This window comes from Cornus florida, unplaced genomic scaffold, assembly GCF_030987335.1.
Source record: "Cornus florida cultivar Cherokee Brave unplaced genomic scaffold, ASM3098733v1 CherokeeBrave_3.0.0_Hap2_Chr10, whole genome shotgun sequence".
In the NCBI taxonomy this organism is placed as follows: domain Eukaryota; kingdom Viridiplantae; phylum Streptophyta; class Magnoliopsida; order Cornales; family Cornaceae; genus Cornus; species Cornus florida.
The window spans coordinates 27,897,344-27,969,432 of NW_026775580.1; the positions used below are offsets into that span (position 1 = coordinate 27,897,344).

Here is a 72,089-nt window from a genome sequence, read left to right on the forward strand (position 1 = left end):
AGATTTGAATTGAATGAGATATGAGCATTACAAAATGCATATCTCTGGTCTGCGAAAATTCTGACCAGGTTGCACTAAAACGACCATAACCATTTCTGTGGTTATAATTTTTGAGCAAGACCAGTGGATTTAGAAAGCTGACTTCAAGGCAATAAATTTAGACTTAAATTTCACCTCATTTGGAGTTTCATGGACTGAGTTATGTCCATTTGAAGTCAAGCCATTTTCTGTCAAAATCCAAAACAAGGTGTTGCCTCCATGAAAACTAAAGCAAGCACATTTTATCAATTGGAGCCGCCTCCCATTTTTATTGGAGCCGCCTCCCAATTATAAGAGCCGCATCTTTGCACTCCAGTAGCCAAATTGTGTGTCATAGAATGCATTTTGTGAATTGGAGCCGCCTCCCAGTTATTGGAGCCGCCTCCCATTTATTGGAGCCTCCTCCAATTTTTTGTAGAGCCGGCTCTTCTAAGTTATTTGAATCTACAACGGCACTTTTCTGCATTTAAGTCTTCCAACTACTTCTAACAGACATATTAAGCTACGGCTGTCTATATAAGGAAGGCTTATTTTGCTGAAGCAAACAGACCACCATTTTGAGAGACATAATATTACATTTCAAGAGAGCTTTTATTCTCTCATCTTCTCATCTCTCTCATTCACTCTTATTCTATCTTGAGAGATTCTAGCAAAGATTAAAAGGGCTTTTGCTCTTACTTTAATCTTCATAGAGTTTTTGCTCTATTATTCACTTGAGAGATTATAAAAGCTTACATTCTTCACTTATATCATCTTCTCTCATTCATATCATTTATAGAGTTTGAGCTTCACTTATATTCATATATACTCTAGTTAAGAGCTAAAGTTTGTACATCAATCTTTGAGAGATATTTCTTGTGAGCTTGCACTTGTATATCTATCTTGAGAGAGACTCAATCTTGTATTTCAATTACAATCTTTTCTACAAACTTGTAAGGGTTGGTGTGACCCAAAAGAAGCCTAGGAGAAGGGTGTTCTCCTAGCAAGGAAAAGAAGCAAGGTCTTGCTTCATGTAAAGGTTTGCTCTCCACCCGCAAGGAGAAACTATATTGGATTGGGAAGTCTCAAGAGGGATCTTGAGCCGAGGAGTAGGAGTTTCCGAACCTCGCAAAAATCGCCGTGTTGTTGTTTGTAAATTTCTCTTCCCTTATCTCTCTTATAATTATGCTTTAATTGCTTATTCCATATCTTGATCTCATATCTTGATTATTGCATAATTACTTAAATTGTTGAATAGAAATTGTATTTCTATATATTGCGAAAATTATCCATTGTTTGGCATTGACTCTATTCACCCCCCCTCTAGAGTCAATTCTTGGGCAACAGCTATTCCTTGAAGATTTAAACTTATCGTGTATTTGAAATGCTCCAATCTTGTTTATTTGCATAGATATTATGCCTTGTTCATGATTTCATGTATAACTCTTTTCGCGTTTCATGGAATGTTCCATCCTTGTTTAATTGCATAGATATTATGCCTTGTTCTTGATTTCGTGTATTACTCTTATCGTGTTAATTGGTATGTCCCAATCATGTAAATTGCATTGATAATGTAATTCTTGTTAACTTGTATCCGAGTATACTTCTTGTCGTGTTGTATGGATTATTCCAAATCTTGCTTAACTATGTTGATAATGCAATTCATGTCAGTCTATATTCAAGCATCCTTTTTGCCGTGTTCCTTGGATTATCCCAATCTTGAGTTGTTTCATACATGTGTATGTATCATGATTCTTGTTGTTCGTACTCTAGGGTAGCTTAGGATGATCCCTGAGTCTCGCTTTGACATAGACGCTAGGTGACATGATCCCTTTTGAACTGTTTCATGTTAGTTTAAAAATCTCTAAAGAAATCAAGTTGATGCATGCTCATTCTCTACGAGTAAACTTGTTTACTCACCCCGAAGTTACTGGGGGATTTGTTCAGGTACGAAGACTTGGTTCGTGATGCTTGTCGTTCATTGGGATGGCTTGTAGCTTCGAGTTTCCATTTCATGCAAGTGTTAGCATGAAGTGCCATTGTTGTAGCCTTTTGTATCAAACTTGTATTCTTTGATTCCATTTGTATAATATGTACATAAGTACACTCTTTTCATTGTATTCAACATGTATAACATGAGGCCAAGGGCCAAGCATGTTTGTATTTGCACTTGTACTCATTTGGCACTACCTTTTGTTTAAAAATGTAACTTTTCCAACTTTGGAGGTTTGGCATGTCAAATCTTGTAAATGGAATGTAATGAGGCCGTAGACCATTGTAATATGTTTAAAATGTCATATTATTCTTGCGTGTATGTTCACATCATCACACAATAGCATATATTGTAAATTGATCATGCCATTGGGGTTTCAAATAAGACTTAGAGTCTTTTTTTCAATTTAGGTGCATAACAGGTTCATATGCACATTTTCGACCAGCTTCGGTCAACCGATGGCTTGTTTCGGTCGACCGAACCCCTTTTGATTTCAATTGTTTGGCAAAAATTCCAATTTCAGTAGCCACTTTACTGTTGAGGCTCATTTCGGTCGACCAATTCTCTGCTTCGGTCGACCGTAACACCATTTTTCATCTCGAGCCACAAACCGGTCGACCGGTTTGTCATTTCAGTCAACCGAACTGAAGGTTCTTTTCCCCTTCTTTTCTTGGCTCATTTTGGCAGACCGAAGCTCCATTTTGGTCGACTGAAATGGAGTTGCCCTATGGGTCTTGCTTAGATTGTTGCCTAGACAGGTTAACCTTGGTTCATTCATTCCCACTTGACCTTGTTGATTGTGTTCAAGCCACTTAATGGCATACGTGGTCTAGGTTGAACTAGATCTTGTTTCCCTTAGGTGTCATTGGTGCCATAGGGTACCATTTGACCTTTTTCATTATAACTTCGCTTCCAGTTATTTCCTTGAGTTCCGTGACTTCATAGAAAGTCACTTTGTTGTCCTAAGGATGGTTCGTATCTCTAGAGACCTAGGTTTATCCTCTGCTCCCACGTTTTTGTTTCCTTTGAGTTCCGTGACCTCATGGAAGGTCATCTGAGTGTCTTAGAGGCGTGTAATGCCTTGGGAGACCATTGTCTTGTTTCTTGCTTCCACATCTGGATCCATTAACGAGTCAATCCTCGGTTCATCACTGACCCATCAGGTTGAATCAAAACCCAGGTCATTACATTGCTCCTCTGTAACCTGCTGACGTCGCAGACGATCCTGTTGTCTACACGCCACTCTTCTCTGCTGCCTTTCCCATCTTCTTCCAGCATTAACCATTCTGTTAACACAATAAGATGAAAATCAATACACAATTTAATGGACTGTAAAAGGATACAATGAACCTTAATACTTAGGCTCAAAACAAAAGAATACTCTACGCAGAAGTCTTATAACGAACGAAACCCTAGAGACACTTGAACCTGGAGTGCTCCGATACCAACTATGATACCCCCTAATTTCGAAACACGGGTTGATTAAATCCGTGCACAAAATCTGGGGATATCAACCAATTAATAATAAATAAGCACAGATTACAACAGGAATAATAATAAAATAAGTAAATAACGCTAAAAGGGAAATCTAAATTAATAATTAAATAACCAATCCTTTGATACAATAATCTCTAATAAATTCCCATACTAAAAATAAATCTCCAAAGAACAACTCGGGAATCCATACCATGTGGACCCCTAATAAAAATCCCAAACTGCTAAAAAAAAATAGTGAATGTCTATCTCATAAATAAATAAAACATAATGTAGAGTCCTACGTTGATGACACTGGAAGAGTGAAGAAGACTGGCCTCTGCTCTGCACGAACTGACTCTATACGTTGAACTGACGAGGACCTGAAAAGATAACAACAAATGTGGGTCAAAACCCATGAACAAGCCCTTTGTACTACATACCAAACAGAGACCCGATAACAATCCATCCTAGTCCGACTCATACAATAGTTATGTAGGTCAATATACATAAGTATACACACTATAGACTCTCACTAGATCATAAGACAACCTCAACCGGATAGTAGGTCTCATGCAAATGCACACAAGGTGGTCATGAGTACCTCTTCTACCAGGGCACACACATTCTTATATTCAGCTACCCATCTCACCGGGCAATATACGTCAACCCTAACTATCGATCCCGAAATCTCAAGTTCGTATCATGGTACCCAATAAAAATATTTATGTAAGTAACTATAGCGATATCCTGACAATGGCACAATTTAAGGTCATAACCATATCTTGACAATGGTATAACAAAACGTATAGGTCTAGACTTAATAGCTAGCCCATATATGTATCAGCAAGCCATATCCTAACAATGGTCCTGCTAAGACCATATCCTAACAATGGTCCTCCATCATTCAAACCTATACAAGTATGTATACTTAAAATTAATATACATTATTATTAGAATTTATCTGAGTATTTTAAATAGCAACATATGCTTCTATACTTATCATGCAAGTAACATTATTTACATAAACTCTTGCATGATCAATTATTATATTACCATCAAAATATATAAAAATAAAATTGCAAGCTATTAAAAGTCCTGTACTAATAACTTAAAGTGCAACCAAAGCCATTTATCGTTTCCTGAAGGATTAACATAGTATTAACCACTACAATATATTTTTTTTTTTTAGAACTAGTAAGCTTTTTAATAGACATTAAATTAATATCTTGTACCTCAATTTAATTCTATTATAATAACTTATACTATACAAATAAACTATAAAAATTAAAGACCCAAGGTCTAAACTAAAAAAAAACTAACACTACTTTCGTTTTTGTATCCATGCACTGTTTGGTTGCTCGGCAAAACAAGTATTAATTGGAAGTTTTGGAACTAACAACACAATTTTCGTACATAGGAATTGACTAAAGTTACAAGACAACAAGTGTAACTTATAGACTTAAAGTATGATACTTACTTTACCATTGCACTGGATCATAACAGAAGTTCCTTTATATTTGAAATCTATTCAGATCAACAAGTAGATAAGAAAACATAAAATAAAAACTATTCAGATCATATCCAGTTTTGCAACACCCAAATAAGAACAAAAAATAAAAATAAAAAATAAAATAAAATATATACATAAAGATACAAAAACACCATAATTATACCCAATCATAGAGTGACCCGATTTAAATATGCAATTAAATGGTTTGTTTTTGTAATTTAATCTTAGAATCCTTCTAGAGATGAATCGAACACAAAGTTAAAGAGAATGAATAGAACAAGGACTTGCCTCAAGAGTTTCAGGTCAAAACTCTACACCGTTCTTCTCAAATTTTCCTTTGACGTCAACGGCTTTTGGGTCACCGTTGTCTACCTCTGCGCTCCGAATATCACCCACAACAGCCGGCCTCACCACTCTCCTCCTTCCTCTCTTTTTCCTTCTTCCTTTTTTTTTTTCACTCACCGCCCCCTCTCTGTTTCGTATCCTACCTTACAATACCAGTTCTACCGAACCAGCCTATATATATATATATATTGAAATGAATTAACCTATTTCTAACCTAAATACACTATCAGGCCCACCATATAACATTACTAATCCTAATCACCGAACACTAAAATACACAAAACAAAAGATTCGGCTGACTTCTAAAAGGTAATAAAATAATGTATGTAATAATACCATTTACCTTAACATTAACATTACTGTGCATATAAAAACTATAACAATGATAATAACATTGAAAATTATAATAATAACAACTTTCATTCTAATTACCATTACATTACTGTGCATATATATATATATATATATATATATATATATATATATCTACGCATCCATACAGCTAACCAAAAATAAAAATAAAATAAAATAACATCAACAAAAAATTACAACTACCTAGAATATTTATACTAAATAATTACATTTAAATCACAAACAAATAAACACTCCACAAACAATTCAAATAGCCAAGTAGTTAAATAAAATGAAATAAAATAAATAAATAAAACCTTGAAAAATTTAGGGGTATTACATAAAGTGCAGCTGATCATATCTTGTTTTACGTCATTCAGGTGGTAAGACAGTTACTCTCATTATGTATGTCGATGATATTGTTCTTACCGGCGATGATATTACCGGAATTGCTGAGGTTAAAAGCTATCTTGGCAGTCAATTTGAGATTAAGGATCTTGGTCCCCTCCGGTACTTCTTGGGCATTGAGGTGGCTCACTCCAAGGTTGGCATTTTCATCCCTCAACACAAGTATGTTCTTGACTTGCTTTTTACTTCTAGTTAGCTTAGCACTCATCCTGCTGATACTCCGATTTAGAAAAATCATCGGTTGGCTAATTCTGAGAGGGAGTTGTTGTCAGATGTTGGTTAGTATCAACGACTTATGGGGAAGCTCATCTATTTATCCATGACTCGACCTGACATTGCTTATAACGTGAGTGTCGTGAGTCAATTCATGCACTCTCCTCATGCCCCTCACTTTGATGCAGCTATTCGGATCCTCACTACTTAAAAAGGTGTCTAGGCCATGGTATTTTGTTTGCCAATCATAGTCACTTACTTGTTGAGGCTTAGATAGATGCCGATTATATAGGATCAATTTCAGATAGGAGGTCAACTTCGGGTTATTATACCACTATTGGTGGTAACTTGGTTACTTGGCGCAGTAAAAAGCAGGATGTTGTCTCTCGATCTAGTGCAGAGGTAAAGTATATGGCTATGGCTTTTGGGATGTGTGAGTTGTTATGACTGAAAACCTTGATGACAGACTTATGCCTTCCAGTGTCGCTTCCATTCTTACTCTATTGCGACAGCAAGTCTGCCATTAGCATAGTAGCAAATCCCTTTCAGCATGACAGGACTAAGCATATAGAGGTGGACCGTCACTTCATTTGAGAGAAGATCATCTTTGGTCATATTTGCACTCCATTTGTCACAAGCTTTCAGCAGCTTGCAGACATTCTTCCAAAGGGCGTCAGCAAGATTGTGTTTGAGAATGCATTGCCTAAGTTGGGCGTTTCAGATATCCACGCACCAACTCGAGAGGGAGTGTTAGCATATATGATATTCGCGATTTATGGAATGACTTGCCATAATAGCAGAAATTTGATGATGAGCGCTAAAAAGTGCGTATTTAAACCCCTTAAGCTTAGGTGTTCTAGGACCTTTATCTATCTTATTTTCTCATTTTGTATTGATTTTGTGTTATTTCCATTTTCAGGTATTTATCCCCAAAATAAGCTAACTCAGCCAAATAAGAGCATAATTGAAGCAATTCTGGGATGAATCAAAGAAATGAGCAAAGTAGAGCAAAAGGAAGCAAAAGGTGGAATTTCAGCAACTTCGATCGATCTCAAGAAAAGTTCGATCGATCCAACTTTTATTGATCTCAGTACTTCAAGATAGATATAGGCCATGATGTCATCTTCAGAGATCCCAAAAGTTCGATCAATCCAATATCGTTCTCTGATCGATCGAATTTTCTTGTCTTTATCCACATGCCAGATCTTATCCAACTGTACCACCCTACCAACTACTTTTGCCCTTTTCTCAAAAATATATTCAAAATATCTCAGATTTGTTTTTATCCAAAAAGGCGCCGCCATTGAGGACCGATCCAGCTTCAATTCGATAGATCTCAACCATGTTCGATCGATCTCACCACAAGTTCGATATATCGAACTTCCCAAATCCCGAGAAAATTTTAAATTCCAGCTCATTAAAAGTTGTCTCATATCCAATCATTAGAGGATTATTGGTGTACGAGCCTAGCTCATTTGGGGTAATTTTTGACCTACCTATAGAAGGAATATGAGCCACTTTTTGAGAGAGAATGGGAGACTTTATACTTTTATATTTAGAGAGGAAGCAAAAGAGAGGAAGAGGCTAGAGATACCATTGGAGGTTCTTCATCAAACAAGGAGCAGATTTCTTCCATGGAGCTTGCCCTTGAGGGTTGGAAGATACCATCCATGAGTGGCTAGACATCCTCTTGGGGCTAGAGCTAGCCCTAAGCATGCTTTCTACTTCTTAATTTATGTATTTTTTTGGGGATTTGTATTGTGATACATGTTTTGACACTTTTATATATATAGATCTTGTTTATTCAATGATTTATATGGTTTAATGCTTCCAATTGATCATTTCATTCTATCCATATGTCTATGTATGCTAGAATAGATGTTCATATGTTTGTCTCTATTTCTTGTGTTGTTGATGCATGTCTATGTGCATTAATGCTATAGATCTAAAGATTATCAAGACATAGTGCTTAATGGAATGTTCTTGTGGTTTATTTGATGGTTCATACTCATTTTTTGATGGATTGTACCTCTCCCTTAGTCTAATTAGTTTAATTTCATGTCATTAGCTTAATTGTAGTGTAGTTGTAGTTTAAATGTTAAATGGGAGGACAATCCATGCTTGTTGTTGATGTTTCATACTTATGAAAGCAAGTAACATATATTTCTAACCTTGTGATGTGTTTGGTTGTGAGCTTAAAGAAAGGATTAATGGCTTAATTTGATATGTTGTGCTATCCACCATGTTGCTTAGACAATATATGCTTAATTTGTCATCCATGCTTGTTAAAACAACCACACACACACTCTTTGTTGCAATACATGTTTTTCCCCTCATTAATCATTCATTAAGGGTGTAGAAAAGTATGCTTAATGGTGATCTCTAAACCCCAAGATCTCTCTCTCTTTTATTCTCCTTATTCTATTATTGTTTACTTTAGTTTAAATTGCATCTTAGTGTAATTCAACCACCGACCACTATTTTGATTACTCGACCTACTAACCTTAATCTTGATTCCTCAACCTAGTACGACCCACCAATCCCTTGGGACGATCCCTACTTACCCTAGCTATATTTTTAGTAAAAGGTAGTAGTGGCAATTTTAAATGTAAAACTTGGCCACATTCATCATAGCTCCACACCGCTATCTCTTTTAGTGGTGTGCACAAACAGTGTGGATTCCGAGAGTGACGACCTGGGGTACGACCCTAACATTTGACTATGCATATGTTAGCATATATGATAGCCACAATTTATGGAATGACCTACCATATTAGCAGATATTTGATTATGCTATAGAATATGCCATAGAATATGCTGTGATTTGAATTAGTTTCCTTTCTTGTAATACGAATATGTGCTCTTTTTATCTATAAATACTAGAGCTGTGAATAGGTGATTCATCTCATTTAAGCCTTTACACAATTCTCTCCTTCTTCTTTTTATATTTCTATTATTAAAAACTTTAAAAAGAAAAATGGATATTACTGTAGAAGTTTTGAAATGTGGTAGTAGCTTTGCTTTGAATGATAGTACTAAAATAATAGATGCTGAAATACCTATATGTCGTTAATTAAGGTATGAAAATGTTAAATAAAATATTATCTTTTGTTTTCTTCATATCATAAAGTTAAATTTTTTAATGTTTCCTACATGGATAGAGTTAACCGGATGCACACAAAGTAAGAAATGCATCACTTCCTTTGTTTAATGTTCTACGTGAATTTTTTGAAAAAAGATAGAGCTACTGGATCAGGAGCTAAAACTGCAAAAGAGAACAATCATCATTGGGCAACGGGAGGAAAATATATGAGTATGGAAATGGGAGGAAAAGACACAAATATTGACGAAATAGATGAAATGGTTGCAAGAAATGAGATCAATCTTGAGAATTTAGAGGAAATTGAACGTCTAAGTGTTTGACAGTCACGAACTACACATGCACCTTCTGCGTTCGCATCTTCCTCAAAGGGTAGTAAAAGTAAAAGAAAGAATTCAAAATATGATGAGCTGAACCAGAATATTAGTGTCATTACCGACTCACCGACTCAAATTACAAATGCATTTGATAAATCTAATATTGTGGCTGAGAAAGGTAAATGTCGATTCTATTCTAGTCCAAAAATATTTTTGAAATTAAATAAGATGGATGAAGTTGATAATGCCTTCCTTTTTTCTGCTTATGACTTTCTTATTACGAATCCCCTTACAGCTGAAGGATTTTTTGGGTACCCGGATGAAATATGTAAAAAAAATTGGATGTCATACAAAATGACTGTGCACTTTCATTAGGCTTAGTTTAGTTTTTAGGATTCTTTTTTAAGTAAGTTGATGATGGTAGTTGAATAAGTTAGTTTTTTTTTTAATAATAAATAATTGTTCTTTTTATTTATTTATTTATTTGTTTGTTGAATAAATTTTATATTTCAGAGTTCTATCATGTTGTCCTTCCCGTTGTTTGTCTACTTGATTTAACTTTGGAGTATATTTTACAAAAAAAATATATTTTTTATTTATTATTTAAACAAGGGCAAAAATGGTATAGAATTATTTTTATTCTAAATCCCATTTTAAATACATTTTGTTCCAAACATATAAATGGAATTTCATTTTAATTTCAATTCCTATTCCAATTCCAATTCTTTTTTCAAATCCCAAAAGAATGACTTCCAAACAGAGCCTAAATACTAAGCAGAAGATTTATATATATATCTCCATAGAGATTCATAGAGATTTTTCATCTTCTTGTCAATTTTTTTTCCTGCCAAACAAAAACAACATGATTACAAAGAAAATCTATTGCGAACACACGTATGTGATCCAACAAACAACAGGAAACAAACAAAGCCACCATATGGGAGGAACACAACGATTCAGCAACCACAAAGGTATTCAATCCCTTCCACAGTATCCAAAAACAAAGCCAAATGATTGTAGCACAACACAAAGGCCACTGCCGTGGAACTTGACTTAGCCCTGGTGTGTGTGCCAAATTGGGTGCACGTGGTATATTAATATCCTCACAGACCTGATCAGAGAGGATGGTAACCAGAACCCATGTATAATAACCCTATAGCCATTGGGCCTGCACTGGTTTAGACTCATCCACAAAAGCATTACACTAGTCATGTTTAGTGGAAGGTAGCAAAGTTGGACTTAAATCACAGCCAAACTGAGCAGTAAGCCTATATGACAACCCCACTAATTTAATCATGTACTTGTCAGCATCTGTATCAGAGTCTATAAGTAATGGGCCCAACTTTCTAGAATAATAAGACATTGCATCTTCCCCACGCACCAACATCATAGGGTTTGACCTATGAACCACCCCACCTAGCACAACGCAAGAAATAAGGATGACTGGGGGTTGCATGGAGACATGACAGAGGGGATCGAGACTACACCGGAGAGCCATCATCGCTGTAAACTCCGTTTGCAATGTAGAACCACCACTGAGCACGACGAGCAGCAGAAGACCCACACATTGGATGTTATCTAGCTTAATCACTTGTTCCAGCAACATCCAGCCACGACCCATAGATGATGGCGGTCGGAGGAGAGATAGAATTAGCCGGTGCAAGAATAAGGAGCAACAAACCTACTGCAAAAACCCTTCCATCTCATAAACGATCAATGAATATAGATGTGTAAAATATGACAATCGAGAAACACTAATTTTAAATTTATAAAGCCATTACACAATTATAGTTGAGTATAGCGAGTAGGGATCGAACAAAAGGACTATAAACTTGGATTGAACTTAGTATTAATGAGCGCGAGATTAAAAAGATGATGATTGGTTTGATTAAATTAATGATGGAATTTAACTATGTAAAAATTGCAAATGTGATTATATGAAAAGGAAATTGGAGTAATGTATTGGTAAGAGGAACTTAGGGCTTGGATTCGCCTCTAAACTCATGTAATTATATCAAATGCTTTCAATCAATGGGGAAAACAAGTTGTAATGAAAATGTGGCTACAAGCACACATCAATGATCAAGTAGATACTACAATTGCAATGAATAAGCATGAATTATCAAATTCAAGTGTTAATTGTCTACCTAACTACAACTATTCTAAGATATAGAATAACTCATCAAGATTAAGCATAATCCATCAAATTAAGATCGATTGTATCCAATAAAAACAATGCATGGCCATCACTAAGCACAATTGCAAAAAGCACTCAATGTAGAGATCAATCAACAATCAACCACATATAAGACAATATATAGCCAATTAGAAGATTAATTGAAAGAATTATCAATATAAATCTTGGTACAACCAAATTTGAATCCACAAAACCAATCAAAAATATATACAACTTATAATTCCCCAAAATTGAAAAACAAAAGATACAATTACACAAGCTTAGGGCTCATCCAAGCCTTAAGTGAAGATCTAGCCGGACATAGAGGTGATGGATGTCATCTTCATGGCCTCAATTCCTATCTCCATACATGGCTTCATCTTCTTCTTTAACCTTGAGAGCAAACCTTAGAGAGAGAGAGAGAGAGAGATCCCAAATTATAGATCTAAAAATCCCCCAATTCCAATCCAAAGATTAATCTTGCAATGACCCGGTTATTTTCCTTCCTTTACTTTTCTCAGATTTTCACGGATATTTTTTTTTTCCCGTTATTCTTTTCCTTTCTGAGTTCAGTTTTTCATCACTTAGTGTCGTCTCGAGTGCTCTGGAATGATTTTCGAGGCTCTTTTCTTTGGATTGACAATTTCCTTTAAGGACCGAGTCATTTCCACATTTTTCGTTTTTTGACACTATTCACTTTTCGTCCTTTTCCCTATTTCATCTTTTTCCCTATTTTGTTTTTTCTCCATTTGTCACTTTTTGGCACAACCTCACTTTTCGTGCTCAGAGTTAGTTTTCGACTTCATGTACCTTCATCCTAAGTGGTTTCCACGAAATACGTATCTTTACTTTTGTAAGAAAGTACTCTGGTTGCTCCCGGTATCCATAGGGACATGGATGCATAGTTTTTCAGAATTTTTTTTTTCTTGGGGTGTTTTTCGTAAATATCTTTTGAAGATATTTTATTTCAGGGGTTTTTAAGAAAATATTTTTTGAAGATATTTTCATTCTGGGCCATTAGTGCAGTTTTCACTTTTTGGAGGGGCTATTGTGCAATTAGCGAAAGTTATTGCAAAAATACCTCATCTAGAGCTTGGATCCTCGTACGAGATTCATTTTCACATTTCGTCGAATCGTGTACTCTTTCAGAGTTTCTGGCCCCGGTTGCCGCCGAACTTGTTCAGGGCAAATCTCTCTGCTCGGGACTCGGTTTTTGACGTCGTTTATTCTGTTGTTCATGTTTTCTCATTTTGAATCTTTTTTGTTCACAGAGTTTTGCTATTTTAGCATGTCTGCTCAAATTCCACTTTTCCAGACCCGACGGGGCCTTTTCGGGGCACTTTTTGAGATTTTCTATAAATAGGGGACTTAAAGAAGAAAAATCAGATTTTTCTCTTCTTCTTCCTCTCTTGGCTGGCAGCCATGGATGCCCATGGAGCTGCCACTTTCTCGCTCTTCCTTTGATCCACTTTTTCTTGATGAAAAGTCTTCGGCCTTAACGTTTAATGTTCCCCTCGACGTGCTCTACTTTTCACTTTTATTAAAACCCATTTCTGACCAGTTTTTGAGTTTGGGTTTGAAGTCAAGTTGTGATTTTGATGGGGCTTCTTGGAGATTCTTGTTCACGGCGTTGTCCCCGACAAAACCCTTCGGTATCGTCGGATTCGGAGCACTTTTTTTTTGTGGGCTTTTGAGATTTTTATCTCAAATTGAGGTAGGGGATGTTTTAGGATTTTATATGTGTTGTATGAAGTGTTTTCCATAATTATACAACTTGCATGCATGCTTTTGTTCAAGTCCTAAAATTTAATTTAATTAATTTCTATGGTTAGAATTTAATTCTCATGATGATGCATAACTTAGAATTAAATTGTGGCATGCTAGAAAGTTTAGATTTGATATGTTTGTTAACATATATTAAATTGAAATTATTTGAATAAGAATTGCACTTTTTATTTAATATTTTTCTTTTGTGAAAGATTAATTCCCATGGTCGTACCTTGCATGAAATAAACTTGTAATATGCTTTTAAATTAAGCCATGGCATGTTCTTTAACATACTTTAATTTGAGAGCATTTGGATAAGTATAAAAATTTAGAGATTTTAATTAAAATAATTAATTAAAATCCATTTAATGGTTCCATTTGGCCTAATTAAGTTTTTAACTTGATATTTGTGATGACTAGGACTTGTATAGTAGCATATATTAATTTAGGACCATTTGATGTTGTTTTAGAGTTTAGGGATTTAATTATCATGTTTTAATTAAATTCCATCCTATTGATCCAATGACCTAAGTAAGTTTTTGACTTGATTCATGTAATGAATAAGTTATGTTGTTAACATGTATTAATTAGGGTTCATTTGATTGAGATATGAAACTTAGAGAAATTAATTAGGTTATATAATTAATTTCCATTTCTATTGCATTATTGATTAAATCATGTGTTTAACATTGATAGTATGTTTGAAGCATGATTTTAGACTTGTAATGGATTTATGTGATTATGTTCCAATATTAAATTATACTGTTATAGCGTGTAACGAATCGCACACTGAAGATTCGACATGTGATGTTATTATAACGCGTAACGAATCGCGCTCTGAAGATTCGACATTGTCATCCTATAGTAGTTGTAGATTTAGAGCATATCTTGTGTGGTTTCAACCTACTTGTGCATGGAATGTAGTTTCGTGCTGTATATATATATTTCGTATATAAGTTGTTAACTTATTTATTTTGGAGTCACTTGGAACATGGTTACTATAACATAGCTAGAGTTTGGCTCTAGTGCGGGAGGTATGAGTTCTCCCCATCGAGATAGTGCGCATTAGGGGTGGTATTACCAGCGGGTTAGTCCCCGTAATAGCCGTTGAGGTCTCGGCAAAATTCCGAGCTTAGATGTCCAACTGTTCCACTAATTGATTTTGCACTTTTAGATTTCTAGTTGATAACCAAGAGAATTTATGTCTTGATGTGTGGTATTAGATATTCTAATTATACTAAATTACTATATTTAGTTGATTTCGCACTTTTAGATTTCAAGTTGGTAACTTTGAGAATCTATGTTGCTTTGTATAGCATGCTCCTATGCGGTTTGAATTGCATGGATGATGCGATTGATGCTAGAAATGATCTAGGGTAGCTTAGGATGCTCCCTGAGTCTCATCTTAACATAGACGTTAGGTGGCATGAGCCCCTTTAGCATGTTTCACCTTAAGGTGATAAAATTGTAAAACGTTAGGTCGATGGATGCTCATTTCCTACGAGTAGCTTTATGTTGCTCACCCCAAAGTTACTGAGGTATATTTTAGGTATAAGAATCAAGGTTGAGATTTTCATTATGCTTGGGCGATTAGTGGACTTGAAAGTTCCATTTTGTCAAGGTTAGCTTGAAATGCCATTTGTAGCCTTATTTGTCAAATGTGTATATTTGATTCTAAACTTGTAATGTGTGCCTAAGCACACTTTTTGATTCTCATTTTATGTATATGATATAAGGCCAATGGCCAAATTTCATTGAAGTCCATGTTTATTCATAATGGTTTTATTTTGCCTTTAATGAGAATATATGAAAAAACATGCATTTTAGTATGTTATTTACCACCGGAGTGTGCTTTATGTATGAAATTCATTATCTAACATTCATTTAATATGTATGAGGTGTGGCCAAGGGCCAAACATCATTTTTTTTTCACTTTTGCATTTTAGTCTCATACATTGCATTTAGGCTAAAGTAGTAGAATCCGAGCCTTTAATGGTTCATTTTCAAATTGGGTGGTGCAAACTGTGTTCCGGCACCTCCACTAGGTCTCAATAATCATGCATGAAGTGTGGCCAACGGCCAAATGGTAATTTGAAACCATTTGTAAAATTTAAATTTCAAATTTTCCATTTCATGTGCATTTTCGCCCTTTTGGCCGTTGGGGGGTCAAATTTTGCATCGGTGGTATTTTTAAGCCCTGGACCATTGTAGCATGTCCTAATAGGTAAGTTACATTTGTGTGCATGGTCGTTTCCAAGCAAACCTTCTTCTTTGGTGAAATGAGCCTCCTATGGACTCATTTTGATATTTTGTTGCATAATCTGATCTAGGGGCATTCTAGACCTTTCACATCAGTTTCATTTTCTGCCTTTGACATGGTTGCTTAGAAAACGTGATTTTAGGGGGGGTATCTTTTTCGTGTTTTTCCAGAAAATGTCATCTTGGTATCGGAAATCCCTCGGGAAGTTCAGCTTTCTGTTTTCAATTGTAGTAGTTTTTTGCCCTTCATGACCAGATTTATGGAGGGGCATTTGGGGTATTTTACAGTGAGTTTTTTTTTTTAATTCTCTCTCAAGTCACGTAGAAAACTCAATTTTGAGGGGGATTTCTTCTTTGTGTTTTTCCAGAAAAATTCATCTACTAACCCGTTTTTGCTCTCTATTCTGGCAGACTTTAAAACAAAAACATGTAGCAGCTTTTTGTTTTAATCCTCTTGGCCTAAACTGATCTAGGAGCATTTCAAGAATTTTTTACAAAAAATAAATTCCGGTCTTGGCATGGTTACATAGGAAACATGATTTTAGGGGGGGTTTCTTCACAATATTTTTCCAGAAAATGTCATCTCGGACCCAAAAACCCCGCGTCAAATCTGATTTCCTGTGCGCACCTACACTATTTGAAAAAGTCTGTTGTAAGGGCATTTCGGGGATTTCACGTCGAAAATAAATTTTTCTTTTGATATGGTTAGCTTGGAAAAATTATTTTGAGGGGGGGTTTCTTCTTCGTGTTTTTCCAGAAAATATCGTTTAGTACCTCAAAACGGCACACGAACTTCAGCATTTTTCCCAGGTTACTATTCACAGCCTCGGCGACGTCAAAACTTTGTTTTGACTTTTCTCTTCCATCCGAACTCCGAATCAAGTGATTCTTGAGTCTAACTTGATTAATTTTTCGCTGTCTTCCCAGTGGTGTACTCAGTAGCACCCGATTTTATATTTTTTTGGAAATGACCATTTTGCCTTTGGGGCTATTTTTGTTCGATTTTCTTATAATTCGCTTCCGCTACTTTCTTTTGAGTTTCGTGAGAAGTCACGGATGTGTCTCAAGAATAATTTCTAAGGACATCATTTCCATGTAAAATGACTATTTTGCCCTTGGGGGCTTATTTGTCATATTTTTGATCTTTTGCTCCCGCATTAGTTCTCATTGAGTTCCACAACCTCATAGAAGGTCACTTTGACTTCTTAGAGTCTTGTTTTCTGTTTTCGCTTTCGCATTTCGGATCCGTTATCGGATCATCTTTTCGGTTCATTACTGACGCACTGGCCTAAAAACCAGGGCCATCACAAATCTCTTTTCAAAATGGGTTTCATCTTCTATATATTGGTGACTCTAAGGTTTCCATTATGGTCAGACCCCGTACACAAGGACACCTGATGGATTGCACCCCAAGCTCCCTTGAATCAAGGCTTAAAATCTAATTTTCTCAACTATCAGACCTGTATCTGATCGATCAGATCATAAGTCCGTTCGATTGGAGTCCGAACAGACAATCCGATCGATCAGATTGTCTTTGATTTTGACTTTTAAGTTTCTCTTCTATTGCTCTCCCAAGGCTTGGCATCTTTCAACCTTTAAGGCATTGAAATTACCCCTGTTGGATTGCAAGTATCTGAAAGTAGAGAATAAACCAAATCAAGATTAAAACGGGAAAGTAAAGATAAACTAAGTTGCTAACTGATGAAATTAAGGGCTTAATAATTCATATTTCAGTACTTATCAAAAAACCCTTCCATCTCGCAAACGCTCGAAACACGATGCTTGAGTACATGAGGGAAATGTCAGAACCCGAAACAAAGATAACGGAGCACCCCGAGAAATTGAAAATCCATTCACCAATAGCATACTCGCTGGAGGAATAAAACTAACAACCCCCAACCTTAGCCACTATCATAAGCTCTATGCTTATAATCGATTGATCCCCTATGGAAATCCAAAGAGAGTAAAGCAGTTGAGGGAGGGAGATATAACATAGAAAGCCAGAACCAAAACAACATAGAAAGAAAGTGAGAACCAAATGAGAAACAACGAAAACCTGCACAATACTTGGATCAAAAGGAAAGAGCAACGGAGATGGGGTAATAAACTGTCCACCTTTCATAACACATGATCTAACAACACTTATGACCTATGAGCCCAACCGATCCAATTAGTACTTCAAAAGGTCTTTATTTGGTGTTCGTACCAAAAAAAAAAAGAAAAAACCCTCAAAAGTCATTATGTGACGACCTTGGTTTTTAGGCCAGCTTGTCATGTGATGAACCGTAAGGATGATCCGATAATGGATCCGAATGCGGAAGCGAAAACAGAAAATAAGACTCTAAGAAGTCAAAGTGACCTTCCATGAAGTCGTGAAACTCAACAAAAACTGATGCGGAAGCAAAAGATCGAAAATATGACAAATAAGCCCCCAGGGGCAAAATAGTCATTTTTTAAAAATATGGATTCGGGTACCACCGGGCACACCGCTGGAAAGACAACAAAAAAATAATCAGGATGGACTCAAGAATCGCATGATTCGGAGTCCGGACAAAGGAGAAACAGCCTGACGAAGAAAAATGAGCACTTAAGGCTAAAAGGGTAAATTGGAAATTATCTAGGAAGATTCGGGTGCAACCGAGCACATCTTTGGAAAGACAGCGAAAAATTAGTCAAGTTCAAAAAAAAGTTCACTCGATTTGGAGTCCAGACGAGGGAGAAACGAGGATTTGAAGTTAAGACGTTGCGGCAGCTCGACGAAGGCCATGGCGCACACGGCGCCCATGCGCAAGCCCACCGACGTGCATGCCGGCGCCCAAAGACATGGCTGGTAGCAGCCCTTGGCTGCTGTTACATTTTTTTTGATCTGCCCAGAACTAAGGCTTGAAACGGAGGTCAAGACGAGTTTTTCTGGACAAACACGAAGAAGAAACCCCTCCTAAAATCGACTTTTCTCCCCGATTTCGCGAACGGAATCGAAAAAAACTCATTGTGAAATTCCCAAAATGCCCCTAGATCAGAACTGAACAAGAGGGTTAAAAGTTGCTACAGTGACTGTCTGCAATTGAGAGCAAAAACGGCTAGAAGATGAATTTTTCTAGAAAAACACAAAAAAGAAACCCCCCTCAAAATTGAATTTTCTACGTGATTTATGAGAGAATTAAAAAAAAATGCAATGTAGAATGCCCGAAATGCCCCTCCATGAAATCTGGTCATGGAGATCCAAAAAGTTGCTAAATTGAAAAACTGAGAGCTGAACTTCGTAAGCGATTTCCGATATCAAGACGATATTTTCTGGAAAAACACGGAAAAGAAACCCCCCCTAAAATCATGTTTTCTATTTAACCATGTTGAAAGAAGAAAATAAAACCACCGTGAAAGGTTCATAATGCCCCTAGATTAGAATATGCAAAAAAAATGTGAAATGAATTCACAAGAGGCTCAAAACACAAACGATAAGGTTTTACCCGGAAACGACCATGCACACAAACGTAACTTACCTATTTAGATGCGCTAAAATGGTCCACAACTTAAAAATACCACCGATATAAAATCCGACCCCCCAACGGGCAAAAAGGCAAAAATGGAACTTGGAATGAAAACTCGGAATCTAAAAATATAAAACGGGATCAAATGACCATTTGGCCCTTGGCCACACTTCAAACATGATTTATAAGACCCTATGAAAGAATGAAAACGGAATTCCCACACCCGATGCAACCATGGTGAAGCAATGACTTGCGATTTTTCAAGATTTTCACAATATTTCATGAAGTTAAAAAGTACATAGAATACAATATAATGGTCATTGGCCTCCGGCCTCATGTCATACATATCAAATACATTGAAAGGAGTGTACTTAAGTACACATTACATACATGGAATCAAATATACATATTTTGACATATAAGTCTACAAAATGACATTTCATGCTAACATTTGCATGAAATGGAAACTTGAAAGCTACACGACATCCAAGGAATGCTAGGCGTCACGAACCAAGTCTTCGTACCTGAAATATGCCCCAGTATCATAGGGGTGAGTAACATAAAGCTACTCGTAGGAGATGAGCATGCATCGACCTAGCATTTTATAAATTTATCACCTTAAGGTGAAACATGTTAAAGGGGCTCATGCCACCTAATGTTTATGTCCAAATGAGACTTGGGGAGTATCCTAAGCTACCTTAGAGTCTAAGCAACAAGAATCATGATATACATACGTGTATGAAACGAATCATGGTTGGGATAATCTAAGAACACGACAAGAAGAATGATTGAGCATAGATTAACATGAATTGCATTTTCAATACAATTGAACTAGGTTTAGAGTAATCCATATAACATGATAAAAGCATATTTGAATACAAGTTAACAAGAATCACATTATCCATGCAATTCAACAACAAAAGAGCATGTTATACAATGCAATAAGGTATAAGTTCTCAAAGCCATCAACTTAAAATCTAAAGTACAAAATAACAGTGGTGGTTCATGCCACCTAACGTCTAAGTTCTAAATGAATCAATAGGATTAATCCTAAGCTATGTTAGAATGTCAAAACACAATTTTCAATATCGATGTAATTTAACCAACATTGGGACTTCCAATACAACGCATAAAGCACAATTTCGCAAAGTTAACATCATATAACTTAAAATGGAACGACAAATAAGGAACAACAAGTTACAACATCATTTAGTTATCAACTTGAAAATGAAATGCGAAGTCAAACAAAGTGGATACTCGGACGTCACGCCGGATCAGACCGACAACATAGTTACTTTAGGGTTACTAGCCCATGGGTAACCTCCCTATGTGCGCACTAGACTATATAGAGGGACTATCCCCCGTGCTAGAACCACGTCCTAGCCATAGCCAAACAATGACATCCCCAAGTTTCCAAAATCAACAAGTTGTGCAACAACGCATATATCAACAGGAACATGCAAGATAATCAACTATCTACCGAGCACAACCAAATTTGGAAACCTATACAATACATGCTCTAAGTCCACAACTAATATGATGTGATGAATGTTGAATCTTCAGTGTGCGATTCGGTACACGCTATGCATGAATGATGTTAAATACGAAATGTGCAAATCATTACACAAGGCAACAATATATTCAATAAGGAAAACATATTCTCATGAGTATAAACATAGCAACTATGTTATCCAATACTCAAAATATAACCAAATGAATATACAACAAGTCCATGTCCAGGATTTTGATATAGAAACGACTTTCAAACACAATTAAATCCATGGCTCAATTCGATAGAATTTAATTAAATAAAAATAATAATTAAATTCCCTAGATTCTAATTCAATTCCAAATAACCTCAAATTAATACATATTAAAGAATATGGCATGGTCATCACCTATATCCATTCTAAAACTCAATTAGGTTATTGGAATAACAAAGTAGAACTCTAATTAAATCATGCTAATTTTATTACCAAGGTTCTAAAACAACTTCAAATGGTCCACAATTAATATATACTAGTAAACAAGTCATGACCAATACAAATATCAAGTTAAAATCTTAATTGAGTTAATGGGACCACAAAATAGATTTTAATTAATTTTTTTAATTAAAATTTCTAGATTTTCAAACTTAACCAAATGCTCTCAATTTAACATATCTTAGAGAACATGCCAAGGACTAATGTAATATCACATTACAAGCTTATTTCATGCAAGTTATACCTATGTAAATTAAACTTTCACTAAAGTTAAATATAAATTAAAAGTTACAATTCTCATGCAATTAATCCCAATTTAATATATGTGAACAACTATACCTAAGCTTAATTTTCTAGCATGCCACAATACAATTCCAAGTTATATATCACCATGAGGATTAAATCTTAAACATGAAATTTAATTAAATAAAAGGTTTCAAAACCTAACCGAATATTCTAAATCAAATATATGTGAAGCTATATGGCATGTAAATCAAGAATATCAAGTCGGAATTCAAATAGAGTGAATAGTGCACTCGGGGTAAATTAATTAATTAATAATTACTAACTTTCAAAACACCTCCAATCATTTTCAAATTCAACTATGTTGAAGAGCATGCTAAGGCTTAATTTAATATGCTAACACATATTGATTTTAAGCTAGTTAAGGCCATGTGAATTAATCTTTCACCTAAGATAAATATTAAATAAAATCTTTAATACTTGTTCAAATTTCCTCAATTTAATATATGTCAATGACCATATTATAGAGTATTATATTACCATACTACATGTTTAAAATAAGTCATAAGCAACCGGGAAAATCAAATCCAATACAAGAAAATTAAATAATAAAATCTCTAGATTTCATATTTAAGCATGCAATCAAGTTGTATAAGCATCAATAACATGTTATATAACAAGAATTAAACCTATAACACCTCTTACCTCAATTTGAGATGAAAACCTCAAAGGCCCACCGAAAAAAAGTGTTCCGAATCCGCCGAAACTGAAGGGTTTTGTCGGGGACAACACGATCTATATGAATCCTCAAGAAGCCCATGAAAATCCAAACTTGGCCTCAAACCCAAACTCAAAATTTGGCCAAAAATGGTTTCTAATAAGGGGTAATGGTAGAGCACGACGAGGCGAACAACAAATGCTAAGGCCGAAGTATTTCTACCAAGGAAATCAAGTGGAGGAGAAGAAAGAGTGAAGGTAGCCACTTGGGCTCCCATGGCTGCCAGCCAAGAGGAGGAAGAAGGTCTGAAAATCTGATTTTAAAAATTAGGGCAACATATTTATAGAAATCTCAAAAAGTGCCCCGAAAGGGCCTCGCTAGGTCCGGAAAAGTGAATTTTGAGCAAACGCGCTCAAACGGCAAAACTCTATGAACAAAAAAGATTTAAAATAAGAAAATATGAACAACGGAAGAAACGGCGTCAAAAATTGAGTCCTGAGCAAAAAGTTATACCCCGAACAAGTTCGGCGGCAACCGAGTCTAAAAACTCTGAAACTGGAGAAAAATGATCAGAAGGAAATTCTATGAATTTACGAGTCAATGAAAAGTGAAAATGAATCCCGTACGAGGATCCAGACTCCAGACAAGACATTTTTGCAATAACTTTCGTTAATTGCACAATGGCCCCTACAAAAAAGGTTAACTATGAAATTGTCTCAGAATGAAAATATCTTCCAAAAGATATTTTCTTAGATGCCCCTGAAATAAAATATCTTCAAAAGATATTTACGAAAAACACCCCAAGAAATGAAAAAGATTCTAAAGAATTGTAAATCCATACCCCTGTGGGCATCGGGAACAACCAGAATACTTTCTTGCAAAAGTAAAGATACGTATTTCGAGAAAACCACTCAAGATGAAGGTACGTGAAGTCAAAAACCAACTTCGAGCATGAGAAGTGAGGTTGTGCCAAAAACTAACAAACGGAGATAAGACGAAATAGGGAAAAAGACGAAATAGCGCATAGTGTTCGAAAAACGAAAAATGCGAAAATGACTCGATCCTCAAACGAAGTTATCAATTCACATGAAAGAGTCTCAGAAACCAATTCTGAGCACTCGAGATGACACTAAGCGATACGAAACAGAGCTCAGAAAAGAAAATTAAACGAAAAAAATTCATTCGTAAAATTTCAGGAAAAAAGAAAGGAAGGCAAATGATCGGGTCGTTACACATTAATATTGTACAGGGCAAGTGCAAAAAACATCCCTGAAGTATACTTTTCGTAACACTTTTATCCCCTATTTAAAAATGTGTGCAAACAACACCCCTATTCTTTTCAATTTGTGCAAAAACACCCCTTAATTAATATAATACCCATTTTACCCTCTTACTCTTCCAAAAATCTCCGTAACAAACCTTACTTCTTATTACCCCACCACTGCCACCGCTGATGCTTTCTTTTTCCATCACATATACATTACACTTCCTCTTCCATCACATATATAGTACACAGATATACATCATACCGCCTCGTCGCCGAAGATAGCTCTGTAAACAAAAAACCCATTTTGGTGACAGGCCCATTGCAAGGAGATGAATTGTGATAGACATTGATGAATTGGTAAGCAATGCAGTGAGTAAAGATGAAAATGTTGACACTAAAATCAAGAGCAGTTTCTAGAATTGCAGAGATAGAGGTCTGTTATTGAATCCCCTAAAGAAGACAAAAAGATGAGTATCAAAGAGACCATTTCTTTCCTCCCACTTGTACTTGTACTTGAAATTCTGAACTTAATAAACCAGTTGATGAAAATTTATTGAGGATGATGAATATAGAAGCACCTAAATGGTTTCCAATATTTCAAAAATTGACCATTTTGAAATTTAGCTATGTAAAACGTCACCATCAGTAATCAAGTGCACGAATTCTTTACAGAAGCCAATTTAGACTGGTTAATGATATATATATACATCACCATTTTTTCATTCTTTGACAAGATGAATCAAATGAATTTAATTATAAAAATTACACGCATGCTCTCAATCTCAAACAAGTACAGGCATGATCAGATTTGCTATTCGTCAAGCAATTAACCAAAATGGTTTTAATTTATTTTTTTTTTTTACAGAGCTATCTTCGGTGACGGGGCGGTTGTTGCTTGAAGGTGAGGGATGAGGGAGGGGTGGCGAAGGAGGAGTCCACCTAAGAGCCTCGTACGACGACACAATTCCTCACTTCGCTGATTTGTATGCCGCCAAGACGACGGCGTTGGCGTTGATCTGAACAGTCATGCAATCGAGGCGGCCGCGGTAGTTGAGGTTGATGAGAAGCGGGAGGTTGGCGCACGCCAACGGCGCCACCGGATCAATGCCGTTATGGGATTTGCTATATTATTCATTGGGGTTCAAATCAGGTAGGGTTGTTTGGGTTTTAGTGATGGTGAGCCAGGCGAACGGCGGCGACAGACTGTGGTGATGAAGAAGGAGAAGGGCTTTTTAGTCATTTCACAAAATATTTTTTTATATATATTATATAAAATGTGTTGTTAAGGACATTTTAGTCCAATTTTTATATATAGGATCTATTTGCACAAATATCATAGTTTAGGGATTTTTTTGTACGGGGGAATGTAATATGTATTGTAAATATACTATAGGATATTTTTTTATACTTGACCCATATTGTACACGTGCCTATTGGCTACTATTATGGAGGAGATGTGAAAGTCTCCTATACTCCGTAATTTGTGAAGAACTACATACAACAATTTTATAATGCAATCTACAATAATAGTTGCCCTAATTATTCTTTTTCATCTTTTTTAAGCTGTGCAACATTTTGCAATTGAAATAATAAAAATAATGTAGTCACAAATCTAAAAATGTCAAACCAGATCATGTCTTTTAGAATTGAATAATAAAATGTAAGAACTTTAATGAATCTTTTATTAAGAAATTAGTAATGCACCTTCACTTAACTAATAAATATTGCTAGTGGTAAACAACTTAACATAGTAAATGTAAATAAGTAGAGGAGTAAATGTGTCAATTTTTTTAGTTGGAAAACTATTGCATATATATAACCAAACAGATTTTTAAAAATTTTTTTTTCTCTCAAAATTATTTTATAATTTTTTCAACTAATTAGATCTTCAAATTAAAAAAGTTCAATTATTTTTATTTTAATTCTTTAAAAATTATTTTTGAAAATTGTTTTGAAAGTTACAAACTCAACTTGACCTCAAAATCTATATCCATTGATTTTTTTTCTTTTTATTTTTCTTTTAACATTATCGAAACAATCAGACTCATTGTTACAAATTATTTTTGAAAATTGTTTTGAAAGTTACAAACTCAACTTGACCTCAAAATCTATATTGATTGATTTTTTTTCTTTTTATTTTTCTTTTAACACTATCGAAATAATCAGACTCATTGTAATACGGGTAACATTTTCAAAGCAACATCCAGCATTCGTTTTCAATTTTGGTCAAATTCAAAACATATCCATCGTGGATTTATCGATCACCGGATCTTCCACATCATTGCCCCACCCAAAACAAAAACCCGAAACCACACTGATAACATTCACAAATTTGTATTTGCTCTTTCGTTTTCACTCTTCAGTCTTGAAGAAGAAGAAAAGCTTCTTCTTTTTAGAAAGAGACACAAGTATACATATATAGACAGAGTGAAATATATATAGATACATATATATATATTTAGAGAGGGAGAGAGAAAGAGATCGGTAAATATGTTCAGGAACCAGTACGACACAGACGTGACGACATGGAGTCCGGCGGGTCGGCTCTTCCAAGTGGAGTATGCGATGGAGGCGGTGAAGCAAGGTTCGGCGGCGATCGGTCTCCGATCGAAGACTCACGTGGTGTTGGCGTGTGTGAACAAGGCCAACTCGGAGCTCGCGTCCCACCAGAAGAAGATCTTCAAGGCCGATGACCACATCGGCGTCGCTATCTCTGGCCTCACCGCCGACGGCCGAGTCCTCTCCCGCTACATGCGATCCGAATGCATCAATTACAGCTATACTTACGAGTCTCCCCTTCCCGTCGGGCGTCTCGTCGTTCAGCTCGCTGACAAGGCCCAGGTTTCCATCGAAACCAAACCCTAATTTCTCTCTCGGTTCTGTTTATATGTGTGATTACGTGATTTGATTTGATTTGAATTTGTTGAGTGGTGATTCCTTTGTTGGGCAATTAAATGATTAGGGTTTATGCTTGGTTTATGAGAAAACAAAAAAGTAAAAGAAAAATCAGCAATGGAAAGAAAATAAACTAATGATTGACGCAGCGATCTTTGGGTTCAATTATAAAAGAAAAAGAAGAAGGAAATGAGTCATTTTTGCTCGAGTCCCTTTAGTAAAGGAATGCAATCTCAAGTAGTCCAATACTCAAAATCTAATTTTCATTTATTTATACTCAAAGCTTTAAGTGTTTTGCTATGGTGCTATATATGTGGAGTTTGTAGGAAGGGTAAGGTGATGTTAGGTCCGCATTTGATGTCTTTTTGGTTTATTTGCTTTATATTCATGGGTGGTGATGGCTGATGTTTGAGATTTGTCCGAAGTAGTCAACTAGCCGTTGTGTTGTGTGATTCAGAGCGTTAAGTTTCTTTTTTCAATCTAGGTTGTAATGTATCATCTGCAATGATTTGTTTAAGGGTTAGAGAGAGGAAAAGAAAACTTGGAATGTGACTGCTGGTACTTCAACTGTACTACATTTAAGCTTTCATGTGTTCTTTTATTTGCTTGGCACCCAACATAGAATTTTATTCCAGACATCTTCAAAGTACTGGTGCTGTCTAAACACGCAAGTGTTCCCATCAAGGAAAATATATCAGTGATTGAAGTAGTTGTTCGTTGTAGGGAGTGCTAATTCTATTTTAATGTTGCTCTCCTTGATGAAAGTTACATACAAGGATCCTTTTGATCGAGCTATTATTATTTTTTTGATAATTAAGACAATTCATAAAAGCCTTCAAAAGGGGAACACGTCCCAAATACAACAAAAAAGGCACAGGGAACCTAAGGCCCCAAGGAACTCAGAAACTCAATCGTCTCCTTAGGGAAGGAACAATGTCTGCCCGAACCCAACAACATAAAGAACTAATAAGGAAAGATTTAATAACAACAATCGAAGAATCCTCTCCTTCAAATGATCTATCGTTCTGCTTCCTCCACAGACACCACCATAAGTACAAAGGTGCCATCCTTAGGGCTGCAAATCAGGCGGGTTTGACACTTAACTCGGGCTTAACCCATATAGAAAACTTTCAGCCCAAGCCCAGCCCGAGCAGCCTACACTTAACTAGTCCAGTCCGAGCCCGCACCATTAGCCCGTCCCAGAAAAATTTGTGTAAAAAATAAAAGAATTTATGCTGCTCCCAGAACTTGAACTTGAAACCTTCGGCATAAATCCCAAACACACTACCAACTTGGTTGCAATGCTTTTGTGATTTAAGTCTAGTTATAAATATATATAATATTTCGGGGCTCAGTTTGGGCTTCGGGCTCCATCGCACATCAATCCAAGCCCGGGCCGAATTGAATTCGGGCTCAAAATATTTAGCCAAGGCCTAAACTGAAATTAGAAAAACATTGCTCAAACCCACAAAATTTCAAACTGGGCTCGGGTTATTTCGGTTGGGTCCACCCGAGTTGCAGCCCTAGCCATCCTCCAATAATCATGAGCTTGTGATCCCACGTAGCACCCTCTCCAAGCGTCCATCAATTCTCTCGCAGATCTTGGTATACCCACGAAACCCCAAAGATACCCAACAAAAGGTTCCAACAATCAAAAGCCACTGGACAGTGCAAAAGAAGATGATCAATCGACTCTCCATTACACTTGCACATGCAGCACCAACTGTGATTTGTTTTCGCCGCTTCAAATTATCACGCGTCAAAATCTTGGCCCACACCATTGTCCAAGCAATGAACGCCACTTTGAGGCTTTGAGCGGCACCTTGGAACGCCACATGCCTTCCACAGAAAAGTAGCCCCGACAGAATCCGAAAGACATCGAAAAAAGGATCTCACTTCGAAACTACCCCGAGAGGAAGGCACTCAAACAAGAGAATCCCTACCTGCGCGACGAATCTCAAGACAATATAAACATTCCAAAAATCCATAAACGTCGTCCAACTCCCAATCTTGAAAAGACCTTAAGAAATGCAGATCCCATGTCAATCTCCCGCTATCAAGCCTATAGCAGTCAGCGACCAAGGCATGCCTATCAACAGCAATCCTAAACAATCTTGGAAATGAACATGCTAAAGTACAATCTCCACACCAAAGGTCATCCGAAAAACGAAATGATTGAGCTTTTTTCCTTGAAACTAATATTGGTTCGATGGTATAGAAAGGGTGTAATCTATGATAAGAGTCAAAGCTGCTTATAGACTTTCAGGTTTGTTGTGCAGATCTGGTTCATGTAATAAAGTGTCAAATGTAATATCATTAGTTGGTTTGATCAAATATAATAGAGGCTAATAGTGCTGGTAAATCAATACATTAGAAGCAAGAGTTCAACTTCTTATGACTCTTGGAGAAATCTGCCAAGAGACTTGCTTAGAGGAGGTAATATAGTGTCAAATGTAATATCACTTGTTAGTAACAAAGTTTTAGTCTTCATTAATTGGAATCTGAGTAGCACAGATAGGGATATGACAAGATACAGACACGGCGACGCGGCAATTTGTTAAAATTTAAGAAAGTGTCAAATGTAATATCACTAGTTGGTTTGATCAAATATAATAGAGGCTAATAGTGCTGGTAAATCAATACATAAGAAGCAAGAGTTCAAATTCTTATGATTCTTGGAGAAATCTGCCAAGAGACTTGCTTAGAGGAGGTAATGTAGTGTCAAATGTAATATCACTTGTTAGTAACAAAGTTTTAGTATTCATTAATTGCAATCTAAGAAGCACAGATAGGGATATGACAAGATATAGACACGGCGACGCGGCAATTTGTTAAAAGTTAAAATATGGATTTTTTTTTTTTTGTGGACGCATTTGAAAACTAAGAACCGTGTTACTTTATATAATTTTATAGGTTAAGAAAAACTGAACAAGAGAATTTTAAAATCTGATTTTTTGTTTGAAATATTTGTACTTAATAAAGAAGCCAATCAACCAAGTTTTTTGTTCTGAATTCATGTTCCTTTTAACTTGTATTTGTGATCTTTAGATGTATAATCCTTGCAAATGCTTAGCAATTTTTTTGGTCTTTTTGGATAGTATGGTAACCAACTTTTTTTAACATGAAATTTATTTTGAGATGCTAGAGAGTTGGTTTCTTAAATAGTTGTGTTGATTCCTATTATAATTTATGCTACAGTTGGGAGCACCGAATCGGCACCTTGGATTTGGAATTGTTGAACATTTAGCTCAAAGATTTTTTTTAAGGCGCCGATTTGGTGCTCCCAAGCACAACATTAGGGTAAATTACTGGGACTTCCCCTGAGGTCTGGCTAAATTACTCATGGATGAAAATATTTGAGAAATCTCTCTGACACTGCCTATTAGAGTTAATGCCATTAGAGTGGTTACCGATAGTAGTTAAATTACCTAACTATCCTTATCTATTGTGCAACTATTGGACGCTTGACGCATCATGTTGGTGATAACAAAATTGCCCTTACTCTCTTTGTGTACTTGACCACCAATCGCCACCGCCGCCACCACTTCCTGCCCACATTCCATCTCTCTCTACCATTCCCCACCCCCTCTCTCCACTGCCCCCTCTCTTCTTTTTCCTTTATGTGTATGTATATTACACACACACACACACACACACACATATAGTTTTGTAACAGAAGATATTTGATTTTGGTAACAAATCAATCTATTCTTCTTCGTAGAATCCACCATTTTGGTAACAACTCAAAACAAAAACCAGAAATTTTAATGAAATCCGCAATAGCCATTTGAAAAATAGGGTTTGACCCGTTTGGGTTTCGTCTTCGTCCATGGAACCATTTCTTCCTTTGCCACCTTCATCCATACAGTCAGTACCGAACCCCATCATCTTTCTTATTTTGCTGCCTCCGATAACACAGCAATTAATCACTCCCTACTCCAAGGTACCACCCCTCCACTACCACAATTGACCGCCCGCTCCATTCTCCACCGCCTTAAAAGGATGAACAAATAGATGGTGGAGGAGAGAGGGAATGGTGGAGGAGAAAGGGAAAGGTGGTGGGGTATGGTGGTGGTGTAGGAGAGAGAGATATATATAATTGAGGAGAAGGGGGTGATAGCGGAGGGAGTTGGTGGTGGTGTCGGTGGTAGATATTCAGTAAGTTACCCATATCTATATTCTATATTCTATATATATGAATATGAGTATTAAACGAAAACAAATCATATATATATACATGATAATTCTGGTAGAATTGTTCAACTGATTGTGTGGCATTTTGAAATTGTTTGAACAAAATGTATATTTTTGGTGGATCGTTTCAACAAGAGTCATGCTAAATGTTAAATTTTATGAGATGGTTAGATGTACAATAGACAAGATCTTAAACTGAGCTGAGTATTGAGATTTAATACTTGTACACGAGATCTTAAAATTAAACAAATCCTATATATAATTAGTATATATAATATAATATCATTATATTTTCACAAATATTAGATTAAATAAATTATATTATTGTTACAAATTAAAAGAATTAATTAAATTATTTAGCTAGATTATATGCTTATAAGCAAGGGTATTTTGTCCAATCAAAAATTAGGTCAAATGGTTATGTATTATAGTTTATAAGGACATTTAAGTAATTTTTCTTTATGTAAGGGTATTTTCAGTACTATGAAAATATTCTACTAACGGACTTAATGCCTGATTGACATCAAGGGTGGTCAGAGTGATTGTGCAAAACTTCAAGGGAGGTTCACCACATTTTTTCAAAAAGTTTCAACCATGGGTAATATAGCCAAACCTCAAGGGAGGTCAGGGTATTTTACCCTTTAATTTATTTCAATTTTCACGTCTACAAGTATGATTTCTTCTTATTTCAATGACTACATTATTATTATTTTAAATTTACCTAAAGGGCTCACCTGTTATCTGGTTCCATATTTTTTGTTTGGTCAGTGGGGAAGGAGTTGTGCTTTTCACTTCCATCTTTCTCCCTTGCGTTCCAGACCAATCACTTTGCTATTCACAAAGATGGTTACCTTATATGTTATGTCGATGATAGTAACTTTATAGCTCTTTTTGATTGCATTATTATTTGAAATGGTCTTATATATAATTTCTTCATGTGAGCACCTACTATGAACAACTCATTTAGACAAGATTATATATTAATTAATTCACTGAATTAATTACTATTAGGATTATGAATCATGTGTTGGCAAATTGCTATTCAAAACTCGTGTTGTAATGTGTGTAAAATGTCGTGAATCATTTGTCTACAACCACAAGAGATGATGAAGATGCATCAGAGAGAACAACTCGAAGCAAATTTCTCAAGACACAATCATGTATTTAGGGAAAAGATATTTGAGACCTTATTTGACCTAGATTTGATCCTAAATTAGCTCAAAATTTTGTTTTGAACTTGTTTCCAAAATTAGGGTTTTAATCTTAAGTTCTTACAATGTCTTTTGAAATTGAGATTCATTGAAAAATAGTGAGCATTGAACGATATTTGATCGATTGAAGTGATTGTAGAATGCCTTGATTGATTGGTGGATCAATCAATAACTTTATAAAGAAAGTGTTCTTGAAAATGATTTAGTTACCATACTACACAGGTCTCCTATATTAGCTATATCATATTTAGTCTAGGGTCACCAATTGAACCTCTAAGCAATCTAGAGAGAGTTTTTTTTTGAGAGAGAAAAGCCTTGTTTCTCAATCTAGGAATTTCCATAGAGATGCTTATATGTGGTTGAGAGATATACCACACGGAGGACATCAGAATTAACAACAAAGATCAAGTCAACCGACCAAATCAGACCAGAAGGATTAAACAATCTATGGAGAAGCAGAATGTGTGAGGAGCATATGCGATGATGGAGTGGGCAACCTGGACACTTGAATGGAGAGTTTGGTTTGTTTGGGTGAAGAGATAATTTTCATAGTGGATTGTTCTTGGATGGACAAAATCCCTTGGTATTCTTCATTTTTAGGGTTTTTCGTGTAAAAATATGGTGACTGTGCCCTATTTATTTTTATGTTTTTGTGTGATTGTGTGGATGCAATTGATCCGTGAAATCAAACTAAACAACTGAAATACAAACAATAACCAACAGTATTTATTCACCCTCTAGGTCTGAGTAACCGTTTGTATCAGAGTCTTGAACAATTCTGATTACTGAGATTCGCTTTATAGTTGGCTAGGGTATTAATTTATTATTATTGAACAAATGTCCTTGGTTTCATACTACGGAGGTCATTATCTTCTATTCTTTTCAAACAAATAATCAACTATGGTTCCTGCTACGTGGTCATTCTTAAGCAAATAATTAAGAGAAGGGAGAAGACGCGAGCACGGGGTGTCCAAGTTATGAGACTGAGAATTAGAGTATCGGAGCTTGCTAGGGGGATTTCTATTTAAATTTGGTAGAACTTTCTCCTCAACCTTAGTTTTAAATTCATAGGTCCCTTGTTGGAATCATTTAGTTTGCTGTTGTAGTTTATTACTTTTATAAATTTTTTTTTTTTGAAATTACGAGGGTGCTCTCACCCCCTTTACACGGTGGGAGCCGCCACCCATATATTGGGTAAATTCGGGACTTGTAGGTTAGAGCCTCTCATCAACTTAGCTACCCTGTGTCCCTGCCAAGTAATTTTGTAACTTATTTCTTATTTGCTATACTTATTTATAAAAGAGATGTTTTGTATGCACTTGAGTCAATTAAGAGACCTAGGTTACAAATGAATTGAGCAGTTTGTGAACAACTCAGTAAGCTTGGCTTGCATTTGCTAATCGACTAAAGTAATCACACCCAAGTCCATTTTTTAGGCCTGTTTACTAAAAGGGATGTTTTGTATGCGTTTGAGTCAATTAGATAGGAGACATAGGTCTACAAATGAATTGAACTGTTTGTGAACAACTCAGTAAGCTTGGATTACATTTGTTAATTGACTAAAATAACACCCGAGTCCATTTTTTAAGCTTGTTTACTAAACAAGCTGAGCTCAAATATTATCAAGCTTGTGTCATGGATTCTTAGACGTGTCCTGTCCCACGTTAGGTGGCGTGCATGGTTGTCTTGGGGGTTAATAAAATCTTTCCAAGAATCTTACAAGTGACTAGTCGTTTTAGGTATGTAACCAGCCCATTGTGATAAGTGACTCCTATTAGTTTGTGAACACCTAGGAAGCATAGACATGCCTAAAAGGTCAAAGAATCCGTATCGGACATTGACAAGTGTTGGACTCGCCAAAGACGTGTCCAGAATTTTTCTTAATTTTCAGACAAGATGTGGACGAGGTATGAACATGCCATGGACGCGTTTCTGAATGTTTCGCTTGTTAAAGAGTTCTGATTTTCAAAAGAAAGATGGGTAAAGGTGTAAATATGATTTCTTTAAATTTTTTTATTAATATGGCGGTCATAACATAAAATATTTAAAATTTTTGGTTTTAAAAACAATTATTATTGTTGTTGTGGAGTAGATTTCAATTGTGTAGTTCCATAAATGGTGGCCAATCAAATCCAACTATAAATAGAGAACATTTTCTTCAAAGAAAGATCTTTCCTTTGAGACTCCGGAGATGAAGGTAATTTTTTTATTTTTTTATTTTTCTCAAGTGAAAAACTGTTAAAAACTATACCATTCATGTTTGCGAAGGCGACGCTCCATAAATGATTGATTCAATTGTGTAGTTCCATAAATGATAAATTAATTATTCATATATTGTGATATCCCACATTGCCTGGGGAGAGAGGTTGTTAGCACTTATATGTGTGGATGACTTCTAACTGTGTAGACACGTTTTGAAAACTGTGAGCACGAAAGTGTGCAAAGCGGACAATATCTACACAACAGGGTGGGTTGTGACATAATACTCATGAATTATTATGGTTTGTGAATTTTTCATTGTTAGGTTGATGAAAAGTAATATTACTGTTAAAATATAGAATCATACCTATAAAAAGATATATTTATTAGTAGTCATTGTGTCAATGTCCGTGTCGATCTGTGTCCTGTATTCATATCGATGCTTCTCAGGTGAACACAATGCATATTTGTCTAATAGACCCTGAAAATCTATCTACATTTTCAATATAGCAATCCAAAAAAATTTACCAAACAATATAACATTGTTTCATTAATGGGGTCCATTTAGCCTATATTTGGTTAAAATCCAAATAACCCACCGAACCTTCATATCTGAAAAACCCATATCATCATCGTCCTTGCCTTCATCCCATATAGATAGGTATGCCACATCACTTCTCTTGCTTTTTTATTTTTTATTTTTTATTTTTTTTCTATTATGAGCTAATTTCCTTTTGTATTTAACTTTGAAAAGTCAATGAAAAGTGAATTCTGATTGCTTAATCTCAAGTTAGTAACCCACATTATCTCCTCAAATCCAAATATGCCCCATAATAAGGCAAGATTTTAAATCTGATTATCCACCCCTTTTAACGCTGTCAACCTTTCTATCTTATATCCAACTTCCCCTTAGCATAATAAGATATCGCCTTTCTTATCTTTGACTATTGGAAGCACACTACCATCGCTAGTCGGCAACCACATTGCTCAATCATCCTTCTATAGTCCAAAGTTCACAGGTAACCAAGAATAATGACCGAAAGGACAAACCTTAAATTCTCTCTCTCTCTCTCTCTGTCGCATCTTATGTTTCTTTCATTTGTCTCGTGTTGGCATCAATGGTGGATTTGTGGCTAGTGGATCTTGAGATTAATAGTTGAAATTGCAAAATGCTAAAGGAGATCATTCCCTTTATTAATGAATCAGCTTAGTATGTCTATATATATATATATATATATATATATATATATATATATATACACGATTTCATACTTTTGGATATCTGTGTTTACAGAGTTTGATATTTAACATATCTTAATGACCTTGAGTTAGCTCGAGCTAGAACGCCGTCAAGCCCAGCTCGAGATTGGCTTCTTGAGCTTACCTAAACACAAGCTAAGCTAAACATGCTTTTGTCTTTGATGAGCCAAACCCAAACAACTCAAAGCTCGTGACTAATCGGTGGTCCTAATTTGGCTTTATCTAGGGAAGTAAATGAATCGAGACGAGTAGAACTCTGGGTTATTCTTCTCAGCTTGTAAAAGGCAAAAAGATGTTTGGGCTCAACTCATGTTCAATTAATCTTGGCCCGACTAAGCTCAAGGTTAATTGAAAGCAGTGGAATAAGCTTGAGCTTGGCTTTAAATCTCGTTTACATGTCAAATTACTGGTAAAAGGGCATTACTTTGTTCGTCCCACCATGGCAGGGTCATGAGGAGGGAGGACTCTAGACATACTTGACTTTTGGTATGTCTTTAATTTTTTTCATTGGCAAGAAACACACGCACGTTGCACACACCTGACTTTTGGTATGTCACAAAGTGGTTGCTCTGAATCTCGGGCTCACGCTAGTTGCATCAATGCTCAAGCATCTTACCATTGAGAAGGGGGTAGTGTGATCAGAGTTGAGGTCTTATCTCATTATAAGGCTTGCTTGGATTTGAGTATATGGTATGGGTTGGCGAACATGAGGGTCCAGTGGGATGTTTGGGATTCAATGGAACATTATCTTAATGAGCCAAATTAATGAACTGTTGGAACAAATTTTAGGGCTATTGTATATTAAATAGAGAAATTCTATTGGCCTACTATATGAGCTAAGGTTGACAATGTTTGGGTATAGCTCATTTGGGAAATTCTGAAAAATGGGCTTGACCTTGGATTACTTAATAGATGAACGTCAACTGAGCTCAAGCCATTCACTAGTTGCTTGGTTCATTTGCAATCTTTCCAAAAATTTGGTTATGTGAACTTAAATCATGTAAAGTCTTGTTGGGGAATTGATATGTCTATTGTGCAGTCATGAGCATATATTTTGATAATTATTATATTCTAGTTATCGAAAAGAGAATAAATTAGAATAAATTTCCGCTATGCTAACCCTTCCCCCAAAAATAAAAAATAAAAAATCGAGTTACATTAGATATTTGATACACCTGTGTGGTGCTGTGGTTTTTCTGGTTCTCATTCTCTAGTAGTAATAAGTGTCAAATCCCTGAATCCAAGTACATGTGGACATTGCTGAATTATGATTTTTGACTAGTTTCTTTCTATGTCTAGCCTAAGGATAAAATCATAAAATAAAATTTTAATGTGAATTGTTATACATGGTTCTTAAAGGAGTGATAACAATAAAACTTGAAGGTCCTATTTCCCTCAAGTGTACTTGTTATATCTTCCTCCTGTTCTTTGTTGAGCCTACCTGTCGAGTATGTGGGTCTACAAGCAGACATATCAGATACATATCCCGTAATAGCATCATATCTGTGCCCTTGCCAGTTTGTGCTTGAGAGGCCAGTCGTATAGTTTGACCTGTCATTTAGCGCCCCCCCCCCCCCCCCCCCCCCCCCCTTTTTTTTTTTTTTGGTGGGTGGAAAGTAGGGGTGGCAAATGGGCAGGTTGGGCCGAGTTTGGGTTGGATTGAAAATGGACGGGTTAATATGGGTCAAGACCCATATTTAACTCATTCAGAACGGGTTGAAAATAGACGGATTGAAAATGGGTAGGGTCAATCCGTTATGACCCGTGAACCCATTAATTATTTTTTTTATTTTTTATTTTTATACTTTCAGAAAAGTATAGAGAGAAAAATTAGTTGAAGTAATCTAGAGAGAGATTGAAACTGGAGAGGTCTGAGAGTGGAAGAAAGATTAGAAACGTATTTATAGAGAGAGAGAGCGGACGTACGAAAGGGGAGAGAAACTTCCTCCCTGGGCAAAGTTACTCTCACCTGTAGGTGAGGTGTAGGTAGACCTTCAATTACCACCGTTTGATCAGCCTTGAGATTTGTATATCTGGAAGTCAAAATTTCAGATGGTTGGCATTCAAAAGAACATTATTTGTCACGTTGTGTTTCCCTATTTAAATAATCGATAATGTTGATGTACAATGTATTTTGAAGATACTTCTAAGCAATGCACATTCGTATAAAAATGATTTTATTTTGAATAATTATGAACGTGAGGTTTTCTTTCATTGTAAAAGAGTAGAGTTTTTAATTCAAAAATAAAAAATAAAATAACGTCCTATATTATGTATTTTATCCATTTAATACATAATTTTTTATTTTAAAATTTTTTATAAAATTTTTAAAATTATTTTAATTATTATTTTTAATTATAATTTAATTTTTTAAAATTATTTTTTAATTATTTATTTTTTTAGAAGAATTTTCTAGAAAGAGAAACTTAGAGAAGAGAGAGAAGATTGTGAGAGAGATTTTTAGAGTTAGAAATGAGTTGAGTGTAATATAGAATAGATGTGTGTTGTGTGTTTATTATGTGATGGATGAAGTATGGGTTGAATATGGTTTAACCATATTCAACCCATACTTCATCCATCACATAATAAACACACAATACACATTTATTCTATATTCAACCCATCTTGATCTTCAAATTAAGTGATTAAAAATTACCCAACCCATCTTGACCCTCAAATTAATATGGTTCACCCATATCCATTAAAAGGCGGGCGGATATGGGCGGGTTGATGGTTCCTGACCCATTTTGCCACCCTGGTGGAAAGGTAAGCTCTTTCATTGAAGGGCAAAAAGCCAACTTTACTTATAATTGGTTTTCCATTTGTCATCTCAATTTATCCTGAAACATTTAACCTGGAGTGTGTCTAGCTTGAACTTGTGATACCCCTAGTGGAAAGATCCTCAAATGATAACTGCTGGTCTCAAAATTATCATGTGCATGAAACGTAACACAGTGCATCAGTGCACTGCCTAACAATTTGATATTAAAGACACCAGTTTGGCATTTGACATTGACCTTTCTTTTGATTATTTGAAACTATAAGGCCTTATTCTCTCATCTTATCACTATTCCAGCGGAAGTACATTAATTTTGAAATTGTTGCTTAATTGAAAGTTGGTATTTTACTTTCTTTATTCCCCTTCATTTTACATTTATAACAAGCAAGTTGCAGTACTTTTTTGTCGACTGCAAGAGCAGCTTGTCCTGTTCTGTAATTATCATCTCTCTGGTTGTAGGTTTGCACCCAGCGCTCATGGAAACGGCCTTATGGCGTTGGTCTGCTGGTAGCCGGCATGGATGAATCTGGAGCTCACCTCTATTACAACTGTCCAAGTGGAAACTACTTTGAATATCAAGCTTTTGCCATTGGGTCCCGCTCACAAGCTGCAAAGACATACATGGAGCGCAAGTTTGAGAAGTTCACAAGTTCTCCAAGAGAGGATCTGCTCAAGGATGCTCTTTTTGCATTGAGGGAAGCTTTACAAGGAGAGAAGCTCACTAGCTCGATTTGCACAGTTGCTGTTGTAGGAGTAGGAGAGGCATTCCATATATTGGATAATGAAACCGTACAAGCGTTGATTGATGCATTTGAGATAGCAGGGGAACAAGCTCCTGCTGCTGAAGAGGTTCCTGCTGCCGAAGAGGGTGCTCCCGCTGAAGAGGGTGCTCCTACTGACCAGAGTGCTCCTGCAGACCAGGGTGCAGCTCCAATGGATATCTGATGATGCAGGAGCTAGCAAACTCTTCATCATTGTCCCGGAATGAGGTAGAAAGAAATGCTTGCACAAATGAGTTACTGGAATATGGATGAAACCATGAATTGCCGCCATTGTTTCTTGCTGGATATTTTTAAGTTGTGCGATTTTATCTTTCGCTACCTCAGCACAAACATCTCAAAAATTGCCTCTTGTTGAATTTCATTTATACCAACTACTATTGGACTAGCTTGAGTCTCTGATCAATTAAAATTCTTAATTTTCTTGATGAAACTGCTGGTTAAAACGATCACACTTCTGTTCGTAACGGGAATTGAACTCCCGGCTGGTTAATTTTCTTGTGTTGCAAGAAAATGTAGTAGTACTCTCAGAAGTCATTTTTCCTTGCAGTTGTAACTGGAAGTACCTAATTCTCAATCTAATCAATTTCTTGGGACTTTCCTCCTATCCTTGTTATTTCTTTCTTCCCCAGGCGATTGAACAACTTCAATGGATGGTGTCATCAACACATAGTTGAACGCTAATGCTATTCGTTTACAAGAATGTCGAATTCTCCGGTGACAATAAGGTGCTGTTTGATAAAATTCAAAATTAATTAAGTACGGAAAATGTTAAGAACTGCATTTGAAGTACTGAAGTTTTTAAGCGATAATTAAAAATAATTTTTGATATTTTTATGAATTTTCAACATTCGGCATGTGCTGTTGACTCGGACTTAGGGTTGATTTAACAAATGAAAATTGTAGTTCAGACCTTTATTAATAACTTTGGTAGATTTTTCGTGAGTTTATGATTTCTTTCAACATTTGATCATTCGTTGTACTTGTTACAATTCGAGCCCTTGCTGTTATGCTTTTGAAAGCAAAATTTTGCTTTGTCCCATTTGAACTATTGATGTGTTATAATTAATGACATATTTATTGTAACTATTTCTCATTAAATTTGTCATTTCGTATTAATATTATTATTTTTTCTCTTATCTAAACATTAATTATACTCTTTACTTTAATTTTATTATTATTATCAACTTTCCTTTTAATCAAATCCTTTTTCTTTCGTACAAAAAAAACTAGAACTGATTGCAACAGCTGACTTCCGTCACTATCACTTCATTGGCGCTGACCTCCATCACTATCACTTCATTGGCGCGTGGATCTAACACGACCCACATCACTATCGCCAATGCACATACGCTTGGATCTAATGCGCCTCACATCAATAGTCTAGAATGCCTTGGACTATAAATGTCTTTGATGTGGTGTCACTTAATATATATATATATATATATATATATATATATATATATATATATATATTTATATTGATAAGTAGTGGTGTCACTTAAATTTTTAATCCATTTTAAGTCGCTTAAAACACAATTAATTTGATAAGCGCTTAATCTACCAAAATGATAATCAAAAGTCCCAAATAAATTGTCTTATTCAAAAAAGGCCTTCTTGTTCTTTGGAAGATCTGTCTTGTGTCTGTATTGCATGTTCCACAATTCCGAATCATTCTCTTGAAGCTCATCCTCTTCATCATAAATGATTCGCTTGCACCAAAATGACGTGGACCAATAGGGAAATCCCAATTCATTAGCCTGACAATACAATCAAATAGAAAGCCCCAAGGGCGCCATATTCTATGTGCCCAAACTACGTGATTGAATAAATCCTCCTCTATCTGTTGCGAGTCCGGGCTCACCTTCTTCAAACTCCGATTCGTGCGCCACTCACCTTATATTTTATGATCATTGATTTCCAACCCAGATATGTAAATAATAGTCTGTGAATGGTTTGTACGGTCATCATCACCCAGTGTGGACTCTGTTTAGGAGAGACAGACTAGATATGGATTTAACTTTTGGTTTCTTTACACACACTGATTTTTCTTGGGATCTAGATCTGGACCATGTGGGAATCCAAACATTGTACCATTGCACAGCGCAATGGCCTTTATTTTTTCACAAGATACACAGCTGTAGTGAATTCCCTCATTTGCGCGCACTTGCACACACACACCCAAGAAATACATAATATTGGAACAAGAGTAATGACAATAAGAGAGTTATTGAATGACTTAAATTCGATGTTTCTTTATTTGAGCAGAAAACCCTTTTCTTATATGATGGTAAAACAGCACAAGCAATACTCATGAGCTTAGAATACACCTCATATTGTACCAGCCATGGGAAAATAAATAGAAAGCAAAGGAATCAAGGTCCGTCAATTCATTTTAATTTTATGGTTTTCGTACGAGAAGCAAATGAACTTAAAACATTCTATATGGAACCTCCGAATAGTAAGCACTCTAGTTTGTTATTTTAGTACCGAGAAGAGCAGAAGTTTGAATCCCTCAAACAAATTGAGCAAGGTACTCCTCCACACTGGTGTATTTGACATCCGGATAAAGCTCGGAAGCCTCAACCCCAAAGGATGGTTCAATCTCGAAGTTGGTGTGATCTCCCATCACAAAAACCGAGTGGTTGATTGCTAACACAACATTGATCGGAATGGGGGCCTCTGCAAGGAATTAGCCAATGTCAACCACTTTGCAAATGAATCAGATGCTAGATTACTTCGGTTAGTTTTAGTACAAGCTTTTGCTAAAGAAAATGTACTACTGACCTTGGATGTCCTTGAGAATTTTCTCTTCCGGTACATAGATTTTTTCAAGGGTTTTGCCAATCTTTTTCTCCCAAAGGGAGACAAGCTCGTTGAACGAGTAAATATTTTTGGAAGGCCTGAGGTAGAGGATCTTGTTCAATGTTCTCGGATCATCCACAGCTTTGATGGTGAAGGTGCCAATGTCGTGTTCCTCGTTAAATATTGCTATTAGTCAAAAACAAGAAATTCGACGAAATAAGAGTTAAGACTTCTGTACTGTGTTTCCTCACATAATATAACAATAAATCAACCAAGAATGAAGAAAAAGATTTAAAAATGTACCCTGTTTTTTCTTATATGTGTACCATGTGAACAGCTTAGCTCGGACTATTTCAGTTTTAATCCCGGCATAAAATGCAGATAGGTGCAGAATGCGTATGGAAAGGATATATGCTAACTTCATCTTAACCTAAGGGGCTGTTAAACGAACAAGGACTAAGCACAAGTGTCTGCTACTGCATTTGGAGGTAACCACATTGTAACTCGTTTATCGATGCAAAACGTTACTCCAGATTGCTAGAGTCTAGTCTAAAACTGGACACAAGTTGAATGCCTGTTCTCATTTTAAGCAAAAGCTTATGATATATGCATTTCTGTGTAGCGTGGATGCTTATATTTAAGCACAAGCTTGTGATACATGTGTACAAATATGTATGTAACTATGCACAAGCTTCTTGTTCCTGGAAAACCTAATCATATCATGTTCACCTAAAAATACTATTTGCCGAGCTTTGGATTCCTTGGAAAGAGATTATTAATGTGAAGTTGATAATTCGGGAAAAAAAAAAAAAAAAAAAAAAAAAAGAATTTGTAGAAATTTTCAATACCTCTGGGATTTCCATCCCCTAAGATGATTACTTTATCTCTAGGCGGAGCAGTAACTCCAGGCTGCACCAATGTAGGAAGGAAATAGCCCGCGAAGCAGTTTGCAGTCACAAAGGTGTGGGGAATTCCCTCAGCCTCAATAGCTCGGCGGATTTGGGCCTTAACTGAAAATGCAGTTTTTGCAGGCTCAACAGCATGAACATGGTCCACATCGTTCCCAAATTCCGAAGGGAAGAATCTCTGAATAATTCAACAAAATTATTAGAAAGTCCAGCCTCTATGTGGTGCCCCTTGAAACTAACCTATTATGTTAATGAGAAAGTTGTCCATTACATGTAAGAACATAAATTTTTTTTTTAAAAAAATTCTCTGTTCTGAAGCTGAAATATTGCAGATTAGGATGTTTAGAAAGTATTCAGGCTTGATGTACAAGTGTATCATCGTCCATTAGTGATAAAAAAGGCACAAGTAAACCACATTATCCAAGGAAACAATAGGTAAAATTCAAAATATAGTCAAATATTCTGTTCTGAAGCTGAAATATTGCAGATTATGATGTTTAGAAAGTATATCACAATTTATCGAAAAAAAAAAAAAGAAAAAAAAGAAAAGAAAAGGATAGTCAATCATGTCGTTTAGATTGAAAGGGGTTCCAATTTCGAATATAACGAATCTAGGTTAGTTCACTTAAATTACTGATTTTGACATGACAAATTTAGCTTGGATGCTCTCTAACCAAATAGCTCTCCTAAACTTTGCATATGTCAATCATGTGGTCTAGATTCTGCCACATCATCATCTGATCGAAGTCTGCCACTTCAAAAAAAAAAAAAAAAAAAAAAAAAAAAAAAAAAAAAAAAAACTTTAACCAGATAGCTGAATCTATACCACACAATTAAGGTATGCAAGTTGGATGGAGAGGATTGGATTCACATTTTCAAATGTGACCCACATAATAAAACAAAATCATAAAAAGAAAACTACACAGAGAATATATATGCATACACACACAAACCAATATAATTATGTAGCTCTTCACACCTCATGAAGACCAAAAGCAGTTTGATACAACTAAATAATTTTGTTCCGGAACGCGTAGGACCAAAAGCCTCCAATTGATTTCTTCGTTAGAATATAAGCCCAAATATGAAGTTATCATTGTTTTGCGCAAAAATCAATTAAACTAAAGAGTAAACAAACACATGATTTTAAATTCCTTTTAGGAGATAGAATTAATAGGCACAGCCTTTGTGGACATGGGTTGTGTTTTTGCTTGTAGAAATGCTAATTTTTTGTAATTAATCTGAAAAATTAACTGCAAAGTGAAGAATGAATGCTATATATATATACACACACACACACACACATATACGAACCTTGATATTACCAGCTTCTTTAATGGCAGCGATGATCTTCACCTGATCCGCCAACTGCATGTGGCCTACCGTTGATATCACCACATCCACCTGCTTTATCGCCTTCACTAAGCTCTCGTGATCATACAGATCTCCCTGTTCCGTACAACACATAAACATACATACATTTAAAAATTAAGTACCAAAAATGTAACGGTCACTTCAAAGATTCAAATGGAGTAATCAAATAGAATCAAAATATTTGAATTAGGTTATCAAATACACTTAATTGAATAAATACTTGATCCTAAATTGTGTTATCGAACAAAATTATTTGTAAATGTATATATACATATACTATAATATATCCATTTATACACAAATATCTATATCTATATATATATATATATATATGTTTGGAGAAATGAGTGTTCTTACATATAGCAAAGTGACGCCGGAATTCTTGAAGGTCTCGATGAGTTTTCCCTTAATAGGGTCGGAAACTGTGCTTTCTCTAACCAAAGCGAAGGTGGCGTGGCCGGCTTTTGCGCTCGCTTCCACGATGAATTTTCCGATGTAACCTGTTCCGCCTATGATCAGAATCTTGCTTTTCTCTGCCATTAAAATTTTCCGGGAAAAAAACGAAACTTTCCGGGCTATGTGAGTTGAAGCAGAGTTAGGAGGGTGTTGCAATTTTTATAAGTTGATAGGAAGCAATTTTATAGAAGAAGTGGGAAGGCATAAAGTTACAGAAATGGCCTTCTTTCTTTGATCAAATTACTTCCAAAACTTTAAATCTTTTGAAAAATATTAGTTATGCGCACCTTCTAGAAGAAAAATAAAATATCCTCACTCATCCAGGTTTAATTTGGCAGGGATTTTTGATTGGATGACACAGTTCACCACAATACTACATTGCCCCAATATTATTTATAAAGGTATACAATACGTAGTTGGCAGGAAATTATTTATTATAACTGTTGTAACAATAATACGGTACAATGAATGGTTATAAATATTTCACCAAATTAAAGTAAATCTAGAATAAAATTAAAAAATTAATATATGTGCTTTGGTAGAGTATTTGTAATCGTCCGTTACATCACGTTATTGTTGTAACAATTACAATGAATAATTTCTCGTAGTTAGCATATCTATTAGCGGTGACAATTCATATAGCTAGCCGAACAGACCAATCGGCTTGCCAAATTAGCCAAAAAATAAATTAAAAATTCCATGAATCAACAAAAAAAAAAAAAAAGGAATTGAATTTGATATCACCCGATTTACAATGCAAAATTGAAAAATGAATATCAATCTCCGAAAATAAGACCCAAGGAAAGTCGTGAATGAAGCATAGATCTTGGTATAAATGCCGGGATCTAGAGATCACAAAACAAAGGGAGATCAATTTTGGTACACAAAGAGGCTCTACCTAAGAAAAAACAGATTTGCTCAATTTTTGAGTGTTTTTGGTGTAAACTTTGTGCGCTTTTCGTTAGGGCAATTTTTTTGCACCTATAGTTGCATTTTTCTTTTTTTTTTTTTATTTATTGTTATTTCGAATGTTACAATTCAATATAATTATTGGACAAGTGCAGGTGTAACACTTTTACCCCTATTTAAAAATTTTACAAAAAACACTCCTAATCTTTTCACATTGTGCAAAAATACCCTTCAATAATAAATATGACATTAATTAGTAGTCTAATACTCGTTTTGCCCTTTTACTCTTCCGAAAATGTATAAAGAAGTATATATGATACTAATTTCATAATATAAGGGTGTTATGTACACATTACGTTTTATATATATATATATATATATATTTTGAAACTTTTAGCTCTATATATATTTCTTGAAATTTTGAGAATTTGTATAAAAAAGATTTAAATTTTTTAAGATTTCAGTTTAATATTTTCTACTAATTTTTTTCTTCTTTATTTTATATTTTTTGTACCAATATTGTTAAACAATAATAATAATAATAATAAAAAGAAAAAAAAAATTCCAATATCAGTGTGCATTGATTTTCAGAGTTTGGAGCAGATTTGTTTTCTTTAATTTGCACTTTATTTTCATTTTTTATTTTTTATTTTTATCTTTACTTTTCTTTTATACTTTTATTTTTATTTCTATTTTCTATTTCTATCTCTACTTGTCTATTGCCGTCCTCCAATAATGTCATTTTCGGTCATTTTACAAAGTTATTTATTTTTATATATTTTATAAAATGCTTTAGTAAGGGTAATTTAGTAAATTTAGGATTTAAATTTGTCAAAGGGATCTATTTACACGAAATTGAAATTTTAGGAATGTTTTTTGCACGTGGGGGGTGTGATATGCATTGTAAAAATATTTTAGGAATATTTTCTACACTTGACCCTATAATTATTACATCCTTGATTTAAATGTTAAATATATTGTTATTGCATTATTGATTTAAAGTTTAATGAATACTATTTTTAAAAAAATTATTTATTTGATTTTTTTTTTTTCTTTCTTGGGAAGAAACTTACGAAAGTTGCCTCTATGGGGATTTATCCTTCATTTTTCATTTTGGGAGGTAGGAGAAATACACAAACTTCAATCCTCGTTGGAGGAACAAAAACAAATAAATAAATTTGGTTGGAAGGGTCAAAAATGTTCTCGACGATACAATATATATATATTTTTTGTTTTTGTTTTTGTTTTTTGGTAGTTGCTTTGGGCAGTAGTCTCTGTTGGTTGAGACTTGAGAGGGTACCTAAATGGAAAAAGTCAAAAACATGCCTGATTGATGTTGGAGCTGGTGGTGGGTAAGGGATAATTATGTCTTTTGGATATAAGAAACCATTATTATTGCTTGTACATGCAGCGAAATGTTTAATAATGTTGCATGTTAAAGTAATTGGGTTGGTTAATGGCATTGCGTGTGCAACATCTTTGTCAATCTCTTGCTTATCTACCAACAACAACCACCACAATAATAATAATAATAAGAATAATAAGCAATTAGGATTTAGGATGGTAAAATAAAAAAAAGAGAAATCGGTACTTGATAGGTAGACTTGTGGTCCCTACCTACAGCCGGATTAGTGTAAATTAAGTAATAAGATTCTTATTGTTAGTAGTTAGTACTAGAGTCACAATTCAAGTCTAAATTTGTCCACTAAAATTAAATGTTTAATTTCACTGACATTCCCTCAAATTTGATTAAATATCACATTGAAACATATTTCGAAAATAACTATCATTCACATTACAAACGTTTGATTCGTTTTTCACTTACATCCCAAAAGTTACTTTTCATGCGCCAGATGCCTTTTTGTATGTAAAATAACATTGCTACACTTATAACTATTTGTTGACTTTAAAAAGTGTTGAAATGACTTGAATTACCCTTTCACCTTTATTATATAATTTTATAATTATTCTTTACACACACACACACATATATCATGTACACCCACCTCCAATTTAAAATTATTCTTTATATATATATATAATTCTCATTATTTACGCGAAGCAAATTATAATTATTTTTTAAAAAATATTCTTTATATATATTTACACTATATATCATCATGTACACCAATCAAATTATAATTATAAATTTATAATTATTCTTTATATATATATATATATATATATATATATATTTCTCATCATCTACACTATCAGCTTTCTCCACCTTTTCTTCTTTATATATGACAATTTTACCCTTAATTTTAGTCATTTTAATTTTTAAATATTTTACAATAAAAATTATTAAAAAAATTAAGGGTAAAATTGTCTTTTCAAACATTTTTAACGGTGTCATTAATGAAAAAGGCATTTGGGGTCTGAGTGATAGTAATTTTTGAAATGTGTTTCTATGTGATATTTGACCAAACCTGAGGGGGTGTCAATAAAATTAACCCAAAATTAAATTATTTAAGCAACAAAACTTAAGTGAGCAAGTCAATAATAAATAAAATGTGAGTACTCATTCAATTTAAGAGTCAATGGTGGGTGAAGAGTGAGTACTCATCTTAACCCTGTACACACAAATTTTGTTCTCTGCAAATAAAGATAAAATATGGGCAAAATAATAATTTATTAAATTAGAAATATTTGGAGTACAATCCTTTGTAATATTTTTTACAAAAATAATGGTCCTCTGATTCGATCTCCTTTTTGTTGTTGGTTGGATCCAAGGGCTGCACGAGTTTGTTCTTGAATCATCGTGGAATTTGATGAAGAATGGCACGTCGTTGGTGTGCTTGTTGTTAATCACCGTAGGATTTGATGAAGAACGACACGTTGTTGGATGTGCTTGATGTTCTTCGCTGTTGGGTTTGGATTCTGAATTTGTGTCTCTGACTTCTGAGTCTCTGGACTTCTGAATTCTGAATCTCTGTATCTTCAAAATTTTTTTTTTTTTTGTCCCTTTTTCTTCTTTCTCCAGGCCTCTATTTATAGGCTTCTTGCATTAATAGGATGATGACACGTATCATCTCATGATAAGGAAAAAAAATCATAACTGGGCCAGACCGGTTATATTATGATAATTATCCTTAAAATTAATTATTCCAAATATATTTTATTAGGAATAATTATCTTTTCATTTAATCATCTGGGTTGGGCTAATTAAATAATTTAAATGGACCAAGCCTGGACCAATTAAATAACTTAATTAAACATTAGGCCCATATTTAATTGGTTCATTTGTTAAAACCAAAGCCCACTAAATTTTAGTATTTACAAATTGCCCCCACTTCGAGTCCCAAGATTAACAGGACTTATCTCCTTTTTCAAGTGGGACTTGAGGTATTCAACTTTCCTTCTTTTTTTTTTTTTTTTTTTTTTTTTTTTTTTTTTTTAACTTTGGATTGTAAGATTTCCTCTTTTGCTTTCCTATCCAACTTTGGATTGGAATTTTACTTTCCTATTTCAACAGAATTATCCAAATCCCAATACAATTTGGAGGTATTTTGTTGTCTATATATACCGTCAATATTATAGGGTTTGACATCAATTCCAATAATCTCTAAAAACTTGTCAAATCACAACTTCTAAAAACTATGTTGGATTGCGGTCTCTGCTTGAACACAAATAATTGGTATGACTATTTTTTTATATTATTTTTATTTTCTTCTTCTTCTTCATCTTTTTTTTTTTTTTTGTTTTTTTTTGTTTTTTTGCTCTTCACGCTTGCTGGAACAAAATTTAATTTAATTTTTTTTTTTTTGCTCTTCACGCTTGCTGGAACAATTTTTTTTTTTTTTTTGCCACACTTGCTGGAAGAATTTATATACATTTTTTTTCCACGTTTGCTCGAAGAATAATTTTTTATTTATTTTATTTTATTTTATTATCCTCTCCACGCTTGTTGGAAGAATTAAAAATTTTTTTTTTAGCCCCTTTGGGACCCGTTGTTCCTTTGGAATGAATTTAGTCTGTTAGGACCCGTTGTTCCTTTGGAATGAATCTAGTCCGTTAGGACCCATTGTTCCTTCGGAACGCAACTAGTCCGTAAGGACCCATTGTTCCATCGAAACGCATCTAGTCCGTAAGGACCCATTGTTCCTTCGGAATGCAACTAGCCTGTAAGGACCCATTGTTCCTTCGGAACTCATTTAGTCTGTAAGGACCCATTGTTCATTCGAAACACATATAGTCCGTAAGGGCCCATTATTCCTTCGGAACGCATGTAGTCCTAAGGGCCTATTATTCCTTCGGAACGTATCTAGTCCGTAAGGACCCATTGTTCCTTCGGAACGTAACTAGTCCATAAGGACCCATTGTTCCTTTGGAACGCATATAGTCAGTAAGGATCCATTGAGGTCATGCCACTAGCACAGGCAGTGTCGTCAGCAGCCTAGAATTAGCCCAGAGAGTAACGACAAATGCAATCTTCATTAGCCACATATCAGACATCAACCATTCAAAGAGTAAAAACAGTCTCCAAGAGGTCATACCACCAACACTGTTAGCCATCGCCAGAGCGTCTTCATCAGTCATGGATCATCTAGCAGCCATTGATAAAGCGAGACCAGACTCCGAGAGGTCATGCCACCAGCATAAAAAATGTCGTCAGTAGCCATGAATCAGTCCAAAGAGCAACGATAGATGCAGTCTTCATTTGCCACATATCAAATATCAACCATTCAGAGAGTAAGAACAGACTCCAAGAGGTCATACCACCAGTATCGTTAGCCATTATCAGTTTTAATGTTGATTTCAAGCCGAAGCTCCACCAAAAGATCTGACTTAATGTACAAGTTTACTTATGCACCAGATACCAGTAGCAACTTAACATGAAGTTATTATGCAAGTGTGATTGTGCATATCTGTCTCAAAGATAGAGCTCTACCTTTTTTTTTTTTTTTTTTTGGCTGGGTTGACTGAACTTGGAACAGACCTATAAGACGCCTACGTACCCTGAACAAGGATCAAGTCATTACGTAGTTCACAATTTATTGTTATTATTATTATTATTATTATTTATTTTTTATTTATTCTTGGGGCCGTACACAGTTTTAGCTCATGCGGGCTAGGAGTATAGTGTAGTTTAAGCTCGTATGATCAGGAGCATAGCCTTCATGGGTAGTAGCATTTAAGGAATTTAACATTAATGGGCCCCACTCTTACTCCGTCTTCATCAATAATGAGATATGCGCTGTTAGTATAAACTTCGCGAACAACATATGGTCCATCCCATTTGGATACAAATTTATTTCCCTTGCGATTCATAACAATTGGTCTACGAACAGCTAATACAAAGTCTCGAACTTGAAATGACCGAGATCGAACTTTCATATTAAATGCTTTTGAAAGTCGAGCTTGATAACACTTTAGCTATTGTTGAGCTTCTAATCTCTTCCCATCCAATGCTTCCAGTTCTTGAAGACGTAAGATGACATTTTCTTCACTTGTAAAACCTTCTTGTATGGCTATCCTCAACGAAGGGATCTGTTGTTCCAATAGAAGAACCGCTTCCACGCCATAGACAAAAGAATACGGAGTTGCTTGAGTAGGTGTACGATGCATAGTGCGGTATGCCCACAATGCTTCTTCCATTCGCTCATGCTAATCTCTCTTTGTTTGGTTGACTACTTTTTTCGATAACTCACAAAGAGTTTTATTGAATGCTTCCGCGAGACCATTTGCCGGGGCATTGTATATGGAGGATTTACGTTGTTTGAAACCAAACTTCTCGTAAAGGTTGGTCACCCAACTATTTTTGAAATTCGTCCCATTATCAATAATGATGTATCAAGGGACACCATATCGATAAATAAAGTTGGACTTGATGAAATCAACAACTATTTCCTTTTTCACATGTTTATAGGGTGCAGCTTCCGCCCATTTTGAAAAATAATCAGTTGCAGCCAAGATTTACAAGTGGCCTTTTGAAGACTTTTCTAGAGGACCAACTACATCTAATCCCCATGCATCGAATGGCCATGACGTCACAGTAGGGTGTAACGGCTTCGGTGGTTAGTGTATGAAGTTAGCATAGAATTGATAGGCTTGACACCTCTTTGCATACTCCAAGTAGTCGTTGACCATGGTGGGCCAACAATAACCTATTCTTTTGACACGAAAGTGAAGCTTTGGACCAAATTGATGAGCTCCACAAATCCCATAATGTGCCTCATTCATTGTATGGGTTGCTTCGTCATTTCCAAGGCAGTGAAGGAAAAGGCCCTCATATGAACGCCTATACAACGTATCATCGTAATAGATGAAACGAGGTGCTCGTCTTCGTATTTTAGTCTTGTGGCGTAGGTCTTCGGGAAGTTTTTCATATTCTAGATAATCAATGATAGGGAGCTTCCAGTCTTCTTCCTCTTGTGTCCAACAAGAAACCAAATTGCTTTCTTCAAATTTATCTTCCAGGACTTGTGGCAAGACCTATCATTGACATATAGGAACATCAACCAGGTCCTCATCAGTTAACGCCAATGTTGTAGCTAAATTTGCCAGAGCATCAGCTATTCTATTTTCTTTCCTCGGAATGTGCTCCAGCATGACGCTATCAAACCGTTTCAACAAATGAGAGGCATACCGATGGTACGGCACCAGATCATCTTTCTTAACCTCATATTCTTTAAAAAGTTGGTTGATCACCAACTTAGAGTCTCCATATATTTTGAGATCTGTGATCTTCATCTCATTTGCCATTTGAAGGCCAATGATCAAGGCTTGATATTTAGCCACATTATTTGAGTAGTTTTCAGCGAGTGCAAAAGAGTATGGAATAATATGTTTTTTTGGAGATACAAACACTACACCTGCTCCAGCCTCGTCTGATCATGCTGCCCCATCGAAAAACATCATCCATGGAGGGAGGATGTCCACAAGGAAGACTTCTTCATCAAGAAAATCTTCAGAAATTTGCCAATAAACAATTTCAAATTCGTTGAACAAAATTGACCACCTCGCCAAGCGTACGGAAATGACCGGTTTAGACATGACATATTTGAGAGGGTTAGTCCTTGTAACAAGATGTATCGTATGAGCCAAGAAATAATGCCTCAATTTCTTAGAGGCGAAGACAAGTGCGAGGCATGTTTTTTCAATTGGAGGATAATTTCGCTCCGTCGGGGTGAATCTACGACTTAAGTAATACGATGCATTTTCTTTATGTTCTTCATTATTCTGAGCAAGTAAGGCACCTAGCAATTCTTCTTGCGCAACAATATAAAGTATGAACGGCTTTCTAGGTATAGGTGCTCCCAATACAGGATAATTGAGAAGATACTTTTTTATGTTATCAAAAGCATTTTGGCAAGATTGGTCCTAGATGAATGGGGCGTCTTTCTTCATGAGTCGGTTAAAAGGCTAACAATGGCCAGCCAAATTTGAGATGAACCTACGAATGAACGCAAGTTGATCTTGTAAACTTCGAAGCTCGTGTAAATTCTTTGGTGGCGGTATCTTTTGAATGGCCTCCACTTTATTAGGATCAATCTCAATACCACGATGGCGTACAACGTATCCCAAGAATTTCCCTGAAGTCACACCAAATGCACATTTAAGAGGATTCATCTTGAGTTGAAATTTTCGGAGGCGATTAAAAACTGTACGTAGATCCTGTAAATGATTCCTTTGTTCTTTCGTCTTAACCACCAAGTCATCAACATAACATTCAACAATCTTGTGGAGTATGTCGTCGAAGATCCTTTGCATGGCGCGCTGGTATGTTGCTCCCGCATTTTGAGTCTGAAGGGCAAAACTTTGTAGCAATATATGCCTTTAGGAGTGCGAAAGGCAATTAGTTCCTCATCTTTCGGAGTCATTCTTATCTGATTGTACCCGGAGTAACAATCCATGAACGAGAGAGCTTCATGCCCTGTGGTTGCATCTACAGTGAGTTCGGGGATGGGAAGAGGAAAATCATCTTTTGGGCATGCCTCATTCAAATCACGAAAGTCCACACAAATTCGAATCTGTCCATTTTTCTTCTTCACTGGAACAATGCTCGAAATCCATGTTGGATATTTGACCTCACGAATGAACCCTACTTCAATCAATTTGTTGAGTTCTTCTATCCTCGGAACTAGCTCTGGACAGAAGAAACGTTAAGACTGCTTAATCGGATGTTTCCTATGTTTGACAACAAGATTGTGCACTGCAATTTTAGGATCAAGACCGGGCATCTCTTTATATGTCCAAGCAAAGACATCCTTATACTCAGACAACAATTGAAAGTAATCATTTTCTTCTGAGGGGCTTAGGAATGCATTAATGAAAACTGGTATGGGTTGATCATCAGTCCCTAAGTTGATTTCTTTGAGTTGATCAATGGTAGCCTACCCCCCGTCTTCTAGTGTTAGTGAAGCTTTCTCAATTTCATCTGGTTGCTCAAAGTCAGGTTCCTCTTCAACAGTAATGTGGTATGAAATAACACAAGATGATTCGTCAGTGCTTTCCGTTCTCTTCACTTTTTCTGATTAATTAGTGAATACAATGATTCGCCTTCGAGCTTTTAGTGTAACATCATTGGTGACCTCTATCTCTGTCTTACGTTTCATTCGCGAAGGCACTAGGCTCTGAACTTCACTATTATTCACCACGTTGATGTTAACTTCCTCTAACTTTCCACTATTGCTGCTTCTTAACGGTGTATCTTTAATAGTACCAATCTGAGAAAATACTGTCTTTCGAGATTGAGGTTGTGGAGATTTTCTTCTTTGGTTATAAAAGTTCATTCTGTTAAAAACAGAGGTACGAGGCAAACTGTTGACATAAGAATTTGAAACATTTGACTTTTGGCTTGACAACCTGTTGAATACAGATATTCGATCACATGGAGCTCCTATACGATTGAAGACTGATTTTTGATACATAGTCTGTTGGTCTTGTTCATCGTCAACTTCTTCAAACCCAATGTATAAAGTGTTTGACTTCTTATCCTTTTTTGTGATTTGAATTCAAAGTGGCTCAGATGCTACGAAACCAAGACCGGACTTGGGTGGAATGATCTTATGCCTTTGTTCTTTCAACTTCTTCTGTGTCTCATTGAGGCCATGCATTTTCTCACCGGTGACCTCAGAATTCAGTTTTCCAAGGTTTGCAGGATTTGTAAAATCATACCCCGACTTAGCCATGAGTTGGTATGCTTTAGGATCGAATCCTTCATCTGTCTTTTGTTTTGGAAGTGATCCATGATCGACCAGAGATTGAGAAGGCCGCACGAACCCTTTTAACGGAGACTTAAAAGGCGAAGACTTTTGAATCTTGGTGAGAGGAACAGTTAACTTTCCTTACAGCTTTTGCATATCTTTTTTTTTGTTGGTTTGTAACATCTTCAATTTAAATTCCTTGGTTTCAATTATCTCGATGACAGGTGACTGCCCTTCTTGTTGTTGAGATTTTGGAACATACTTTAAAATAGGCTTCGTCCGATGTGCTTTTATCGAGACCCCTCGCGTTTTAGCTACCTTTACAATGTCTGTCACTAAAACATCTAATGGATCACTTAATACTTCTTTTGTTTTTGTAGATTGAATCTCTTATGTAGATGGATGCTTAGGATGGGCACTTTCGAAGGTGTATCAGGATCAATATAGAACTTGGCATCGGCTCAATGATTTTGTAAATGGTTTATGGTCCGCCACAACCGTTTGTACGCCATTCTTGTAGAATTTGAAGCACTGATGAAGAGTCGATGGAATAACACCATTACTATGTATCCAAGGCCTTCCTAACAATAAATTGTAGGACGTCTTTGCATCAATAATGTGGAATAAGGTTTCAGCTTGGAGCTTGCTAATAATTAGTTTTTCCCGAATCATGCCAATAGCTCTCTGTCCTCTTTGGTTAAAACCTTGAATAATAAGACGGCTACGAGATAACTCGTCGACTGTGATGCCGAGATTTTTCATCATAAATTTTGGCATGAGATTCACCGCTGATCCACCATCAATAAGAATTTGAGTAACTCTTTGTTCTTTTATGTAACCGGAAACGAAAAGAGGACAATTATGAGGCTTCGAACCCAACTGAAGATCTTCGTCAGTGAAAATAATTGATACATAACATGAATCCAGCGTACCTCCGACTACTTCATCATCATCGGACTTTTCAATGATGACAGCATCCTTTGCATGATTCTCTACAGTCTGGGCTTCATCTTGATCCTTACTATTCTCACAATCAGGGCTCGTTTTAGTTGAAACCATGTAAGCTGTCACAACTTCGTCATTTAGATATCCTTCTGGAAAGAACTCTTGTAAAGTAATAGGCTTTTGGATCCTTTGACTTATAGATGCGTGTTTGGTTGACTGTGTCTTCTTGACCCATTTTCTGTTATGGCTAGACTGCTTATGGCAATATTGAGGTTTCTTCTTCCTTTGCCCCCTGTTAGAATAACTAGTCTGAAAAATGTCAGCTCGTTGCTTCCGTGGTTTCTTTCTTGTTACCAGAGTCCATCATTCTTCATCATCCTGAGGAAGGACCCTTCCAAAGGTTGAAACGTCAAGTGCACTCCCTTTGCCAAGAGAGATGGGGATTGGTTCCAATGAGCCAAACTGGATGGTTGTGCAATATACCTCAGAAGTTGAAGGTTGAGAACGAGCACTCCCCATGACAGAGGTTGTCACAATAACAGTAGTATGATTTGAAGTTACAACTTCGTTCGTGTCCAACAAGATTTTTCCTTGTTTTACCAGATTTATCACCACTTCCTTGAAGATAAAACACTTCTCAATTGGATGACTGGTAATATGATGATATTTGCAATATTTTAGATCATTGACACGTCCCATCTCTTGAGGGTGTTTACATTCAGGGAGTTCTATAACTTTACTTTTGAGTAAACATTCCAAGATGCCAGGGACATCGGAATCAGGGAAGGGGTATTTCTTCTTCTCTAACTCCTTTAGCGTAGGACGCTGTCTTTCCCTCTCTTGAAACTGGCGAGGCTTTTTATCATCCTTCTTGTCATCTTTAACAGATATCTTGATTAGGCTAGTTGAGATAGCCATGGAATCTTTAGCAGCGGTCTTTGATGACTTATCACCTTTCTTCCAGTCTTTCTTATCCTTGCGTGGTTCTATGGCCACGGGACCTTTGCCGTCATGGGATTTCATACTGATCTCCATGTCATAGGCACGCGTAGCCAATTCTTCAAATGTGCGAGGTTTTATGCCTTGCAGAATATAAAGAAGGCCCTAATGAATTCCCTGCATACACATCTCCACAGCAGAGATTTCTGACAATCGGTCCTTGTAGTTAAGACTGAGTGCTCTCCACCGATTAATATAGTCGATTACAGGCTCACCCTTCCATTGCTTCGTGTTAGTCAACTCTATCATACTAACAGTACGACGAGTGCTATAGAACTTGTTCAAGAATTCTCGTTCCATTTGGTCCTAACTATTAATTGACTCTAACTTTAGGTCGGTGTACCACTCGAATGCGTTTCCTTTAAGGGAGCGGACAAACTGTTTAACTAGTAAGTCCCCCTCTGTTCCAGCATTATCGTAAGTCTCGACAAAATGGGCAATGTGTTGCTTAGGGTTACCTTTTCCATCAAATTGCTGAATCTTCGGAGGTTGGTATCTTACATGCATCCTTATACTGTCGATTCTCCTTGTATAGGGCTTTGAGTACATGAGAGTGCTCTATGAGACGCCTCCGTATTGGGCTCAGATTGTATTCGTTATCATATTTTGCAATTACGCGACATATAATGAAGAGACTAAAGAAGCATGATTGGTTTGACTAGCTGTCTGTTCTGTCACCAGCGTCTGGTTTTGACTAGCAGCCTGTTCTGTCACCGGCGTCTGTTTGGGGCTCTCCATACGAGTACCTTGTGTGGTAGAATTAGGATTCTCCGTCGGCATTACTGTGAAAGATGTAGGATTCCCAGACGGTGGTGGTGTGAAAGTTGCACGATTCCTAGTTGGCGGTGCTGTGGAAGATGTAGGATGCCCAGATTGTACTGGTGATTCACCGAAGGTCTAAACTTCCAATTTGTTCATCAGCGTAGCGATTTGTAAGTCCTTCTTTTCAGCAGTCTTTGTGAGGTTCTCAATGGCACGAGACATAGTTGCTAGTTGTTCGTCCACCGTGGTAGCTCCAGTCATCATAGCAGCGACCACATCTGAGTATGATAGGCCTTAAGAGTCAACGTTTTTTGAAGTGATTGAATGCTCCGAAGTCTGACGTGGTGACTCTGGGGGTGAACTGACATTAGAGCGAGCATCATGGATGGAATGAGGTGAATCTGGTGGCGGAATCTCCTCTGGAACAACATCAGGGTTCTTAACATGTTGGGTTTCACATTTGCCGGCTTTGCAGGAGTGGTTTTCACCAAGTCTTGCTTATGTTTGGATGACGCGATTGCCTGGGACTTATTACGTGTCACAGGGCCCGCCAAGGTACTTCCATCACTTGATTTGGCCTTCGTGTCACTTTTCATGGTGGCTTTGGCGTCGACCTTTGCAGCAGCGATGTTTTTTGGGGCTTTCTTGTCTGTCTGAGCCTTAGGGGGAGCCATAGAATCTGATAGAGACGAAACTTAATGGTAGGAGAAAGAGATGAGAGGCAAAGGAGATCTCACTGGGCATGCCAGAAATTTATACACATAAATTTGGTTCTCTGCAAATAAAGACAAAATATGGGCAAAATAATAATTTATTAAATTAGAAATATTTGGAGTACAATCCTTTGTAATATCTTTTACAAAAATAATGGTCTTCTGATTCGATCTCCTTTTTGTTGTTGGTTGGATCCAAGGGCTGCACAAGCTTATTGTTGAAGCACCATGGAATTTGATGAAGAACGACATGTCGTTGGATGTGCTTGTTGTTAATCACCGTGGGATTTGATGAAGAACGACACATTGTTGGATGTGCTTGATGTTCTTCGCTTTTGGGTTTGGATTCTGAATTTGTGTCTCTGACTTTTGAGTCTCTGGATTTCTGAGTCTCTGAACTTCTAAATTCTGAATCTTTGTACCTTCAATTTTTTTTTGTCCCTTTTTCTTCTCCCTCCAGGCCTCTATTTATAGTCTTCTTGGATTAATAGTATGATGACACGTGTCATCTCATGATAAGGAAAAAAAATCATAACTGGGCCGGCTCGGTTATATTATGATAATTATCCTTAAAATTAATTATTCCAAATATATTTTATTAGGAATAATTATCTTTTCATTTAATCATCTAGGCTGGGCTAATTAAATAATTTAAGTGAACCAAGCCTGGACCAAATTAATAACTTAATTAAACATTAGGCCCATATTTAATGGGTCCATTTGTTAAAACCAAAGCCCACTAAATTTTAGTGTCTACAAACCCGCTCAAACAAAATCCAATTTTTTTTTTTTTTTTTTTTTTTTTTTAATCCTAGAAATAAAAAATTAATGTAAAAAATATTTTTTTTAAATTCGACAATTATAATAGTAATAATATTATGGAAGTTTAAGTGTTAATATTAGGGGTGACAAAGTTTGACACGACCTGCCAACACGACACGTACACGACACGAGTTAAATGGGTAATGGGTTTACCATAAACGGGTTCGTATCGTAAACGGGTTGACACGATTAACCCGTTTAGTTAATCGTGTCGTGTTCGGATTTTGGAGTTTAACCCGTGTAACCCGTTTATATCTGTTTAATTAAACGTGTCACCCGTGAACCCGTTTAACTCGTTACCTGTTTTGACCCGATTAGTAGGGGACATTATGGTCATTTCATATTTATATAAGTAACCCTAGTTCTTAAAGCATGGTCCAATATAGTCAACAATCCCAAGTCCCAAGTCCATTACGCCTCTTATTCTCTTCAGTCTCCTCTCTTTCTATACCGCCTCAATGTGACTCTCTTTCTCTCTCTCACCATGTCCATGATTCCCTAACCAGACAAATACTCCCTATCTCAGTGTGACTCTTTCTCTCTCTTGGAACGGTGGAAGTAATTTTTCTAATTTTTTGTCTCTTTCCTCTTTTAGATCTAATTTGAAATAACGACAGAAAGTGAGAATTTTTTTTTTCCTTGTAACTTTTGTAAGCTCATATTTTGCAGATCCTGACTTTTGGGGCTCTGTTTTGCCCATTAGGATATATATATATATATACATAATATGATTAAGATCATGTATGATTGATGATGAGGAGGATTTTTGCGAATTAATGATTCCTATCCAATGAATAAATCTTTCTTGCAGTGTTCTATTGATATTTTTGTGTTCTAAATATGTAAATTTTGATTTCCATTGTGATTGTCCAAGAATTTTATCAGTTAGTAATTACTGATTTTGATTATGACCACAATCATTTATAGGATTGAATGCCTTGAAAAGAAAAAAATAAAAATCAAACTACGAAATGCTCTATCAATTACTCAAGCATGTTAAATAGATTAAGCATGTCTTTAAACAGGTCGTGTTTTGGTGTGTGTTACATAACCTCTTTATTAAACGGGTTACATATGTCGTGTCATGTTGTGTCACTCGTTTAATAAACAGGTTGTGTTAGGGTTGAAGGTATCTGACACGATTATTAATCGTATCGTATTCGGGTTGACGTGTTTAGTGTAATACCCTTAAGTCGACCCGACACGTTTATGACATGCGAACCCAAATTGTCACCCCTAATTATTATTATTATTATTATTATTTTCCCTTTATCTCTCTCTTTTTGTTTTTCATCTCTCCTTATTCTATCCCCTCCTATTATCACTGTTTTTCTCTCTTTCCCATGTTTCTCTTTCTTCCTGTTTTGTTTTGTTTTGTTTTGTTTAACTCTCTCCTCTTATTGCAGCGGGACCGGATACCCACCTCTAACCAGGCGTGACCCATCTATGCTGCAATAAGATGTTTTGAAGCCATTCAGAGACCATATAATTCATTTAGAAGTGATTCACTCTTTCAACATTCCTACCTAGTTCCAGTTGAGAGAGGGGGATCAAACTTCATGGAATCAACCACTCTATCCGTAGAGAGAGCACCTGAATAAACAGAAAAAAGCTTGTGCTCCTGGTAATGACTGAGTTTCCCGTTGTCTGAAAAAGATATATGAACTCTTCCTCCGGTTTCTCTCTCTTATCTCCATCTCTCTCCTTTTTTATTTTTTATTTTTTTGGTTGTGATAGCTCTCAAGTAAGTTGTATAGTAAATTTTTCCCAAAAAAGTAAATAATAAAAAAATAAAAGACAAAAAAATTATAACGAGTGAGAGCAAAAAATTAATAAATTTAATATAAAAATAATTTTTTTATATATTTTTTTGATATTCAACAATTAAAATAATTTAACAATTGTATCTAAAAATATTTAGATAATTGAGTTGGGTGTGGATTAACTAGTCCATTTAATACCCAATCATTTTATCACCCGTTATAAATGGGTTATTGACCCAATATTGACTCGTCTATTCATGATTAGCCCAAAATCCGTCCAGACCACCCAATTGCCACCCAGTTGTGATCCCTAGTTAATACCCACTTAAACATATAAAGTTTTTTAAAAATAGAAAAAAAAAATGCATGTAATGCTATTTTTTATTTTGTCCCCTCGTTAGGGGTAAATAATCAGTTTTTTATTTATATTTTTTCTTAGTAGAGATGGAATATATATAGAATCGCTAGAATTTTAATTTTTTTTTTTTTTCATTTTTTTGAAAATTATTGAGTCGTTAAATTGTAACATAAGAATAGGGATATACTAATGCATCTTTTATTTTTCTATCAATTTTGTGGTCTTCCTTCTTCTACAACTAAAAAAGATTGTGTGTACCAATTAAACTATAAATATTTTATTCCAAGTTTTAGAAATTAATAATAAAATTTCTCCAGTTTTATAATAAAAATACTATTTGAAAAACTTGTTACACCAACTGACAAAAGTAAGAGCCACCGGCCAAACATAAAAATAACCTAAACAAAAATTACCAGTATAATATAATACTTCTATATACCAACAAATATGTGTTTCAAATCCAAAACAAAATGAGAAGTAACCTAAAGGAACCGTTTTTTTTTTTTTTTTTTTTTTTTTTTTGTTAAATCATTGCAGAGGCACAAAAATCAAATCATCATTGGCAGTACAGAGGCAAAAACTAAGCCAGATAAAGGCATATAAATCTTGAAGCAAAACAAGAAAAAATGAAGAATATGCTCTAAATTTGTTGAGAACAAGAGCCAAAGCTCAAGAACGGAAACCACTAAGGGAGAAGAGTAACAATATGAGAGACCCAAATGCCTGACCATTATCAAGGCAACAATTCTAAAGTTACATCCCCAAGGCACTTCCGACAGGGGGGGGGGGGAACCAACCAAACCCGCATAAGATTAAATCAAGTGGAAAAGATCAGATCAAGTTAGGGACAACCAAAACCGACATAGATCAGAGATCTAACTAGAGAGAAAACAACAGATCCACCCATACTAGCTAGAAACAAGCCAAACATAAGCAGATCTAGCTGAACAAAAGAAAAAATGGCTTGAAAAACACTCATAGGGCGAATTTATTGACACATGTCGAGTTTATTGAAGTTGTGGGAGGCAAAAACGGCACCTCCCCACTCACATGGAAGGGAGCAGGGAGAAAAACGGAGGGGAAGAAGGGGTTGTTGAGAGAGAAAGTTAGAGATCGAGAGAGGGCGACCCTTTTCTAAAGGAACTGTTGAATAAGCCATTTCTATGGTTTAGGAGTGACATATTTGCAGACAATATGACTAATGTTATATATATACCAAGAAGATAGAGAATTAAACTATGATCAAAGAACAATGAGACAAAAAATAGTAAAGTGACAAGTTTTCTTTTATTCACTTATCAAGTACATCACTCAAACACAAGTTCATAGGATATATATATATAGCTTCAAAAATGGGCTTCTTCTATAAGCGAAGTAATGTGCTTCTCTTGTAAGCTAGATAACGAGCTTCCTTTGTAAGCTAAGTGATGAGCGCTGAATATTGCATATTCGAGCCCCTAAATATACGTATGTTAAGACCTAAAATGATACTTCTATCCAGTTTTATACTAATTTATATTTATTTCATGTTTGTAGGTACTTTCTCAAAGAAATGGTTAAAACCAGGTTTTTATGATGAAAAAACTGATATCGAAGCTTACTGATGAGCGCTGAAAAATGCGCATTTAAACCCCAGCTTAGGTATTCTAGGACTTTTATCTATCTTATTTTCCCGCTTTAGATTGATTTTGTATTATTTCCATTTTCAGGTACTTATCCCTAAAATAGGCTAACTCAGTTAAATAAGAGCATAGTTGAAGCAATCTTGAGATGAATCAAAGAAAGGAGCAAAGTGGGAGTAAAAGGAATCAAGTGGTGAAAATTCAGCAAGTTCGATCGATCTCAGAAAATATTCGATCGATTGAAGGTTCATCGATCTCAGCATTCCAAGATGGATCTAAGCTATTTTGTCTTTATCCAAAGATCCCACAAAGTTCGATCGATCCAACTTTCTTCCGATCGATTGAAAAGAGTTTATCTTATCCACTTGTACCACCCTACCTACCACATTTGTCTCTTTCCCAAAAACATCTTCAAAATATCTTAGATTTGTTTTTATCCAAAAAGGCACCGCCATAGAGGATCGATTCAGCTTAAATTCGATAGATCTCAGCTATATTCGATCGATCTCACCACAAGTTCGATCGATCGAACTTCCCAAATCCCAAGAAAATCCAATTTCCAGCTCATTAAAAGTTATCCCATATCCAATCATTGAAAGGAATATTGGTGTACAAGCCTAGCTCATTTAGGATGATATTTAACCTACCTATATAAGGAATATGAGTCACTTTTTTAGAGGATAGACTTGAGAGTAGATAGATACACAATTTCCATATTCTTAGGGAGGAAGAAAAGAAAGAAGGAGGCTAGAGACACAAGCTTGGAGTTCTTCCACCAACCAAGAAGAGGAGCAATCTCTACCATGGAGTTAGCCCTTGAGGGTTGGAAGACACTATCCATGAGTGGCTAGACATCCTCTTAGGGCTAGAGTTAGCCCTAAGCATGCTTTTTACATCTTGATTTATGTATTTTTGAGGGGATTTGTATTGTGATAGATGTTTTGACATATTTATATACATAGATCTTGTTTATTCAATGATTTGTGTGGTTTAATGCTTCAAATTGATCATTTCATTCTATCCATATGTCTATGTATGCTAGAATAGATATTCATGTGTTTGTCTCTATTTCTTGTGTTGTTAATGCACGTCTATGTGTATTAATGCTATAGATCTAGAGATTGTCAAGATATAGTACTTAATGACATGCTTTTGTGGTTTATTTGATGATTCATACTCATTTCTTGATGGATTGTGCCTCTCCCTTAGTTTAATTAGTTTAATTTCATGTCATTACCTTAATTGTAGTGTAGTTGTAGTTTAGTTATTAAATGGGAGGACAATCCATGCTTGTTGTTTGATGTTCCATACTTATGAAAGCAAGTAGCACATATCTTTAACCTTGTGATGTGTTTGGATTGTGAGCTTAAAGAAAGAATTAAGGGCTTAGTTTGATATATTGTGTTATCCACTATGTTGCTTATACAATATATGCTTAATTTGTCATCCATGCTTGTTGAAACAACCACACACACACACTATGTTGCAATATATGTTTTCCCCCTCATTAATCATTCATTAAGGGTGTAGAAAAGTTATGCTTAGTGATAATCTCTAAACTCCAAGATCTCTTTCTTATTTTCTCTCCATTACATTTAATTGCCTACTTTAGTTTAAATTGCATCTTAGTGTAATTCAACCACCGACCAATCTTTTGATCACTCGACCTACTAACCCTAATCTTGATTCCACAACCTAGTATGACCCACTAATCCCTTAGGACGATCCCTACTTGCCATAACTATATTTTTAGTGAAAGGTAGTAGTGGCAATTTCTAAATGTAAAACTTAGCCACATTCATCATAACCCTACACCACTATCTTTTGGTGCACAAACTTTGGATTGGGGATGGCACAACACCAAGTTTTTGGCGCCGTTGCCGGGGATTGATTGAAGACAACGTCGTATTTGTGGAATCAATTAGGAATTAGTACTCTTTTGATCGTGCCTTTACTTTGTTTTCTTTTTCATTTTGGTTATTTATTGTGTTGGTTCTTGTTTGACTAGGTGCATTGAAAAGAAGGTAAACAAAGGAGCATTCCAAGCAAGGAGTTAAGGAAAAACAAGGAAAAAGCTATAATCTAAAAATTTTGCAAAGCTAGAATTGAAAATTGAATTAAAGTGCAAAAGGACCCTTTGTGAGCTCTTTCTTAACTCAATCTCTAGTTAAATCGTCGGCCCGTATGGAGGCTTGTATTTCAATTCTTAGATAAATCGTGAGCCCACGTGGAGGCAATTTATTTTTCTTTGCATATTATTAATACCATTGGAGTATGGGATCATTGTATGTGGAGGAAGTTTGTTGATTGTTGATTTGTTGCGAAGGTAAAGTGATTGTTCATTACTTGTTGCTTGTTGTGTTTTGTTGTGCATGCATGGTCGTAGATTATTGAAACTTACTCTTATCCCTTTAAATTTTCACCTTGAATCCGTTGTTCAAAACCTTAGGGGAAGAGGAAGTTCTAGTCAATCCATTTCATCAATGGAAGGATATAATGAGGACCATGTGGAGGACCTTGGTCACATAAACCAACAAGGCATCCTCCACCCAAATATGCATCATGATAACATGCAAGTACCATTAGGCATGCCGAGGCCATTCATTCACCCACCACAACTACAAGCCCAAGTTCCATTGGGAATGCCAAGGCCAATCTATGCTCCACCACCTCCCATCATTCAAGGCAATCAAGGTGCCCATGTTGCACCTCCAATTGCTGATCTTCCCCTTGTTTTAAGAGATCACTATGTGCCTAATGAATACAATGCACCCACATACATTCAATTGCCACTATTTAGAGCACACCACTATGAGATCAAACCACAAACCATTCAAATGCTTCCTAACTATCATAGACTTCTAAGTGAAGAACTTTACAAGCATTTGGATGAGTTTCTTAAAGTATGTTCCACCGTGAGATATATGGACATGCCAGAAGAGGTCTTAAGGCTTAAACTTTTTCCATTCACTCTTAAAGACAAGGGAAAATATTGGTTTAACAATCTTAGGCCTTTTTCAATAACTTCTTGGGCAGAAATGCAACAAGAGTTCTTGAAGAAATACTATCCAGTTTCTAAGACCAATGCCATAAGAACCTCAATTCGAGAGTTTTCACACGGGGATGGGGAAACGTTCCATGAGGCATGGGAAAGATTCAATGAATTTCTTAGGAAGTGTCCATATCATGACATGCCCAAATGGCAATTAGTTCAATATTTCTTCGAGAGCTTATCGGACAATTATAAGGGCATGGTTGATGCTTCCATGGGTGTCTCTTACATTGATAGGCAAGCGGATGATGTGTGGCGTCTTTATAAGAGCATGAGGGAAAATTCTTTGCATCGAACTTTATCTTCTAAGAATGGTAGGAATTCAAGTGAAAGGAAGAGTGTTGGCTTACATCAAGTCGACTATTCCAATGAAATAGCTGTCGAGATGAAATCCTTATCTCAAAGGTTTGATCAATTCTTGATCAACTAAAACTTGGTAAATCAAGTATCTTCCATTCCTAACCATTCCCATCATGCATCTAATGAGACATGTATGACTTGTTCAAGTGTTTTACATTCTACTTTCAATTGTCCCCATGGACATGTGCAAAGTGAGCATTATAAACAAGTCAATGCAGCTTTTGTTAATCAAGGGAATAACCCTTATGGCAATCATTATAATCTTAGTTGGAGGAATCACCCGAATTTCTCTTGGAGAAACCAAGGGGAAGGCTCAAACCCTCCCCAAGGTGGTTTCCAAGGGAAGTATGTTCCACCTCCGATGCAAAGCCAAGGTTCCCAAGGATATAGACCATTTTAATCACAAGGAAATTAATTTTCTAATTCTCATTTTCCTAATCAACCATCATATTCTTAAGGAAATACTAGGAGTCCCGCTTTTGAAGAAAAAGTTTTGACCGCTCTAGGCACTCTAGAGGCAAAAACTCAATTGCTTCATTCTCATTCTCAATCCATTGCTAAGCTAGAAACCCAAGTAGGGCAAATAGCTAGTACTTTAAATGCTAGAGAGAAAGGGAAAATACCTTTGAATGCCCCATAAAAACAACAATGTGTTGTGGAGACTCATTCCTCATCGGAAGGTCACACAATAGAGCATGTCAATGCGGTGACTATATTGAGAAGTGGAAAGATTGTGGACAACCAAGTGGGTCTGTCCAATAAAGAGAGTGAACCAATGCAATCACAAGTTGACACCCGTCCCGTTTCTTATCCTATTCCTCCTTCATTGCATATGCATGATTTTTCAAATGAGAATATCTTGAAAAGTGATTTTGAAAAGGAAAATTTACAAAATGATTTCAAAACTTCTTGTGTTGAAGAAACTTCAAAGAAAATTTCTGAAAAGGTTTTTGAGCCAAGAGCTCCATTTCCGGATGCCTTAAAAGGATCCATTTCAATTGACAAGCAAAAGGCCAAAACAAATGAAATTATGGATGTGTTTAGGCAAGTGAAAGTCAATCTTCCACTTTTGGATGCAATCAAATAAATTCTGGCTTATGCCAAGTTTTTGAAATACTTATGCACCCAAAAAAGGAAGAACAAAAGCCAAGCACCTAGGAAAGTGGTCTTAACCGAGCAAGTAAGCTCAATTTTACAGCATAACACTCTTTCGAAGTTTAAGGACCCCGGTTCACCTACCACTTCATGCATCATTGGAGATCATATCATTAATCGGGCTCTTCTTAACTTAGGAGTAAGTGTTAATCTTCTTCCATACTCGGTATATGTCAAATTAGGCTTATGAGACTTAAAACCGACGTCGGTGGTTTTGCAATTTGCCGATCGATCCATCAAAAAGCCTAGCGGTATCATTGAGGATGTATTGATTAAGATTGATAAATTCTTCTTCCTCGTTGATTAGTTGTCATTGACACGGAACCGGTCCTGAATCCTAAGAGCCAAATTCCCATTATCCTTGGCCGTCCTTTCTTGGCAACTGCGAATGCCAACATTAATTGTAGGATGGGATAATGAAGATCTCATTTGGCCACATAAAAGTGAAGTTGAATATCTTCAATCCGACCCCCAATTCATTTGACAAGCATGAAGAAGTGAATGTTGTAGATAAATATCATGACCTTGAATATGAAGGAATAGAGTCTTTGTGTGAAACCAAAATTTCAAAAAGTCCATCTTCAACCCTGAATTCTAAAAAAGTTGTTTTAAAATCTTGTTTTGAAAGGGCATGGAAGCCTAAAGATCATTGTGACCAAGGACCAAAAATTTCTTTTGACCCTAATCCAACAAGTTCTCTAGGAAACCATTTGTTGGGTGGAGTTTAAAACATTTATCGCCCCATCAAGGAGGGGATGCACTACAAGATGTTTGATCCGGGTTAAAAGAGCCCAACGTCTTGCTAAAGACGTTAAAGACTAGTACATTTCGTAGGGTGTCACAACCCTATTCCTCCCTTATTTCTATTTTAAATTTCATTTCTTGCGAAGTCTAGATATTTGTTTTAGGTTCATTTGCATTGCTAGGAACTGTGATTAGGATTGTATACACTTTCATGTTGAAAATGAGCATTTTGCATAAGTTCGTTCGATCTCTAAGGAGGTTCGATCGATCAAACTCCATACCTGCATCCAATCACCTCTCTGTCCAATCGTTCGAAGAAAACCTACATATTTCAGCTCTCTGTCCCATCGTTCGAACTTGTTTTTAGATCGATCTTTAGTTCTTCGATCGATCCAACTTCATCTTGGATCGATCTGCAGTCTCAACACTTAGAAAATTTTTAAACCTGCATCCAACCTGCATTAAAAGGCTCTCTGTCCCATCGATCGAACATGTCTGTAGATTTTTGCATGTTCGATCGATCGAAGTCATTCTTCCATCGATCTTGGAGAGATCGATCTCTGTTCTGTAATTTACTGTTTTGTTTTCAGTTTAATTTCTTTTTGTTTTGAATTTTAAATTTAAAATAATAAATTATATATATTTTATTTTGTTTTATTTTTATTTTTGTTTATTATATATATATATATATATATATATATATATATATATATATATATATATATTCAAAAGCTTCAAAACAATTTGTCTTTTAGTGAGTAGAGATCGATCACAGTTCGATCGATCTGAGATTTCAGTTCGATCGATCGAACTGGTAACAAAATATTTTTAAAAATCAAATTTAGGGTTGTTAGATCGATACCACAAATCGATCTAACACCCTCTCCTTCGTCCCTCCCCGCTGTAACTCACCTCCCCACCTCTGGCGAACCCTCCAGCGACTCCATCTTACCTCGAATCTCTCCACTTCATCTCGGATCTCAAATCTCATCTTCATCTCATCTCATCTCTCAGTTTGAGGTAAGATCCAAACCCCCACTTTTGATTTCAAGCTCTAATTTCATGAATCTATGCTTTAAATGTTAGATCTAAGGTGTTTTAAAGATGAATCTTGCCATTGATGAAGCTTGAAGTTATGTGTATATCTGTATATATATGTATATATAGGTTTTGTATTTTTTTATTTTAATTTCGATTTTGGGGGTCACGGGCCATGGAAAGTGACCAAATATGTTGATTTGTCGTGTAGAGGGGCCCACAAGCTTGTTTGTGAGGCCCCCGTGCCATCCACGTCTCAGATCTGTGACTTTTCGAATTTCACCTCACAGTTCGATCAATCGAACTTTTTCTCCGATCGATCTGTAACAGATCGATCTCACTTATTCTCGATCGATCGAACTTGCATCGATCTCACATTTTTGTGATCGATCGAACTTCACTGATTTGCATCACATATTTCACACACTATCTCTTGTGTTTCATGCTATCTCATACATGCCCAATGCCTGTGTTTTCCATATTGGATGCATTCCATACTTATACTGTCTAGCATACTTCACATCATGTCACTCATTCCTTGTCACTTGCATAGATTCATGTTCCTTATCTGTTTGTCTATCTTATTTGACATACATGATTCTATCAATTGTGCTTTAATTCTTTATACCAGCACTGACTTCCTTTTTGCAAGTTTTCCTTTTATTTTACAGGCCATGGCTAGGGTAAAGACTGTTGCTCGCGGACATTATCACCACAGGGCGAGGTAGAGATTGGACGACGAGGCAGGTCCATCTCACGCCCAGGACCCCATTCATGAGTCTAAGCCAGAGCCCTCTCATATTCAAGAGGAGCCAGCAGAGCCCACTCTACCTCAGTCTCCATCTACTGACAGTTAACTACAGTCTTCAGCCGAGGCATCTTCTTCACAGGCTAACGCTGAGGCTGAGCACATACCATCTCTATCACCACCACCATCCTAGCCAGCCCAGCACTTAGACCGGCCATTGCCGAGATATTCATGCCTTTGGCTGGCGCACGAGTCGGTCTTTGACATAAACTACTTCTCCCGGTCTGTTTTTACCAGAGCAGCATATGACGATATAGACCGGAGGGGCATCTTAGCCGTACTAGCCCCTGTCACATACCCAGTGTACCCGAGGTTAGTTCGGATATTCTTCCAGACCCTCTGACCTGCCTCGAGTAACCTAGCGGAGCTGCGGACTACCATTGATAGCCACCCTATCAGTATCACGGTGGACACTCTTTCCAGATCTTGTCGTTGTCCACACGTCTGCCCTCCCTATCTTTAGGATACCTATCCTACTCTATGGAGGCCCTCCTATGCAGACATGGCCGTTACACTCACAGGTCACTATGCCGGTGGCGAGATTTTCGCCACCCAGACTTATCTGCTAGACAACCTGTGGTTCTTCGATTCGGCGCTATACCGAAATGTTTTTAAGGCCGAGTACAAGATACAGAGGCGCAGTGACTTTCTGACAGCCTTATACGCTTTCTATACAGGGCACTGGATACCCATTTTTATGCTCACCTAGAGCATTATGATGAAGCTATGTGTGGATCACATTAGCAAGGCCAAGCCCAAACGGGCTAAGTATCTCCCATTCGGCTATCTCATTACACAGATTTTGAGAGACCAGCGCTATCCCTTCCAGCCACGGGAGCGTACTGAGTCTGGGGCCTGTTCATTTAAGAATAAGGATTGGGATAAGAGCTACTAGGCTCTTAACAAGAGCCTACAGGACGATGTTGTAGAGGTAACAGAGGAGCTAGAGAGGGAGGAGATGGAGCAAGCAGCGGCAGCAGCAGTAGAGCAGACGGCGGATGATATACCAGTCAATTCGGCTGCCATGCACATGCATATTGACTTAGAGCAGCCCGTAGAGGACCCAGAGCATCACTCTCCAGTTGGGTCGCCCATTTATGATGAGGAACAGGCTTAGGATCATTATTCTCCAGACCCAGCGATACCTGAGGCTCCAGCATAGACACCCGGCTTTGGAGAGCGCATCCAGGCTTTGGAGGATGTCGTAGTCTCTATCCGAGCAGACACTGTCTCTATCCGAGCAGACACTGTCTCTATCCGAGCTGACATTATTTCACCCCGTACAGATGTCATGGCTGCGTTGCGAGACCTATCCAGAGACATACGTGGAACATGCCCTACCCGTCCTTCCTCCTCCACTTGATCTTTCCATTCTTCTTATTCCTTTTATATATCTGTGATATCTGCATATTTTTTATACTATTATATTATTTTTGCGGCCAGTCTGTTGGCCTTGATATCTCACTGGATGTACTGTACTTTATTCTATTTTTCTATTTTATCCATGATCTTTTGAATGTTATATTCTTCTATTGATATATCTGTCTGTGACTGACTCTATCAGGTGCATACCAATGACTTCAATAAGAGAGAGAGTGTTGCCAAATTTTCACGACCACCCTGATACCTCTCTCTATTTTCAGTTGCTATCCCATTTACACTTGCATATCCACTGTGCACTGTTATTATCCCTTTTGTTATCTGATGAGTTTTATCCAAGTGCCATCTTTTCAGGACCATAGTTATTCCCAAGTTTGGGGGGGCTATGCCACCTACTTTGGATATTTCTGTCCCGGCTATTCTTTGTTATAGTTGTACTGGTATACTCTTTCCTTTTGTTCTCTTTGCACATTGAGGACACTGTACCATTTAAGTTTAGGGGTAATGGTGTTAATTGCAGTATTTGCTCTTAATTCAAAAATTTTAGCATGACTTGTGTACTTGAGGAATTTTCTATGATTGGTCCATAATTAGCTATGATTTTGATCTTTTGAGGACTATATTACTTAAAATTTAAAAATTGCTTGACTTGGGAGTCCAATACTCCTTGTATACCTTATGGATGCCATTTAGGAGTAAATTTGTTGAAAGATTAATATCATGCTTGCATTTGTGGTCCACATCATCCTGACTTGTGATTGTTTTGAGATTCACTTTAGGATTCTACACTAGCACATACGCACACTAACATTCATTTGTGGGGTACATGCTTTGTTGATTATTGAATTGGTTATATCCCAATTGGGCTAGTAGTGCATTGAAAGCTTTCATTCTTGATAAATGTGGATAATAACCCCTTTTCACTAAGTAGTCGGGATTCTAGCCTCATCAAGCACTGAATTTCTCACACCGAAAGGTGGAGGGCCCAAACTCTAGGTTAATAAATGAATTTGCTTAAA

The 72,089-nt window shown here is 36.2% G+C and overlaps 2 protein-coding genes and 1 pseudogene across 2 annotated transcripts; 1 reads left to right on the forward strand and 2 right to left on the reverse strand.

The window, feature by feature from the left end:
• Positions 1–25,963: 25,963 nt before the first annotated feature.
• LOC132278619 (proteasome subunit alpha type-1-B-like) lies at positions 25,964–39,553 on the forward strand. Its single transcript, XM_059780452.1, has 2 exons — positions 25,964–26,472; positions 38,629–39,553. The coding sequence occupies exons 1-2, from the start codon at positions 26,122–26,124 to the stop codon at positions 39,112–39,114; spliced, it is 837 nt and encodes a 278-aa protein (XP_059636435.1). The 5' UTR covers positions 25,964–26,121; the 3' UTR covers positions 39,115–39,553.
• Positions 39,554–41,175: 1,622 nt separating this feature from the next.
• LOC132278837 (phenylcoumaran benzylic ether reductase Betv6) lies at positions 41,176–44,656 on the reverse strand. Its single transcript, XM_059780735.1, has 5 exons — positions 44,393–44,656; positions 43,976–44,110; positions 42,602–42,839; positions 41,736–41,939; positions 41,176–41,630 (listed from the first exon to the last, which is right to left on the reverse strand). Exons 1-5 carry the CDS (start codon positions 44,573–44,575, stop codon positions 41,464–41,466), a joined length of 927 nt encoding a protein of 308 aa, XP_059636718.1. The 5' UTR covers positions 44,576–44,656; the 3' UTR covers positions 41,176–41,463.
• Positions 44,657–65,627: 20,971 nt separating this feature from the next.
• On the reverse strand, positions 65,628–65,726 carry LOC132280478 (small nucleolar RNA R71; annotated as a pseudogene).
• Between the last annotated feature and the right edge of the window lie 6,363 nt (positions 65,727–72,089).

What these genes read in the sequence shown, in the direction of transcription:
- LOC132278619 (XM_059780452.1), top strand. Translation starts at nt 26,122, where the DNA reads ATGTTCAGGAACCAGTACGACACAGACGTGACGACATGGAGTCCGGCG. An exon ending in AGCTCGCTGACAAGGCCCAG is followed by an intron (nt 26,473 to 38,628) that starts GTTTCCATCGAA and finishes CTCTGGTTGTAG; the next exon opens with GTTTGCACCCAGCGCTCATG.
- LOC132278837 (XM_059780735.1), bottom strand. Translation starts at nt 44,575, where the DNA reads ATGGCAGAGAAAAGCAAGATTCTGATCATAGGCGGAACAGGTTACATC. An exon ending in CCGGCGTCACTTTGCTATAT is followed by an intron (nt 44,111 to 44,392) that starts GTAAGAACACTC and finishes TGTACGGAACAG; the next exon opens with GGAGATCTGTATGATCACGA. An exon ending in AATTCTCAAGGACATCCAAG is followed by an intron (nt 41,631 to 41,735) that starts GTCAGTAGTACA and finishes AATTCCTTGCAG; the next exon opens with AGGCCCCCATTCCGATCAAT.